Here is a 72089-nt window from a genome sequence, read left to right as displayed (position 1 = left end):
TTGTTCGATCGAACAAACTTCATGCTGTTAAAGTTTTCCATTTTTAGTTCCGGCTAATGCTTGCCGTTTTCGAGTCATTTAGCGAACACTGGAGAAATGTCCTTCATGCTTTCTTTTAATGAAATCTTGAAGCTGTATGGTAACTGTTCTTAAAGGTTTGGTAAGACCACAAGACCTGAATCTTCAGGCAGGGTCAGGGTTGATTGAGTTTCCAAAAATATGATCATACATCAACAATCTATGTGAAATTCTTTTAAGAAACATCAACTTGAAATGTTACAATTGCTTGTTTAAAACCGATGCTAGATTATCCAATTATTTAAATCTTTTTCAACACGAAAAACACCGCCATGAAATTGCCAAGTTAAGATTAAGCTCAAATTAATAATTAAACGCAATTACAATTTAAGAATTGAGTCAAGAACACATACCCATAATATCCTGCTTCTCAGAAAAGCAAAGAAAATACGTATTTCCTGTTCAGAATGTAACTTCAATATGCACACTACAGCACAGGACCGTCAACCTTCCACAAGTTCAAATATTGAAAAATGACAGGGAGGGGATAATAGATGACGTAATAATGCACGAAACATGGGGTGCTTACCATTTGACAGAAAATTTCGGAAATTCCGGATGGAAGGTAAATGGTAAGTTCACTTTTCGGAAATTCCAACCGAAAATTGAGGAGTACGTTTTGAGGTAGTCCTTTCACTCCGGTTGATACGAACCAAACGGAATATCGCTTACCATTAACCAATTTCTCGGTTCTTTCTCGGTTTCAGACTCACGATAAAACTTCGCCCTTTTTTGGATTCAAACCGAAACGGATGTGGAATTTCAACGGTAAACTGGTAAATCGCTTACCATTATGCTTTCGACACCGCAAACGGATTTTTCTGTCAAATGGTAGGCACCCATGATTTCATTTGTGCAAAAAACTGCGAAAAGATGTTTTTAAAATTGCAACGTTTGTACCTGATTGGTTTACTTCCCACCAATCACATTATTGCTTACATTACGATGGCATACCGGAGTTTGTAAGGAAATCTTCGATGTTAAAAGTTAAATACGTCGAACAGCGCAAAATATTTGAAATTTCATTGACAGAAAGTCGAATCTACCAGAAATTGCAAACTTTGGCAATTATGCGGGAGATTTCAGACTCTTATACTACAACAAGGAAAATTTCTGCAATTTGATTGGCTCAGAGCACTTGGTATTTCAGCTTAATTTGAAATACCTACATGTGAAAATTACAAACCTTTTGTGATATTTCAAAATTGTCTCAAATTTCACTCGCCTACGGGCTCGTGAAATTACGTTCAACAATTTTGAAATATCACTCGTGGTATTTATGCCAAATATCACTACAAATCATGCTATTACCTATACTAATCTGGAGACCGGGAGAAACGGTTCAAAATCGGGAGCCTCCCGATTCATCCGTGAGAGTTGACTGACAGAGGACAATTATTTCATAATTAATCATCCTAACTATGAATTGATAAACTGTAGCTTTTCATGCCTACGGCACCCGTTCGTCGAGTTTTCTGTTTCGGAGAGAACAGGGTGTACGGTGGACGTTGTTTATTTCATCGATGATATTTTGAGAGCTAGGTTCCCCCAAACTGTATTTGACTTCACCTGAGTGCGAAGAAAGAGCTACAGTAGAATCTAAGGTTCTCGAACCGTCGATTTATTCGCCCCATGTAAGGGCATACGAATTCCGGAATACGTGAAATTTTTGGTTGTAGAATCCGGAATCCTGAGCTTTCGAATCCGAGATATAACTCAAAAACTCAGAAACCGGTTCCACTTAAAAGGGCTGGAATCAAGTGCCTGGAATCCGGAAAACCACGGCGTGGAATCCAGAATCTAAGTAAGACTGTCTTCGATTCTCTTAATTACAAGGAGCGAATTTATCGGATCTCCCGAAAACTCAAACCAAAACTGGCTTCGCTCTTTCAGTCATGTAATGTTTTGAATTGGCTCCAGATATTATGCAAGCCAATTTTCTTTGTGATTTAACTGTATTTTGTCTTAATGTTATATAAAAAAATATAAAAAAAATAATAAAACAATGTGGATAGCGTTAGGATCTGCTAGCTAATTTGAGTAAAGGCTTTATTTGGTAAAAGTACATTCAAGTAAATAGTGCTGCGCTAACAATAACTCCGGGTTGTTCTTGATGCGTTACTCAAGGACTTTTTCGATAAATTGGAACGCCAGAAAACAAAACAAGTCAATTGTCTGGCTATGAAAGCCTGATTAACTAGACTTCACTCAAATTCGTTTTCCCACATAACATTTCAAACTATTCACTATTTTTGAATAGACCACAGTGCATTCTTGTTTACTACCCAACATTTTGCTTAATCATTGTTAAGAGGGGTAAACAAGGTGCATTATGGTCTATGCGAAAATGGTGAAATCGTCAAAGAGATGAATACATATTCATTTGTCACACTGAATTTAAAATTCAGATATTAATAGAGGTAGACTCCTAAACAGAGGGCCTCTACAGAGGTTTGACTTTGACTTCGAAGCCTCATGGAAAAAGGTCTAAATATCCTTTTTGACTAAAATAATCATTTTAAATCCGTTTTTTAAAACAAAGATTCTGAAAGTCTCCTTGCACTAATGAATGTTGAACTCAAAGCGATGATTAAGTGAAAACTACGTCTAAAAAAATTGTTGTCAAATCTTAAACACTGTTTTAATTAATGAACATCCATTTTTGTTCCAGGCCTCAAAGTGTTTCTGCTTAATAATGGCAAAGAATGTCTAAACCGCGTCGAGAATGAGACGTTTCTACCTTTCACGTTGGACACTTCTTTTGCACCAGAGCAAGAAAGACAGGTTTTACTAGACATATATGAATCCACAAACGGCCAAAAATGGTTCGACAGACGGGGATGGGCCAGCCTTGCAAATGAAAAATCTCACTGTTCCTGGTATGGTATTAGCTGCCACGGAAACACTTCATACGTAAAAACAATTGTGTTGGCTTACAACAACTTGGACGGCTCCCTTCCTTCCACCATTTGGAAGATCAGAAACTTGTTTTCTCTATGCGTTGTGGGAAATCCAAATCTACATGGACGTCTTGACCACTTTCTCTTTGGAAATATGACTAGCCTGCTTTCCGTCGGGTTGACTGCCTCTTCTGTTGGTGGATATATCCCAGAGGACTTCAGCAAACTTAGAAAACTGCAGAATTTCATGGCTTGCCCCATGAATGGCAACGGTATCTCAGGTCGTTTACCCCACGACATAGGAAATATGACGGAGCTACGATTATTGGGTCTTGGCGGAAATAACATAAGTGGAGAAATACCAAGAAGTATTTCTCGATTAAACAAGCTTTGGTATCTCGATCTAAGGAACAACCCTGGTACGATGTATGGGAGGCTGAGTGACTTATTTTCGCTTTCTTCGTTGAGACAGTTGTTCGTATCTGGGATTCAACTAACCGGACGTATGCCTCGTGTGTTGCCAAGAAGGTTTTGGTACCTTGTTCTGTCCGGGAACAAAATTTCAGGTACGCTTCCGAAAACGTTCAAAAATAACACCAACCTCCGGGTATTAAATGTCGCCAACAACCGACTTACAGGGGATATACCAGGCGATTTGCTTTCCCTGCCACAGTTATATATGCTTGACGTGTCACAGAATCGTTTTTCTTCATTTAACCAAGGAAGGGCCTGGCCAGGTGATGCCACAGTAAATGAAAGTTTATCCATCTCTTTAGCGGACAATAGGAATCTGTCAATAAATTTTACAAGCTTCATTGGCCTTTTCCGCCAATCTATGGATCAAGGGACTGACAGCCCTGCGACTTTGAATGTGAGCTTCTGTGGTATCAGTAGTCCAATACCAGACAATGTGCTTTACATGGAGAGATTGTCTGTTTGTGACTTACGTGGTAATAACTTTTTTGGACCTATACCAACTTTCATCGGAGACTTTTCCTTTCTAACCACTTTTGATATTTCATCAAATAACCTGACTGGAGGTTTTCCTGCTGGAATTCAAAACTTGGTATCCCTCCAAAATTTGGATATTTCTGGAAACCCTTTTATGCGAGAAGGAAATGGGGCAACGTCTAATACCTTTCAACCTGATTTTTCAAGAATGATTAAACCACACAAAGCAAACAATTTCACCTGCCCAGAAGGAAGACTCACCTTCAACAATGGTCTCATTCGCGTAGATCCGACCTTTTATGAGTACAAATACTGCGTCTGCGATGAAGGTTTCTACGGAGAAAAAGGTTTGTGCAAACAGTGCATGAAGGATGGGACATGTCACAGACTTGCACCCGGTTCGGTAGAAGATCTTCGTCCCAGCATCATGAACATAAGCAGCGGTTACTGGCCATCCCCTGTTCCTGCTAACGCTACCCATCTTGTCAAATGTCCTGTTAAATCTGCCTGCAATCCAACAGGTTCATGTAGCTGTAGACTAGTCACATCGCCAAAAGATACTCGTGCGCCCTTCCAGAGACTTGCAATGTCATCTCTGACCACAACATGCGACATTTCTTGTATCTGTCATCTAGGAAACACGGACAGATTTTGCTCTCGGTGTAAATATGGGTTCTATAAACTAAGCGGACTATGCTTTCAATGTAGAAACGGCGATTCATTTTACTATTATTTGTTTATCCCTATGTTTGCCGCATCCTTCCTTGTTTTAATCTGGTCGTATTTTTATTATAATGTGCGTCCAGCGAAATGGTTTGCTGTGGCTGCTGTTGATTTCCTTTTGATGTTAATTATGACGCTTTTAGAATTCCTACCAGCATGGTTTTTCAAATTAAACCTGGTTGTTTTCGTGCTGTGTATGACTAGTAGAGGGAAGACTGCTCGTTCTCTTATCAGCATCGCGGTGTTTTACATCCAGACGATGGACTTCATGGTATCAAGCGTCAATGTTTGGCCTAAGAAAGTGATTGCAGCTCAAAGCTACTTGAGCAGCTACTGGAACTTATATTTTCCCGCTCTTTCTTGTGATTTGCCTTCTCTTTTTACCCCTGTTGGTAAGTTTGTGTTTCTTCTTCTTCTACTGGTGGTGTGCCTGTCTACCGTGGGTGCGTACTTTATCATCATGCTGACTATGCAGAGGTTTCGCCCAAACACAAGGCGTATGGAACAGGTTCACTTCAAATGCCGCCAAACCGCCTTCTTCTGCCTAAGCTTCAGCTACTTTCCCATTGTAAAACAAACGCTCTCCATTCTACGTCCATGTCACAAGGACCTAAATGTGCTCTACATGCCATCTTCTCCTTGGATAGAGTGCACATCTGACACATACCTCAAGTTAACAACACTAGGAATTGTCTCCATTGTGGTCTACGTAATTGGATTTCCCTTGATGGTCATCTCCTTGATGTTGCTCTTTTTCCCCAAGAGAAGCTCTATGAGTTCTGAAGATCGAAAGAAACTTGATGTATGGCTTGGACCGATCTACTTACCCTACAAACCTAAGTACCAGGCGTTCTTCGAAGTTGTCATGCTCTTACGTCGCCTGATTCTGGCCATCGCTCTGTCCATGATTCCATCGTCATCTACACTGCAAACCTTTGTAGTGTGGCTTGTACTTATGGTTTCGTCGATTATTCATCTTATTGTAAGGCCATACGACACGCAACCGGGTAGGAGAGAAGGAGAAACCGACTGTCAACACGAAAGACTAAAGCTCAAAGGCATTTTCAGTGAGAATGTCTTTGAGCCTCTTGTGTTGTTCGTCTTATCGATGTCATTCATGGTATTACGATTTTCAACTTTGGATGTCAACGACACTAACTTTTTTGTTTGGTTTGTGATGGTCGTGAACACCTGTGTCCTGATCGGTTTGTTAGCTGGCATCTTATATCGTCTCGCTGGTAAAATTACGGTCCCTGGTAATACCAATGAAAATGGTGAACAAGATGACAGATTTGAAGAAGAAGCAAACAGTTGCAATGAGGAGAGGAGCCATTTATTGCGATTTAGTTCGCGCTGCAGATACCTGTCTATAAATAACGACCCTTAACTGTGCATAATTCAACTATACTTAATCGCTCCGCAGTAAACATGGGTCTGCAGAGAATGGTTTGAACTGCAAGCTACGCTATGACTGTCACAAAAACATGTTAATACTTTACGCTGTTATGCTGTGTTTCTAGTGATTACAAGGAACAGTTAAAGGACGTTCTATGTTTTTACTAGTGACACTTTATAGGGTGCCATCCACTCCTAGCCCTTTCCTGCAAACTGAAACCTATAGAAACAACGTATTGGATAGCTTGAGATTTTAAAGAAAGGAAATGCAGTTGAAACGCTGTATTCACTCTTTGTCGAGTTCACTCTTTGTGATGGCTTTGAACAGCTGTGTCCCGATTTTTTTTTAGGCGCTATGTTCATTCGTCTCGCTTCCAAAAATGAAAATTCAAGAAATTAAAATTTTGAACGGAAAGATGGATTTAAAGAAGGCGCCAACAGTGTAAGGCATTTTGGTGGAATAGGTGCCAAGCTTTAATATTTTGCTGTAACGTAGAGGTTAAAAATTGTGTGTATAATGCAGCCAGCAGATGCTGCCGTCGTGGTAAACAACATAAAAACACCAAAATGATATACGGATTTTTTTACTCTTTTATTGGGTCAATTAATGTTTCTGGGATAAAAACTACAAGGAGTTCTACAACCACGGGTTCTTTGTGAATTGGGTCTTTTTGGCCAGTTTATTGTTAAATGAAAAAAAAAAACTTGAAGCTGTTTGCGTGGGCCACAATGTGCGAAAGTAGCAACTAGCAGAATAAAAGTGACGCAAAAAGAGCATTACGATTTAAATTCGAATAACTTTGAACAGTTTGTCATATATTTGCAAGTTTTTTTCGAAGTGAATTCTAACGGACTGTACATAACTCCAGAAGACAAAGAAGATACTTCTTTTTTGTTTTGTAAGTCACTGAGCGTAAAATTAGGAAGTTTTACGTCGTAGTCGTGCAGTGACAGCAAGTAGATGTACAACAACAAATGATGAAGTTACAGTATTGCAAAAGCTTGAAGATAAAGTTACAATAAATACTAATGATTAATTGGGATAATAAGCCAATTGAAAAAACAACAATGATTTCAATGGTCAATCAAGTGTCATCAGTATGATTAAATTAAAATGATCAAATTATTACGTAAATCATAATCTAAAAATGGTCGACACCCAAAGCGTTTACGACAACTAACTCGCTTGAGATACGACAACCAAACGGGGCTATATTTTACGGGCAATCACTTAAATTGAGTTTATTCGACGAATAATCTAAGATGATATCGTAAACTGAAACAAATACAAGCAAAAGCAAAGCGAAATGGCGTGTATACATTGTTGACATTCTGATCATTCCATTACAAAATTACGGAATCTACTACGGAACTAACTGATAAATCAACTTATTTTTACATAAGCTCGGATTCCTTTGTTCTTTTCGGGGGGAATATATTACATAACCCCCCGAATCAACTGTCTGAAAAGCTGGGTGCGGATTTGATTGTTTGAAGGGAAGAGCGGGACTAATGAACAGCTAATTAAAATGCGAGGGGATTATGTATTAATATGCAAGGGGGATAAGTGACTTATTCCCTTGCATATTAATACATAATCCCCTTGCATTTCAATTAGCTTTTCATAAAGAAAAAATTCACAAATGTTTATTGGAAATATTAAACACGACGCTATAATTATTAAAAATAAACTGAGCTGCGTTTCTTTTGCGCCACATTCACGGATTTTTTAGTTGCTGGTTCATCGATTTCCACAGCCAAACGACAGTTCGAAATTTAACAGCGTCTTCAAAATTCTACGGTTCCACGAAAGTGTCGCTGCCATGGTAAGGAGTTCCATTCCTTAACCAGTCATCCCAAACTCGTGTACTCAATGAAGACATGCAGTTGACCTCTTTGGGTTTTGTGGTATTCTTGCTTGATTCCTCGACTGAATTTCCTTGTCAGGTGCAGTTATGTGGTGATCCCTGGCCCGGAATCTTCTTTGTCTGTAAACATGCAGGTTGGTCGAAAGATCCTCGGTGCGAAAATTGAAATTGTCAACTGCTTGCTCGTTTTCTGCACCCCGGCAAATGAAGATTCAAATTGTTTTCCGAAAGTTCTTGAAGTAGCGCCAACAAAGCTGCTTTAGTTTGAGTAATAAACGGCTCTACTTCTGGCTCTGAATCGCTCGACACTGCTAGGCTCTTTAGGCTGTTTCTCAGTAGCATTCACTGCGAACAACTAATTTGAAATGCGACTTTGAAAAACTAACATAATTAAAAAGCCGAGAAACCTGTGAATGCCACCAGTGCCAGCATGGAGTGTTAAAAAACAAAAGAAAGATGAAAAATAGAGGCATTTTTCGTCAATGTATTTTTACATCCCTTGAGGAATCCTCGCTTATCTAAAAATAAGCCGTTTATCGGCCTTCAGCTCGTGGTTATGTGTATTATTCCCCTCGTGCGTTGTCCTCGGGCAACGCACGGGGGGAATAAATCACATAACCCCTCGCTTCAGGCCGATAACCCTTACAAAATCAAAGACATCTTATTTAACAGGACTAGTAAGACATAAAGGTGAACTAATCATGAATTATCGCCACAAATATTTTCTAGTGACAAGGCAAAACAACTAGATATAATGTGAAATTATCCCGTGTCCACAAGAGTCGACCAAACGTAAATCGAATCGCAAAAACTAAGTCAAGAAAAGGCTAATGTGCGCTAAGGTAAAATGGAAAACTAAACATAACTTTCAACATTTCCAAATAGCGTGGTCGATCATGACTTATCACATGGTCAAAACGTTAGTAGAAATTAAAGTAACGACCTTTAGCCAAGACTACGAAGATCACTAAATAGAGTAAGTGCAGTGAAGAAAGATAACTTACATAACAGTTCCGCTTGTAGCGCTAGACCAAAACGACTCCAAAGATATAAGGCACCCTCTACTAAGACTTGTCTCGTGCCTAAGCAAAGCCAACTAAATCAGTACGGTAAGGGCAAGACTATAAATCGAACTCGTTTCTTATGAAGTCAATAACGTCATTGTGCCTTAAACAGTTGCGGCTAACCAAACGAATTAAAGGTCAAATGAACCCAAAATTCGACATTTTTTATTTTAGTTCAATTCTAGTGAAATGTGTTTAATATGAACCAAATAAACATACTATGAAGTTTCAGCTCAATTGAAGCAAGTATCTCCGAGATATTCGCAATTAAAAATTGCTGTTTTTTGGCCCTTATCGATCGTAGAGCGGTCGGAAAAATTGTCGGAAGAAACAGCTTGTGACGTCAATGTTGGTCAGGTGAAAAAAAGCGGGAAATTCAAACAGAGTTTTTCGAGTCGACTTGGCGCAGAAGTGGTTTGTGTGGCCATAAACCTGGAAAGAACAGGCAATTTGTCTTCAAAAGTTGCAAGCTGTGGTTATAACCTTCTTATTATTTAATTTTCTCGAAGAATACATCATAGTAAAACTGACTTTAACGACATTTACTAATTTCCTTGAGTTGTACTGGAAATGTGCGTGCGTAAGTCCTTTTTTTTTCAAGATGCATTCACAAAATGTGTTCATATAAGGAAGTTCCTGGATATATAAGGTCCTGAGCTCCACCGTGGACACAAAAACAGAATATATCTTTGTATAATAATCTGTCCAAAGAAATTCAATGTGTTTGAAGTCACTGAACTTTGTCGCACTCGAGCTGATATTTTAAAACCCAAGCTCGATCGGACACTTCTAGCTTCGCAGATCACTAAAATGTAAACAAAATCCTCAATGTAGAAGTTTTGGCGTTGATATGTGGGCTGTAAAAGAGTTAATCTTTATCTAGTAAATCTTCCCCAAGATCGGTGGTTTCAAAGCAACCATAGTTTTCTAAACTTGATCGTTTCGCGCAGATTAATTTTGCTTTGCATGTGTTGTCAAGTTGAACATGCATAACACCTGTTAAAAACCTACGCGTTAGTAAGATTTCCTTCAAACAAAGTTAAAGTTACATTATTGCAAAAACTTCTTTCCAATTATGTATAAGATTTAATTACCGATTGAGGTCACTTTAAGGACCATAGACGCCACTTTAAGCTGGCAAAGAGATGCGACAGGCAAAGAACAATTCCATCATGCATAAAATTCAGCTTAAGGACGGTGCCCATTAATGGGAAGTATTTTTTTCTTAGATAATGACTATGTGAGACAAGTAGATCATGTCAGGGGCTATTGAAATCCAAAAAGAAAACTGGGGGTAACCACGCATTTTTCAGAGACAACTGCGCTTCAATATGGAGAAAAACGCTGAATAGGCATTTTTTAGAAAAATGATAAAAAGTTATTTTTTCCCAAAATTTCGGAGTGTACACGTGAACTGGCACAAATGCAATGATAATTGCAACAAGGTTTCAAAATAAGCAACAAATGATAACATAACAACTGCTCTTTATACGTCTTTTTTTGAAATATCAGCACAACTGGGAAGTTGTCAGCAGTTACCCCTTCTTTACGCGTTTGCCTTAAAAATAGTGTAAACGACATTTTCCCCGAACCAAAAATTGATCGTTTGCTGAGTAGGCTTATAACTTTCATTTGGTAAGATAAAAAATAGGGGTTACCACGCGTTTTTAGAAGTTAAATTTGTTGGTTTTGGCCTTAACTTAATCGCTTTGGGGGCTATTTACAATTTTTCCTATCCCCTCCCTGGTCAGTTTCACTATTGCTTCACTCAACGCGGAGTACTCTGGGATATCCACAATGGCCGACAGTCAGAGAACAACAATCCACGAAAGAGAGCAAAAACAGAAAGTGAAGCAGGACATTTCATGGACCATAAGGAAAACAAATATGCTATTTCATTCAACTGGAGCTTCTCCGTCTCAAAAATTTAACTAAAATTTTTGGAGAAGAGCAATCTCGAAGGAATTAAAGATTACTTCCAGCGCACATAGAGTGGTATGTCGACCTCAAGATGCAAGGCTGGCGCTGTAAACAAACTACTGTACTGTAGTGGAAAATAGTCGACAGGGACTCTTAGACAGGTACTCCTTCAATCGTTTGCTTACCTGTACATGTCCTCAAGGTTTTTTTTTTTAACTGTAGATGTACTATGGATTGTAAACTTCTATCGTTTTTTATCATTTTACCGGGTACCTCAATCGAATATGTTATTAAACTTGCATGCATTCAATGGGCTTATACCTGTGCTTTGCGCTATCTCTTTTGGGCTTTGCCACAAGTTTCATATCACATAAATTATTTGAATATATAGACTCAAGTTCCATACATGATCATGAGCTCTCTTTTAAAAAAGCTGAATACTGCGAAAGTAGTTGTATCGAATGCGTTTATGTACCGTCATATATGCACTGGGCTATAATGATCATTTTATATATTTCGTTTTAATTTTTTTTTACTGTAACATTCTGTGTCATGTTCATTCACTATTTTTGGTTCCTAAATGTTAATTTTAGGCTTAACAGTGTCTGTTAAACCTAAGAAAGTCTTAGAAAGGAAATACTTTATTTACCTTCCATCTTTAGTTCGTAAACAGCCAAATGGCAGCTATGTCTAAATGTCCAGATTATGTCTGGCGTGAAATTGAACCTTAAGAAATACTATCTACACGACAAGCTGGCCATGCGTCAATAATTTAATGCTTAGTACTGCCAAAATGCTTAAATAACAATGATAATAGTAAAAAACATAACAATTTTTTACGATTTTCTCCACGATGAAAGCGTTTCCTTTGCGGTCCGCAACTATTTGTGAAGCTGCGATCTCAACAATCCAAGTAATCTTGTGATAGTTTTTTCTTGTTTGTTCGACAAATAAAAGCCTCGGACTCTCAATAAAAGGGACATCTGTATGTACTCGAACGCTTTAAGTCTATCTTCTGCTGAATAATTACATAAAATCTTACAAAATTAAAGAAATATGCGGGAAAGTGTTTATAGCCGATTAGCCGATAAAACGCGAAGGACCCGAGTGAAAGGTAAGCTTGCAGTTTCTCGATTAAGCGGAGGACTTAGAGCTTTTTTCCCTCTGATTTACTGATCCTTACCTATTAAGGGATTGTTTAATAACCAAGCTCCAAGCGTAACATCTCGAAGCAATAACTTTTGATGTTTTAGAATTGACTTTTGTTTGACTATAAAATGTTTGGTAAGATCGACCATAAAGGGGAAATAGCAACATGCGCATACTTCATGGGTTTTCAAAGAACTGACAAGGTAAATAAAAATTATTTTTCACCTGTTGAAAAACGACACATCTTTTCCTCAAGAAATAACTAGAACATCCCAGACTTGGCGGAGACAAAACCAGTCCGCGTATCCTGCGTGTTGCGCATTTCTTTCGCGTCGCGGGCGACTACCTTGGCATGCGCAGAAAATGTGCGCAGTAACAATAGTGGGCACCGTCCTTAAGTGAACTAAAAAAAGCTTCAATAATGTTGCAAAACAACAAATTTTCATTAAAAAAACATAAGGCTTAAGGCTCTTATACCTGATGACAAAGAAGAAGTGAATTTTCTGTACGGAAACAACCTACCTAAAGATCTTAAAAGAAAAAGATCAGTTGCAAGCGTCGCAGCCAAGCCATGATTCCGACTACTTAACTAAATTAGCTACTTCTTTTTAGTAATAACTGGTCCATGCGAGGGTCTTCATTCAAGCAAATTAAACTCAGCAAACTGAATCATTAGAAAATACAGAAAACTGCACATAAGGATTTGTTTTGCTCGCTTCAGTCAAATCCAGCTCCAGCAATTGTTTACGGGAAAGAGTCGATTGTTTTGGAGTCACTGCCGGCAGTTGTCGTTCTCCGCTACTTCACAGCGAGAGAAAGGAAAATTTGCGGACAGAAAGATAACAAAACTATGTAATTAAAACTGAAAAAAACTAAAGGAAAAAAAACTCTGACTACTATTACTTGAGCAACAGAAAAATGATCGAAGTAGTCTTTTCTTCTCGAGTAAGCTTGCTGGCCTTCTAAAGTTCCGAGGAAATTTTAAGCGCTCAAGTTTGTTCACTCGCAAGCGTTAGCATTACGGTTCTTTGACTTAAGACAAGGATAAAGCTGGTTCTGCAAAGGTAAATAAAACTGGGCATTTAAAAAAACTAACCGTAACTACTAATAACAGAATACAAGCGGGTTTTAATTCAGTCCGGCGAGAGAAGGCGAAGCTCTGGACAAAAAATCAATTCACAAATCGAATGCACAATTATCAGAATAATCTTTACCCAAATCTCACTTAGGATGGTTCTCTTTAGCGTTTGGTGAAGGTAAAGCGACAAAAGAAAATATGTCAATTTTTTGGTTCATTTGACCTTTAAATAAATATTTAAACAATATATAGGTGTGTCAGCTGTAACACACAACATCAGGGGGTATATTTTAACAAATGTGAATTAGGAGAAAAATTCTGTGTATTCATCAGTTTAATTATTGATTCTGTGCAAGATAGCTGATTAAAATTGACAAAATTATGTTGGATTTGATTGAAGAATTTTTCCCTTGGGATTGAATACTTTGGATAGTGCAAGAGAAAATGAAATTCGTCTTCAGTTATACCAGAGTTACAAGCAGGACAGAATCTATCGTTGTGGGGAGTTGAATCATATTTTCCAGTTTCAATCATAAGTTTGTGGTTGCTTATACGAAGTTTCACTAAGTCTTTCCTATTGATGGTTGAGGGTCTCAATGGGGCGGTGGCTTTTACGGTTATCGGCTAAAATTTTGGCTCTTTTACGGCTATCGGTTAATTCATTTCAGTTGCGGTTAACAAAAAAGTTAAAAATTACTTTGTTTTGTTTTAAAGAGTTAAATATTAATAAACCGGTATTTTTTGTATCTTTAAGAAAAATAGAACCTCGTTCCCAGGGTTCTCTCCTACCCGCCCTACGGAGCGAGAGAGAGAGAGACCCTGGAAAACGCTGGTCACGTGGCTTCAGAACAAAATTATTTCTGAGGGAGGAGTCCTTTGTCTCACATTTTTTTTGTCACGTTTATTCGCCACGTAGTGATCGCAACAGCAAGATAGATTTGCTAACCCTTCTACAACTATAACTGAAACTAAAGGAAATTTCTGCCTAAACAAAACTATCAGATAAACAAGTGAATTACCAGAGAAGGCATCAAAAACTAGCGTTGTCGCCGGTTTAACCGATGACACCAATCGCTAAAAATCTACGGTCTTGAGTTATACATAAGCGAGTTAAATTTTGAAGGTAAAAAATCCCTGTATGTTGAACTTCTATATTAAAAGTTTCAATGTTTGTCTGAAAGCGGCTGGTAATCGGGCCAAATAAACCTACACAATTTGCGGTCTTAGCGGTTCAGCGTGACAAAACCATGGCAGTAACGTTGCTCAGAAGGGCGGGTAGGAGAGAACCCTGGGAACGAGGTTGAGAAAAATAAAGGTCTTTGGATCATCTCGCGTTGAAATAAGTTATTCTTTTGAAACATTTTAAATTTTGATAGATCATACTTTTAAGTATTTCACTTCTAATATTATTTTACCCATAGAAATGTCAACGGTTACTTTTAAAAATCTAGGGAACAGCTTCTTTTACGGTTAACTTTTTTTACCCTATTTACGATTAACGGTTAAGATTTTTCAAATTTTTACGGCTATCGACTAAATTTTTGGACGTTTTACGGCTATGGGTTAACCCCATTAAGACCCTCATGGTTGAATTTCTGGTTAAGTTGAGATAACTTGAAATTTTATAATCCGATCTTTAAATAAGCAGTAAAATTGTAGTTTCTTAGAATGATGGATTGCATGTTGCCAATATGTAATATATTTTTGTTTTAATATATCTATATAGTGTTTGATCTTAGCTTCACTTAAAGTATTAGTCTAGGATGAAATCAGGCAGGTCATAATATTCAGATTTTTTGATAAGATTATGGTAAAGGCTATTTTTACCATTATAGTGAAGCAAGGTATGAAAGGCTTGTTTGCCCACAGGTAGCCCAAGCGCGAAATATGAGCATCGGCATTGTTGCGTAACATTCAAAATATAAGGATTTGTCTCTCTATATAAAGGTTTATATAGAGAGAAAACCGTTTACATAAAAACCCATGAAACGGCCATAAATCGGCCCGTGGACCACACAGGAGAGACGTAACACACATTTTATGTAAGGTAAGCTGTTTTTTTATTGAAATCCTTTCATTTTCGTGGGTTACAGAAACGGTAGGCTTTTTTCCCATACAAATCCTTTTATTTTGAATGGTACGCAACAATGCCGATGCTCCGCCGATGCTCATATTTCGAGCTTGGGAGACCTGTGGTTTGCCAATAGTATCCTCGTTTCTACGCAGAAGATACAATATTTAATGAAGGATGTTTTTGTAAATATTAACTAGTTGTGGCTTTCGCTAAGTGCCAACGAAAGAAAAAGAATTTTATGGAGGGAAATACTGGCCAAAGATGTTATTGGATCATACCATAAGGAGCATTACATCGAATTTGCCTGTATACTGTCTTATCGTACCCGGTATGCTGTTATGTCGTACTCGGTGATGTTGTATTGTAACCGGAACAATGTATTATCGTACTTGGTAACCTTATATCGTAACCAGAATAGTATTGTATCGTACTCCAGTGCTGATATATCGTACCCGGTAGCCATACATCGTAACTTGTATGCTGTTGTTTCGAACTCAGTAAACTGATATCGTAACCTGAATGATGTTGTATCGTACCCGGTAAACTTATGGCGTAACGTGAATGATGTTTTATCATTCATAAAGACGGACACAGCTCTTTATATGAAGGCTTAATCGGAATATTATTATTACTATAAACATTATTATTATTATTATTATTATTATTATTATTATTATTATTATCATTATTATAATTATTTGACTTGTAACATCCGCCTTAGTTCAGACCTCGATTGCGTTGCAAGTTTCGCTTACTGTTCTAAAAGTAGAAGCATGGAGTAAACAATGCCACAAACCTGCGCCAATTGGACAAGACGATAAACAAAAAAACAAAACTCTCTTTGCCATTGAGAAGTTGTCTATTCTTAGTTATTCAATCAGTTATTTAAAACAGGAAATTTGATTATTCAAACTTAATTAATTAACGATAGTTTGACGTCCGTCTTTATGAAAATTGACGCTTCGTTTCCCTTCGAAAGCGCCAGGAGCGAAATTCAATTTGTCCCTTTAAGACCTGAGAGATCCTTAAAAGTAAGAAAATAGGAAACTTAGATTGGACTTTGGGCTGATCGTAAAGGTATTTTGGGAGACTAAACGTTAACTTTTTACTGCATGAGCACTAATCATAAGGACAGCTACGTCGTCTAGCCGCGCATTAGGTCAGATAGGTAATAGGGAGTTTAAGATACGGAGACTACGGACTACGAACTACGGCTGGACGAGCGTTGTCGTTTGTTTGTAGCACTGGGTTGAGTCGTGCAAATATAGAACGTTAAGATTGCACTACAGACGGTAGACTACGAGAGAAGAGGCGGAGAGGGAAACAACACGCAAAGATTTTCTTGTTTTCATCACAGTTCACAAAAATGCAAGTCAGTTTTGAATGTGATCTTATCTTTAGAACAATAAACAAGTTCTTCCATACGTGAAGGAAGCAATTACGTACAAGTCGATTCGCGTACAAGTTGTTTCGAGCTCGGGTGTAATTGATAAACAAAGTTTTGGTTGCACAGGTTTTATTTTTTTCGCCCATGAATACTTATGTAAAATATTAAAGAAATAGACAGAAATAGTAAGAGCTCATTTATTAGATTTAGAAGATGGACTTCTCCGACTACTGATCTGATGTAGTTTGAAGTATTGAAATGCCGAGTTTCGATTGTCTCGAAGATGTTTACATCATTTTCATTCAGCAAATGCGATACAAAAACTCGCATAAACAAAGGTCACACAAGTAGAAAGACACGCTAATCAGCTCGGACAAACATTGAAACTTTTCAACTGCGAAGAGAAAGTAAATTACCTGCATGATTTCTCTTCTCCTCGGCCAACAATCTGAATTCTGTGTATAAACAGCTAAGCTCCTTTAAATATGAGCTTAGCTAGATAAAAATGTAGTCACAACGGTGGATTAAAAGCGTAAATCTGAGCAGAAATTAGGAACAACTTACATAATTCGCTTCCCCCTCACTTAAAGCAGGTGAATTGAAAACTTTCTTACGAAAAGACGAGATTCTTGAATCACCGAGACGGCAAAATACGAGCAAAATGTTCTCCGTAGTCCCGACTACGCGAAACAGCTCAACAACTCACCGTAGCCGCAGGACTACGCGGAAAAAGTAAACAGTCACGTGGTTTTGATCACGCACAGTAGCATGTTTAACCGTAGTCGTAGTCCGTAGTCGCCGTATCTTAAACTCCCTAAAGTCCCGTTGAGACGAATTATCACCAAATACAGCCACAACTATATTTATTTTAAAATAGAAACAGTGAAAAGATGGCGAATAGACGTTCCAGACAAGTAGTCTTACAAAGGTTAAATTAGTTATAATCGTAGGATCTTTTTATCTTGTTTTTAGATCATGGATGACATTCCATGGAATTTAGAAGACAGTCAACTCACTCATTCCGTCCTTTATTATTTACATAACTTGGATTAAACATCTTCTCTGCTAAGTATTGTTTCTGCTGCTTGACGGTTTTTTAATCGGGCTATCATGAGTCAAGCTTTATTTCCTATAAATCCGGGTCACAAAACAAATGTGCAAACGAAAGAACCTAGCAAACAGCGCACTGAGAGACAGCCATTGAGAAAAAGATGTTTTAGAAGGTCGTGTTCTCTCCCGTTTTCATTTTTTCTTCAAAATATTTCTCAACGACAGCATAGCTTTGCCGACCTACCCTCTTTGACTCTTAAAACATTTGATGTCACAGCTCTTTACATGAAGGCTTAATCGGAATATTATTATTATTATTATTATTATTATTATTATTATTGTTCTTATTATTATTATTATTTTACTTGTAACATCCGGCTTAGTTCAGACCTCGATTGCTCTGCAAGTTTCGCTTACTATTCTAAAAGTAGAAGCACGGAGTAAACAATGCCACAAATCTGCGCCAATTGGACAAGACGATAAACATTAACATGATTAAGGGAGTTTTGGTTAGACATAACTGTGAAGGTGTAAAGGACTCTCATTCCACCCGAGAATCTATAGCGATGTGGAACGCAGTTTTTCTAGGTGTAACTTTTTGGTTGCTGCACATGACTCGTGATGCTGGAAATGCTTTCGCTTTACCACCAAGAGATACTTACGGTAAGTATTAGGCTCATAAAGAAATAATTTTGAAACCTGTGTGTTAGGCGGACAACCTAACAACCATTAAGAGTACGAAAATGCAAACAATTCACTTAATAACCAGCTCCCTTATAACTAATCTTTTGGCCCTGCTGTTTGAAAAGATAAATATTACATTCAGCACTAAGTGTCCAAAAAAAAAGGAACCAAAAAACGCCAAATGTATGTTAATTAGGACTTGCTATGATTTATTTGTAGCAAATCACACATTGTTAAAAATAGGACTCTTTTATCTCAAGGGGTTACAATATCGTTTGGAAGGGAGGTGGGATGATGGGACGGGAAATACAAATGCTGCGTTTGTTCTTGTGATAGAGAAAAAAATGATAGTGAATGCACCCAGCCGGTATGTGAGTCGGTTTGATTTGATCATTGAATAATTACCCTTCTTTTTCTGTAATTTTTACAGAAGGCTCCATGCCCAGTTGATGATCCTTTTTTGACTTTAAATAGTTCGGCCAACTTTTGAATGGTTGTGCCATATTTTTTCCCTGCGTTAAACTCTCCTTTCGAAATATTGCATCAATATACCTTAGGAGACTGACCCACCTCGAAAAGCACAACTACCTGCGAGTCTCTACAAATTGTAAATGTATTGTTACATAGAAATAATATTTTGTCAGCTTGAACATGACAGACTTTTAGAGGGAATTAGGATATTTATGGAGTGTGATGAAAAACTATTCAGTGGAAGCTGCTGAAGAGTATTTAAGCATTTAGATCATCAGCTAATACTAAGAATGTGAAAGTTAACTCCCTCGTGCAAGGACAGTACGTGTGCACAGCAAGAAATTGAAGATTTCAGCGTTTTGATTCTTATTTTAAAATATCATCATTATCAAAGTATCACAAAGTTGCTTCTAAATGTCAATGTGAATAAACCTAATGTGTAAGAAAAGAACGCAATATGATCATGCTTCAGTCGGTTCAGAGTGTATGATACTTGAATATTCAACTCAAATTCTGACTCAACATTCGACCTGACGATTACTAAACAAGCAAAATGCAGCGAAACTCATCTAAGTATCCAAAAAGAAAACTCTCTTTGCCATTGACAAGATGTCTAGTATCCTTAGTTATTAAATGAGTGATTTCATAAAACAGGAAATTTGATTATTCAAACTTTATTCAACATGCTTAGTTTGACGCCCATCTTTATGGAAACTCAGTGATTTTAATTGGAAATCGTTTCGTTTCCATTAGAAAGCGCCAGGAGCGAAATTCAATTTGTCCCATTAAGACTTGAGAGCTCCTTAAAAGTAAGAAAACAGGAAAGTTAGATTGGACTTTGGGCTGATTGTAAAGGTATTTTGGGAGAGTAAACGTTAACTTTTTACTGAATCAGCACCAATCATAAGGACAGCCACGTCGTCTAACCGCGCATTAGGTCAGATAGATAAAGTCCCGTTGAGAAGAACTATTGCCCAATACAGCTACAAATGTATTTATTTTAAAATAGAAACAGTGAAAAGATGGCGAATAGACGTTCCAGACAAGTAGTCTTACAAAGGTTAAATTAGTTATAATCGTAGGATCTTTCTATCTCGTTTTTAGATTATGGATGACGTAGTCATTCCATGGAATTTAGAAGGCCGTCAATTCACTCACTCCATCATTTATTTATTAACATAACTTGGATTAAACGTCTTCTCTGCTAAGTACTGTTTCTGCTGCTTGACGGTTTTTTAATCGGGCTATCATGAGTCAAGCTTTATTTCCTATAAATCCGGGTCACAAAATAATGTGCAAAACAAAGAACCTAGCAAACAATGCCAGAAGCTATGTGAGCACGCCGTTGCCACTAACAGTTGCTCTACGAAGTCTACAGCACACTGAGAGACAGCCATTGAGAAAAAAAATGTTTTAGAAGATCGTGTTCTCTCCCGTTTTCTCTTTTATTCTTCAAAATATTTCTCAACGACAGCATAGATTTGCCTACCTACCCACTTTGACTCTTAAAACATTTGATGTCACAGCTTTTTATATGAAGGCTTAATCGAAATATTATCATTATTATTATTATTATTGTTCTTATTATTATTATCATTTCACTTGTAACATCCGCCTTAGTTCAGACCTCGATTGCTCTGCAAATTTCGCTTACTGTTCTAAAAGTAGAAGCATGGAGTAAACAATGCTACAAACCTGCGCCAATTAGACAAGACGATAAACATTAAGGTAATGATTGCAAGCGTTTTTGTTAGACATAACTGTGAGGGTGTAAAAGACTCTCATTCCACCTGAGAATCTATAGCAATGTGGAACACAGTTTTTCTAGGTGTAACTTTTTGGTGGCTGCACATGACTCGTGATGCTGAAAATGCTTTCGCCTTACCGCCAAGAGATACTTACGGTAAGTACATGTATAAGGCTCATAAAGAAATAATTTTGAAACCTGTGTGTTAGGCGGACAACCTAGCAACCATTAAGAGAACGGAAGTACAAACAATTCACTTAATAACCAGCTCCCTTATAACTAATCTTTTGTCCCTGTGGTTTGAAAAGGTAAATATTACATTCAGCACTGTCTAAGTGTCCAATACCCCGCTAGCAGAGTCCCTTCGATCTTTCCTAGATAAGTCGGGAAAGAGGAAGCGACTCTGCCGACATCTTCTAATTCGTTTGACCTGCCGATCATCCATCTTCTTGGATGAGTCAGACAAGTGTTATAATGGATAAACCAGTTTTATCTGTGTATGCACGCATACTCTGGAGTTTGCTGACTCTTTCTCTGAGCCCACGCTCCATAACAAACCAAATAGCTGCCGCTTCAATTTCATGCAGACTTTTTTGAGAAAATTATTTGGAAAATGCACCCAGATTCGAGATGGATTTTGTTTTGGATTAGTAACCATGTACTTAATCGATTTTACTTGCGTGAACGGATCCACAATCCAGTAAGTGTTACGCGAAGTTCTTGGAAGGATAAACAAATGGGTTTTGAATAAAATATGTTTTTCTGTTTCGGAGAGAACACGGCGCACAGTGGACGTTGTTCATTTCATCGATGATCAGATTTTGAGAGCTAGGTTCCCTTAAACTGTATTATTTTTTACTTCACCTGAATGCGAAGTTAGAGCTACATTCAGGGGCGTAGCTAGGGGGGTCCTGGGGTGCCCGTGACCCCCCCCCCCCCTTGGTAGGCCTTCTTTTAAGCAAACAACCTACAATATTCAGGTGGCGAAAACGCCATGACAATATCTTGGCCGTAAAAGCCATTGTTGAAAAGCCCACTTTTTTAAATTTTGTTTTTTGGTTAAGTATTTTCGTCAACGGCCCTTGTCTTTAGTTAATATGGGCCTTCATGGGCCTGGTGAGTAGCCTCTGTGACCCCCCCCCCCCCCCCCCCCCCTTTAAAAAATCCTGGCTACGCCCCTGACATTAGAATCTATTACGTTCTCGAACCATCGATTTATACGCCCCATGTAAGGGAATACGAATTCTGGAATCTGTGAAATTTTGCTTGTGGAATCCGGAATACCGAGCATTGGAATCCGAGATACAGCTCAAAAAATCGGGAACCCAAGTTCCACTAAAAAAGACTGGAAGCAAGTGCCTGGAATCCAGAATCTAAGTAAGACTGCCTTGGATTCCCTTAATTAGAAGGAGCGAATTTATCGCGATCTCCCTAAAACTCAAACCAAAACTGGCTTCCCTCTTTCAGTCATGTAATGTTTTGAACTGGCTCCAGATATTATGAAAGCCAATTCTCTTTGGGATTAAACTGTAATGTGGATGGCGTTAGGATCTGCTAGCTAATTTGAGTAAAGGCTTTATTTGGCAAAAGTACATTGAAGTACATAGTGCTGCGCTAGCAATAACTCCGGGTTGTTACTCAAGGATTTTATCGATAAATTGGAACGTCACAAAGCAAAACAAGTAATTTGTTTGCCTATGGAGGCGTGATTAACTAGACATCACTCAAATTCGTTTTCCCTCACAACATTTCAAAGTATTCACCATTTTCAAATAGACCACAGTACACCTTGTTCACAGTCCAACATTTTGCATAACCATTGTTTCCAGTTTCTCATGGGTATTTCAGCCGTCCCAAGAGAAATCGAAGAGATTTGGGAGGGGGGGCGGGGGGAGGCAAACAAGGTGCATTATGGTCTATGCGGAAATGGTAAAATGGTAAATGAGATGAATCCATTTCCATTTGTCACACGGAATTTACAATTCAGATATCATAACAGCACCAAGTCGTTGAGAACCTTTCTGTTAAATCGCTTTCAACTTTCGGAGGCGTGAGCCTTCTTCTCCATTTGAGGTTTCCGAAACGTAAAAGAAAATTTCTCAAATGTCTTTTATATCAGTTCTTTGGGAATCTCCAGGAGTACAGAACGCAGTTCTTTTTTTACTTCAATTAGACTGAATTCACAATCATGAATACCTGCCACCTATTGGCTTACACGTAAGACTTGATAGGATATTTCAAAGCGCAAACAGCTGGTTAAATGTGATTTCAATATTGAGTCTGGTTATTGCCTTTGTACTGGATTACAAATCCAGTAATCAGGAATCCGGAGACCATGGCGTGGAATCCAGAATCTAAGTAAGACTGTCTTGGATTCCCTTAATTAGAAGGAGCGAATTTATCGCGATCTCCCGAAAACTCAAACCAAAACTGGCTTCTCTCTTTCAGTCATGTACTGTTTGGACTGGCTCCAGATATTATGCAAGTCAGTTTTCTTTGGGATTTAACTGTATTTTGTCTTAATGTTATATAAAAAAATATAAACAAAGAATAAAACAATGTGGATGGTGTTAGGATCTAATAGCTAATTTGAGTAAAGGCTTTATTTGGTAACAGTATACATTCAAGTAAATAGTGCTGCGCTAACAATAACTCCGGGATGTTCCGGATACGTTACTCAAGGACTTTTTCGATAAATTGGAACGCCAGAAAGTAAAACAAACCAATTGTCTAGCTATGAAAGCCTGATTCACTAGACATCATTCAAATTCGTTTTCCCACATAACATTTCAAACTATTCACTATTGTTAAATAGACCACAGTGCATTCTTGTTTACTACCCAACATTTTGCTTAACCATTGTTTACAATTTCTCTCGGGTATTACTGCCGTCCCAAGAAAAATCGAAGAGATTTGGGAGTGGGGGTAAACAAGGTGCATTATGGTCTATGCGAAAATGGTGAAATCGTCAAAGAGATGAATACGTATTCATTTGTCACGCTGAATTTAAAATTCAGATATTAATAGAGGTTGACTACTTAACAGAGGGCCTCTTCAGAGGTTTGACTTTGACTTCGAAGCCTGATGGGAAAAAAGTCTAAATATGCTTTTTGACTAAAATAATCATTTGAAATCCGTTTTCTAAAACAAAGGTTCTGAACGTCTCCTTGCACTAATGAATGTTGAACTCAAAGCGATAATTAAGTGAAAACTACGTCTAAAAAAAATTGTTGTCAAATCGTAAACACCGTTTTAATAAATGAACATCTATCTTTGTTCCAGGCCTCAATATGTTTCTGATTAATGATGGCAAAGAATGTCTAAACCGCGTCGCGATGTTTCCACTTTTCACGTTGGACACTTCTTTTGCACCAGAGCAAGAAAGAAAGGTTTTACTAGACATATATGAATCCACAAATGGCCAAAAATGGTTCGACAGACGGGGATGGACCAGCCTTGCAAATGAAAAATCTCACTGTTCCTGGTATGGTATTACCTGCCACGGAAACACTTCATACGTAAAAACAATTGTGTTGGCTTACAACAACTTGGACGGCTCCCTTCCTTCCACCATTTGGAAGATCAGAAACTTGTTTTCTCTATGCGTCGTGGGAAATCCAAATCTACATGGACGTCTTGACGACTTTCTCTTTGGAAATATGGCTAACCTGCTTTCCGTCGGGTTGACTGCCTCTTCTGTTGGTGGATATATCCCAGAGGACTTCACCAAACTTAGAAAACTGCAGAATTTCATGGCTTGCCCTATGAATGGTAATGGTATCTCAGGTCGTTTACCCCACGACATAGGAAATATGACGGAGCTACGATTATTGGGTCTTGGCGGAAATAACATAAGTGGAGAAATACCAAGAAGTATTTCTCGATTAAACAAGCTTTGGTATCTCGATCTAAGGAATAACCCTGGTAAGATGTATGGGAGGCTGAGTGACTTATTTTCGCTTTCTTCGTTGAGACAGTTGTTCGTATCTGGGATTCAACTAACCGGACGTATGCCTCGTGTGTTGCCAAGAACGTTTTGGTACCTTGTTCTGCCCGGGAACAAAATTTCAGGTACGCTTCCGAAAACGTTCAAAAATAACACCAACCTCCGGGTATTAAATGTCGCCAACAACCGACTTACAGGGAATATACCAGGCGATTTGCTTTCCCTGCCACAGTTATATATGCTTGACGTGTCACAGAATCGTTTTTCTTCATTTAACCAAGGAAAGGCCTGGCCAGGTAATGCCACAGTAAATGTAAGTTTATCCATCTCTTTAGCGGACAATAGGAATCTGTCAATAAATTTTACAAGCTTCATTGACCTTTTCCGCAAATTTATGGGACAAGGGAATGATAGCCCTGCGACTTTGAATGTGAGCTTCTGTGGTATCAGTAGTCCAATACCAGACAATGTGCTTTACATGGAGAGATTGTCTGTTTGTGACTTACGTGGTAATAACTTTTTTGGACCTATACCAACTTTCATCGGAGACTTTTCTTTTCTAACCACTTTTGATATTTCATCAAATAACCTGACTGGAGGTTTCCCTGCTGGAATTCAAAACTTGGTATCCCTCAAAAAATTGGATATTTCTGGAAACCCTTTAATGCGAGAAGGAAATGGGGCAACGTCTAATACCTTTCAACCTGATTTTTCAAGAATGATTAAACCACACAAAGCAAACAATTTCACCTGCCCAGAAGGAAGACTCACCTTCAACAATGGTCTCATTCGCGTAGATCCGACCTTTTATGAGTACAAATACTGCGTCTGTGATGAAGGTTTCTACGGAGACAAAGGATTGTGCAAACAGTGTATGATGGATGGGACATGTCACAGACTTGCACCAGGTTCGGCAGAAGATCTTCGTCCCAGCATCATGAACATAAGCAGTGGTTACTGGCCATCCCCTGATCCTGCTAACGCCACCCATCTTGTCAAATGTCCTGTTAAATCTGCCTGCAATCCAACAGGTTTATGTGGCTGTAGACTGGTCACATCGCCAAAAGATACTCGTGCGCCCTTCAAGAGACCTGCAGTTTGATCTCTGACCACAAAATGCGACATTTCCTGCATATGTCATCAAGGAAACGAGGACAGATTTTGTTCTCGGTGTAAATATGGGTTCTATAAACTAAGTGGACTATGCTTTCAATGTAGAAATGGCGATTCATTTTACTATTATTTGTTTATCCCTATGTTTGTCGCATCCTTCCTTGTTTTAATCTGGTCGTATTTTTATTATAACGTGCGTCCAGCGAAATGGTTTGCTGTGACTGCTCTTCATTTCCTTTTGATGTTAGTCATGATGCTTTTAGAATTCCTACCAGCATGGTTTTTCAAATTAAACCTCGTTGTTTTCGTGCTGTGTATGACTAGCAGAGGGAAAGCTGCTCGTTCTCTTATCAGCATGGCGGTGTTTTACATCCAGACTATGGACTTCATGGTATCAAGCGTCAACGTTTGGCCTAAGGAAGTGATTGCAGCTCAAAGCTACTTGAGCAGCTACTGGAACCTATATTTTCCCTGTCTTTCTTGTGATTTGCCTTCTCTTTTTACCCCTGTTGGTAAGTTTGCGTTTCTTCTTCTTCTACCGGTGGTGTGCCTGTCTACCGTGGGTGCGTACTTTATCATCATGCTGACTATGCAGAGGTTTCGCCCAAACACAAGGCGCATGGAACAGGTCCACTTTAAATGCCGCCAAACCGCCTTCTTCTGCCTAAGCTTCAGCTACTTTCCCATCGTAAAACAAACGCTTTCCATTGTACGTCCATGTCACAAGGACCTGAATGTGTTCTACATGCCATCTTCTCCTTGGATAGAGTGCTCGTCTGATACATACCTCAAACTGACAACACTAGGAATTGTCTCCATTGTGGTCTACGTAATTGGATTTCCCTTGATGGTCATCTCCTTGATGTTGCTCTTTTTCCCCAAGAGAAGCTCTATGAGTCCTGCAGATCGAAAGAAACTTGACGTATGGCTTGGACCGATCTACTTACCCTACAAACCTAAGTACCAGGCGTTCTTCGAAGTTGTCATGATCTTACGCCGCCTGATTCTCGCCATCGCTCTGTCCATGATCCCATCGTCATATTCTTTGCAAACGTTTGTAATGTGGCTTGTACTTATGGTTTCAGCGATTATTCATCTTATTTTAAGGCCGTACGAAACACCACCAGGTAGGAGAGAAGGAGAAACCGACTGTCAACGCGAAAGACTAAAGCTCAGAGGCATTTTCAATGAGAATGTCTTCGAGCCTCTTGTGTTGTTCGTCTTATCGATGTCATTCATGGTGTTACGATTTTCAACTTTAGATGTCCATGATACTAACTTTTTTGTTTGGTTTGTGATGGTCGTCAACACCTGTGTCCTGATCGGTTTGTTAGGTGGCATCTTGTATCGTCTCGCTGGTAAAATTAAGGTCCCTGGTAATGCCAGTGAAAATTCAAGTACTGAAAATTGTGAACAGGATGATAGATTTGAAGAAGAAGCAAACCATCGCGATGAGGAGAGGAGCCTTTTATTGCGATTTGGTGCACGCTGCAGATACCTGTCTATAAATAACGACCCTTAACTTGGCAAAATTCAGTTACACTTAACCGCCTGCGTAGTACAAATGGGCATGCAGAGAATGGTTTTAGTTGCAATCTATGCTATCAGTCTCACAAAACCATGTTGATATTTTACGCTATATATTATGCTGTTCTAGTGATTATAAGGAACAGTAAAATGTTGTTTTATATTTTCACTGACACTTTATATGGTGCCATCCACTCCTAGCCTTCCTGCAAACTGAAACCTATAGAAACAACGTATGAGATCAGTTTAAGACAGGAAGTGCAGTGGAAACACGTCCGATGGTAGGCTTTTAATTATAAAATCATAACAAATTTCACTCTTTCCTCAGCCTACATTTATAGCTAAGTCATTGTTATTCGGAGGAATAGGCTCTCTCATTTGGCATAATTAAAAAAATGAGAATGAGATGAAATTTGCAAGAAACAGTTCTCCGAGGGTCTCAATGGGGTGGTGGCTTTTACGGTTATCGGCTAAAAGTTTGGCTCTTTTACGGCTATCGGTTAATTTTTTCAGTTACGGTTAACAAAAATGCTAAAAATGAATTTCTTTTGTTTCAAGTAGTTAAATATTAATAAAGCTCTACTTTTGTATCTTTAAAGCAGAATAAAAATCTTAGGATCATCTCGGGATGAATTTGGAGAAAATGTACTGGACTTTCATTCCCACGCGACAAAGCATTCAGTATTGAGTATTAAGCGGGTGCTCAAAGCGGGGTTTGGCAGCTCTTCACTATCTGAACGCCTGGAAGGCTAATGTGCGTAAGGAGTCAAAGTATTCGTGAAATAAGAAACGCAACAGGTCATATCAACGAATCTAGGGAAGAATTTCTTTTACGGTTAACTCTTTTTACCCTATTTACGGCTAACAGTTTCCTTTTTCCCTCTTCCCAACTTTCCACAAAAGGGACTTCAAGGTGATGTTACACGGGACGATCGGGACTAGTCTTGATAGTAATCCGTTGGATAGTGATTTTTGTGCTAATGTTGTTAAATTTGCTAAACGAAAGAAGTCTTAGCCTGTTAAGAAGAAGAAGCCGATTACTTCAGAAATCATTAAAAATATCCTGGATGTTCATAGCAAGGAGAATGCCGAAATTAGGCATATTGAGTTTTGTGGCAGTTATTTAAAGATTTTCATCCCTCGAAGTAATTCGCATATAGACAAGGAAATTACGTATACATTTCATTACGCTTCTGGATCTAAGTATTGCCCTCTTGACGTTCTACGTAGATATTTAAATTTGTCTGGTACTGATTTGCAGAGTACCCTTGCATTGTTCAGACCTCTTGTTTTTCAGCGTAATTCTTTTAGTTATTCATTAAAAGGTGGCAAGCTTTCCTATACTACGTGTAGGGATATCTTGAGGAAAAACTTTAGTGGGTTAGACTATAACCCTCACGATTATGGCCTTCATAGTCTAAGAGCCGGTGACATTACATCTGCGGTGCATCAAAGCAGAAACTGGATTTCCGAAAGACTACTTAAAAAACACGGAAGAAGGAAATCTGACTCCACCAAGGATGTGTACTTTGAGGAAAGCCTTGAGAATAGGTTGCAAGTAACTAAATACTTAGGGTTGTAATACTATCCATCACATGTATCAGCAAGTATTTTTTCCTTAGTTTATTTAGTTTATTGAGAATTGTAAAAAAAGCTTTGTTATGTATGCAATATTGTAATAGTTTTCTCTCCTACATGATGTAATAAACTGCTGGATCTGCTTGCGCATCCTCCCATATTCCTTGTGTGTCTTGCTTATATAACGAGTAAAATGCCTACTTGTAAAGGAGCGGTGACACTTTTACGGTGGTAAACCATCTTTTCCAAAAAAAAATAAATCAATGTTCTTCTTGTCGGTGTGACTGTAACTGAAGCCGAATTACTGCTAATTTACTTTGTGACCAATTTCACGAGAAAAGGAATTTCAACAAGGCAAACTAAAACCCAAGTAAGATTTACCATGGCATTATTTACCCGGGGAAAGTATGTGTATTTCCCCAACTGTTTACTGTTTTGTTTTTTTTTACCGATAAAAAATATCGGAAGTCCATTGCCTCTTCCCAGCGAATCATAGTACAGTGTATTTCCATGGCTCGAAATTGCCTTTAAATTACCAACATGACCAAATTGCTATATTTAAGGTATTCAGTAAATGCGAAACTGTGAAGTTGTTATCTTAAATAGGGAAAGTGTTCTTTCCTGTTTTAGGCTAGGTTTGAACCTTGATATGTGAGCAGAAAGCGTTAAACGATCTTCAGAATGTTTTTCTCCCTCAAGTTAGAAACTGAGTATCCCCTTTTTGTACACGTTTTGTTAATACCAGTACATTAAACAAACGTCTAACTCTTCGTGCTGCAAAGATATAGTGAATTAGTAAAATCCAACTAGTGGTCTATTATCAATGCTGCGTTCTGATTGGTTGAGCTACTACAAGGCTATATGTTATAGCTCACTAGTAGCGAAAAGCGCGGGCTTTTTGGCGGCAAAAAAGGATTAAAGTCTAGCTTTGACTAGCTAAAGTTTTTTATTCTCGATATTCTTGACCAACTAGTTGGATTTTACCAAAACAATTATTCGTCTCGCCCTCATGGCCTTTGAGTCAATAGCCCATTCGGCCTTCGGCCTCATGGGCTATTGACTTAAAGCTCATTCGGGTTCGAGGAATAATTGTTAAATATACGAATAATTATGCGAGCCTTTTTCTTTACATGAGACCGTATAAACCCCCCGGGGGGGGGGGGGTACTCGATATATCCCTGGGTGGGGAGGTGCGGCGCGGCTCCTCATACACTGACCCTGTTTAAGACAAATATCGCTGATTTTCCTACCCTGTTTAAGACAGAATTCCGATTTTTGATACCCTGTTTAAGACATTTATCCTGTTTAAGACAAAAATTGATAAATCGATATCCTGATTAAGACATAAAAAAGATAAATTCGATACCACGTTTAAGACAAAAATCCCGAAAAACATACCCTGGCTGGCCGCACGTCCCCATTACGCCCTTGTAAGGGAGTAGCCCCCCCCCCCAGAGATAAACCCACCGTCGCAAACTTAAGTAATTAACGCATATGAGATTGTGTAAGTCCCACAAGTGCGGCCAGAAAATGTCAACGAATTTCAACCTCAAAACGAGCCGTTCTATTTTAGCTACAGTCGAATTTTTGGGGTTAAAAGCAATCTTTAATTTAATTTATAGATAAAAAGTGAGACGAAGGAAATTTAATATTCATGCATCCAGCTGTCAATATTAAGGTCGGAAAGGGCCTGCGTTAATGAAAGAAGATTTGGAATCTTAAAGACAATTACGAATTTTGGTCATTCATAGAATTCATCGGAGGGGTGGATAGAAAAAAGTGGAAATTTCAGGTGTTTTTATCTTCTCGGTTTTCCGACTTCAGAGTTTTAGAGAAGCCTCAAATCAGTCTTAAATGCGCGAGGAAATTACTTTGACTTTGAGGCACTGGTTAAACTAAGCGACGTTCTAATAGGGGCTGTACGAAATTACTGGCTTATCTGATTCGATTTTTGGAACTTTTATCTTTCTGGGGAAAAATATCGCTTCAGGAACCAGTTTCATTTCCTATTAGGTGCATGCTTGACTTTAACGAGATGGAAAACACTGCTTGAACTTCCGATGTGCAAATCATAGTCTGCAAGTTGTCAGTTACAGTATAAATAAAACCTTATTAGAGACACTAATTGCAATGTACGCAATCGACTTCTTAACAATCCGTACGCGTTCGTGGATGGTCCAGAACATTTTCTTCACCATCAAGCTAATATCTAATATGAGTCAGACACGTCTGCGAAGTGTAATGAAGATTATCCAAATTCTGATACTAATAACAGATGCAGTAGGGAATGTTTATGCACGCTGGTCAAGAGATACCTATGGCATGTATTGCTGTATTCTTACATCAACATAGGAGGAAATTTGTATAACTTGATAAATAACAATTATTGACCGAGGTGGAGGTGGCTAGTGATGGATAATATCCATCACTAGCCACCGACACTGAGGTGAATAATTGTTTTAGTATATACTAAAACAGTGAGATAATTGAGCCCAAATAATATCCATCACTAGCCACCGACACTGAGGTGAATAATTGTTTTAGTATATACTAAAACAGTGAGATAATTGAGCCCAAAAATGATGATTTTTAACTCATTTGCTGTTGCCTGCAACAATTACAATTTTGGCGCGCAATGACCGAACGGCTGCTGTCGTCGCTTTTTTCTTGCCGGCAAATAAAACTTTTGAAGGCATTTGTTTAGCTCTTGCGGGGAAATTTCCTTAAAAGGAGTTGTGAATTCTTTTTGTATTTAAAATCACTCTGTAAAAAGGATTATTAGATTTAGTTTTAAGCTTATTTATGAACAAGTCAACGACAAATAGTAACGCAAGACTTAAACTTAATTTGCATTTGTAAACAACAAAATTTTTTCGCCGGTTTTATCGATAAATTCAAGTCAAAAAGACAAAGCTTTACCTGTGAAAACTTCCACCCCGAGCTTCGTCACTTTCTTCGTGTATTTCGGAAACAGCTTGCTTGATTAGTTGTGAAATTTCTTTGTTTGTTACGGCAGCAAACCGGGAAGGCATTTTGCAACTTACGCGAGTTTGGCGTCTCTCGCTCGGAGGAACTGGAGGCGAATCAGTGAATAGTGCAGGATAGTCACTGATTGAGTAGCCAATCAGAGCGCGCAAAAAACACTATCCACTGTTTAAGTATATACTAAATCACCTTTATTGCAACTCAACGTTCTGTAAAATTAGGAGAAAACAAAATTCGTTCTTTCTTATGTTCAGGAGGTGTTCGACTACCTGATCCATTTGTTTTTTCCTAATGGAACAAAAAAATTATTATATGCAGATGATTTGATTATTTTATCAAGATCCAAAAAAGGATTACAACACTGTTTAAACACACTTCATTCATATTGCGAAACATGGATGTTAAAAATAAATCCGAAAAAGACAAAAATAATGATATTCCAAAAACGCCCAAGGAAATTCGTTGACAACAACATTAAAACTGGCAACGAGCACGTTGAAATTGTTCAACAATACACCCATTTAGGTACACGTTTAACCCAAACAAGAAACTTAACTCTTGCACTTAAACACTTAAAAGAAAAAGCCTTCTTCAGTATACGGAAACATACCCTCCTTAATAAACTTAATCCCAAAACCGCATCCCAGATTTTTTACACAATTTTTCCGATTTTAAGCTACAACAGTAGTGATGTATGGGCGATGTACACTAAGCAAAATTTTAAAACATAGGATAGGTCCCCCATAGAAAAAATTAATCTCAAGTTAGTTGGTAAACACTACTTGGAGGTGAACAGTAAGGCCTCTAATTTAGCTTGCAGTGCTGAGCTTCGAAGATTACCACTAATTATACCAATTAATAAGAAAATTATGAAATATTTTATTTATCTAAACAACAAAGATAATGACTCTATAGTTAAACAATCTTTCCTTTTGTCAAAGAATCTTCACTCTGTTAATAACTCCGGATTTTTCTTGACTCCAACTTCATGAACATGTTAGAACAAAACAATCCATCCACTCTGGATCATGACTTTCTAGGAATATATATAATCAGGCGATACGCAAACAATATTAAAGAGAAATATATATCTTTCTAGCGACACAGCCTTGAACATCTTTGCACATTCATTTTCAAGTGTTTGAAGGCACTTGTACCTACAGAACGTTTAGGAAAAAAAGTAAATTATGTACTGGTGAGCAAGGACCTATAGTGAGCTCCCAGACTCAGCAAAACAGTGCAAATCTTTGCCAGAATTTAAAAATGTGCTGAGGACTGTTATTCTCTAATTTTGCTGTATTAAAAAATAGTACATTTTTCAAGTACGTGCCATTTCACGTTTGGTTATATTGTCATGTATGTATTCATGTATTTAATTTTCAATTTATCAGGACCCCCATTGATATCAGCCCTGCTGAGCGGGCAAATCCTGTATAAATATAGGTAAATAAATAAATAAATACTAAGCTTTCTGCAACAAAAAAGGTCGTCTTAACTCATCAGTTTAATTTTGAAGAGGATAAATCCGCTATAGTAAAAATATTCAAAGCAACGGTCTATGTTTTAGCATCACCAAACGAAAATGCTCAATGACGAGTATGGTCAGTATTTTTTGGATCTTTTTTTATCGTCTGTTTTGTTTTGTTTTTTTTTTCTTTTTTTCTCGTTTTTCACGGCCCAAGTTCTCCACTTAACCCCTTATGGCGCTGTTAGGGACATCTAACAGCATTCAAAATGGCCTCAGTCTCTCAGCCACCATCTTGGGTCTTACTGAAAATGAAGAGTTACCAAGTGCTACCTCAAGTCAAAACTATTGACCAAACCAAAAGATAAATGAAATATTTGTCTAGCACTCCTTGAAAATTATAGAAAGGCCAAAAAGAGCTACATTGCGCTAATTCTTAAATACAAACAAATAAATATTAAATATTACATAACAACAACCTTTCTCGTTCAGCTTACCGATTGTTTATGGAACAGGAAGGGCCAGATTGTTTAAAACGAATACCACAATTCCCCCTCTACACGTTAGACACGTCTTTTACACCAGAAAAGGAAAAAGAAGTTCTACAAGATATATACAAATCTACAAACGGACAACAATGGTACGAGGCTAGTGGATGGAACAGTTCAACTAATGAGATCTCTCATTGTTTCTGGTATGGAATCACCTGTCATGACAACACGTCATACATAAAAAGTATCGTGTTGCCTTACAACAATTTGGATGGCTTTCTTCCTTCTAACATTTGGAAAATACGAAACTTATTTTCCCTTTGCACGCTAGGAAATCCGAGACTACGAGGGCGAATAGGCGACTTTCTCTTTGGCAACATGAGCAAACTGCTCATCATTTCATTTAAAACCACCTCCATCAGTGGAGATATACCAAAAGACATCGTAAAGCTGACTAGTCTGCAGTTCATCTTGGGATGTCCTATGAATGGCGAGGGCTTCTCTGGTCGCTTACCAGAAAACATAGGAAATATGACAGAGCTTCGAGGTCTCTGTCTTGGGGGAAGCAACTTGACGGGAGAAATACCAAGAAGCATATCGCGATTGAAAAAACTTTACGATCTTGACATTCGAAACACCCCAGGCGTGATGTATGGAGACCTCAACGTAATATTCGGTATTCCTTCTTTATCCTATTTGTACTTGTCTGGCCTTCACCTTAGCGGGGAGATGCCTCGGGTGTTGCCCAAAAGGTTCTTGCAAGTTGGTTTGACTGGAAACAGCATTTCAGGAAGGCTACCAGAAACATTTGAAAGTAACATCAACCTTCATGTATTTAATGTCGCAAACAATCAGCTAGTAGGACACATTCCAGGGGATCTGCTTCTGTTGCCAAATCTTCAAATGGTAGATGTGTCACAGAATCAGTTTTCCTCTATAAACCATGGCAAACCATGGCCAGTTAATTCAAGCGCAGCTGAGACGAAATACGTCTCTTTAGCCGGAAACAGGAACTTGTTAATTCATTTCCAGAGCTTCATAGAACTTTTCACAAACACGGTTGATTTCGTAGAAAGGCCAATTTTAAATGTTAGCTTTTGCGACATCAAAAGTCCGGTACTTGCAAATTTGTATTACTTTGAAACAATGTTCACTTGCGATATGCGTGGCAACAATTTTTATGGACCTTTACCCGACTTTTTCGAGGACTTTTCTTTGCTTACATACTTCGATGTCTCATCAAATAACTTAACGGGCAGCTTTCCACCTGGAATTCAGAACCTCAACTCCCTTCAATATTTAGATATTTCAAGAAATCCTTTCAGGCGAGAAGGAAACAGCGCATCTACTAGTGTCTATCAACCAGACTTTTCAAGAATGATACGGCCACCCGAAGCAGAGAACTACACGTGCCCTGAAGGACGACTCGTCTTCAATAACGGTCGCATTCGCTTAGATCCTACGTTTTACGACTACAGATATTGCATCTGTGATGCCGACTTTTATGGAGACAAAGGGTTGTGCAAAAAATGCATGGAAGGCGGGACTTGCCATGGAAAAGATTTCCATGAGACAGCAGATCTTCATCATGAAAATCGGCAGTGGTTACTGGCCATCACCTGAACCGAACAATGTCACCCACCTTGTAAAGTGTCCAATACCATCTGCTTGCAATCCATCAGCTTCTTGCACCTGTCAGCTGAATACATCGCGGAAAGACACAAACGCGCCCTCTAACAGACCCCAAGTGCTATCTCTCTTCACAACATGCAACCATTCGTGTATCTGTCATCAAGGAAACACGGACAGATTTTGTTCTCGCTGTCTCGATGGATTCTACAGATTAGGCGGACTTTGCTTTCAATGCAAAAATGGTGATCAATTGTACTATCACATGTTCATTCCTGTTTTTGCAGTTTCATTCCTTGCTTTAATCTGGTCCTACTTTTATTTCAACGTACGTCCCTTGAAATGGTTTGTTGTTACGGCCATTCATTTTCTTTTCATGTTAATTATGATGCTCTTGGAATTCTTGCCGGCATGGTTTTTCAAATTAAACATGGTTGTCTTTGTGCTCTGTATGACTAGTAGAGGGAAAGCGGCCCGTACGCTCATAAGCATCGCAGTGTTTTACATTCAGACTATAGATTTCATGGTGTCAAGCTTCAGCGTTTGGCCTAAGAAAGTTATTGCAGCTCAAGGCTACTTAAGCAGCTACTGGAACCTCTATTTCCCCTCGCTTTCTTGTGATTTGCCTTTGCTGTTTACTCCTGTTGGCAAGTTTGCTTTCCTGCTTCTTTTGCCACTGGCGTGCTTGATCATGGTTGGAGCATATTTTATCGCCATACTGGCATTCCAGAAATTCCGTCCAAACACAGAACGCATGGAAATGGCTCACTTCAAATGTCGCCAAACCGCTTTTTTCTGTCTAAGCTTCAGCTATTTTCCAATTGTGAAACAAACGCTTTCAGTCCTACGTCCATGCCAAAAGGACCTTGATGTGTTCTACATGCCATCTTTTCCTTGGATAGAATGTACCTCTTACGCATACCACAGTCTGATTACACTAGGAATTGTCTCCATTGTGGTCTACGTGATTGGATTTCCCTTGATGGTCATCTCCTTGATGTTGCTCTTCTTCCCCAAGAGAAGTTCTATGAGCCCTGAAGATCGAAAGAAACTTGATGTATGGCTTGGGCCGATCTACTTACCCTACAAACCTAAGTACCAAGCGTTCTTCGAAGTTGTCATCCTCTTACGCCGCCTGATTCTCGCCATCGCCCTGTCCATGATCCCATCGTCATCTACTTTGCAAACGTTTGTAGTCTGGGTTGTACTTATAGCTTCAGCGCTTATTCATCTTATTTTACGCCCGTACGATACGAGCAGGAGAGTGGGCGAAGCCGACCGCGAACATGGCTGGCCAAAGGTCAAAGAAATATTCACTGAGAATGTCTTTGAGCCTCTAGTATTGGTCATCTTATCAATGTCATTCATGGTGTTACGATTTTCATCTTTAGATGGCAAAAATGCTGTTCTCTTTGTTTGGTTTGTTATGGTCATCAATAGCTGTGTCCTGATTGGTTTGTTAGTCGCTATCTTCTATCTTCTCGCTTGGAAAGTCAAGATCTTTGGTAATGGTAATGAGACTTTAAGTAGAACAAATTGTGGAGGGGAAGATACATCTGAGGAGCACGCAAACATTGGTAATGAAGAAGGAGGGTATTTGCTGCGAGGTGGTGCCAGCAGCAGATACTTACTGACCAATAATGACGCTTAACCTTTCGTAGGAGCATACCCAACTTTTTAGACCAAACAGCTGTCAGCAGATTGACGCAGGTGATGGAGTAAACAGTGGTGTTGGTGGACAAAGATTATACTGTTATAATATTTGTTACCATGCCATTAGAGTGTAGAGGCCTGTCGAGCTATAAGCTTGATAAATAGAACATCCTTTTTTTAAGGTGATATCTTTCATATTTCGTAACTGTTTGGCACTCCCAAACATACAGTCGGTAATGTAAATTAAACGTTAGACAAATTAATTCCTTTAGCCGACTGTCATCTTTAATTAATGTTGGTACTAGCGTAATTTTTTTGGAAAGAGACAACTCCCTGAAGTGGCCTGAATGATCTGAAATGACACGATGGCCGAATAAAGAATATTGTTCAACAGCTTTCAAGCTTTTTCGCTCAAAGTAGTTTAGTTACAGCTGACTACAGTAGTGTACTATGTTGCAAAATATACCTTGTTAGACCCTTGTTAGTTTCGAGTTAAGTCGAGGTTAATCATTAATATGAATAAGGGTCGAGTTCATGACGTCAACCATTTTAATAACCTGGGGAAAAAGTGGGTTCCTACATACGTAATAAGTGTCTTCCTCCATACTAATGAGCGTACTTCTTTTCCAAAATGCTCGCAATAAAACCAGACAGTTTTCTTAAGAAACGAGAAATCAACTTTACGACCCTTTAACCTCGTTTTAGACTAGGATGCAAGCAAAAGCAATAACGCTCGTCGGAATGTTCCTGCCCCCTTGATTGGATAGCAATTTAGCACTGCCGTTTTGCCCCCCCTCCCCTTCCCCCACACCACCCCCCGGGCGTTTTGCAAGTAAGCTTCAGTGTCGTTTACATCATAAGGAAAGAAGAGAAAAGAAACAACCAGTACATAATTTAAGGTGATTCCCTGGTTTTGCACTGCGCATCTCTTACTGCGCATAACAAGATGGCCTTCGTAAAAAAGCATGTGAAGTAACATTATTAAAATGAAGTTGACCGAAGAGAAAGGCTATTGCAATTTTTGCTTGCGGTTGTTTCTTGCCGAGGTGGGACTCAATGTGGTGGGAAGGTGCATAACGTAAGCAGTACGCGTGTTGCTGAGTTCGACTTCCTCACGGAGAACCTCGATAGTGGATGTTTAATTTGTGCTTATTCACTTTGATTTTCATTGAAACGCTTTCGTTATCACATTGTGTCCTAAATGTGATATCTCGATGTAAATTCTGTAAAAACGGATTTTTTAATACGTCCTCCCCCCTTTCGCATACATTCTATTTTGAAACTCGCTCCAGTCCTCTCTCAAAAATGAAGGAAAAATGCATTTGGTGCGCACTTTTTGCAGCACTACCGCAAACACGAGTACGGTGACCCCCATTTTTTATTTCATGATTTTAACAAGGCTATTGCTTCCTTTCGGTGAGAAAAAAATTGGCACAAATCTATGTTCAGTTTTTTCGCAATTTTACTAAATTGTGCGGATTGAGCTATCACGTGTCGAATAGCGCGTGTCCAATTTAATTCCACTTTGGAGCGTAAAGTAAAAACAAGGGCATTAAAAGGCATTTTTCTGGTACGTAAGTGGATGAACAATACATTAAAGTCAAATTCTGTGCGATACCACATGCATCATTGAAAAAATCTTTCCTTTTTGTCTAGTTTTGGGCTGCGCACGGTTTTTGTCAAAGGGTCCAAAATAGTCGTATTTGTCGGCATGTGACGTCAAAACGAGCACGGTGACCCCCACTTTTTATTACCTTTTTATCATCTTCTTGACTTGTTACATCAGTGTACCAAGTTTCATCTACAATCTATGTTAGGTTCTTTTACTAGGGAATCACCTTAAACGGCGTTTGTATTATGTGAGACGGAGTTAACCCATCGTCACAAACTAAACCAAGCATTTTTTTTACAGACGCGTAATCGGGAAAGACCGGCCAAAGAATTTCCGCGGACAGAACTGTTCTAAACTACCTTCAGCCACGTGTTTGGAATTCAAACGGAAAAAAAATATTGATTTATAGATAGATATAAATTGTGACACAGGAAAATACCCAGACATCGCCTATAAGGTCGTAACTTTGTTATCGGACAACTACGAAGGAAAGTTTCAAATTAAACAATAGGAGACAGGCGATTTTAGCGATAGCGGCGAACTTTGGTTTATCACGACATTCCTAGAAGAAAGATCTTTAAACAGGGAGCCCGTCATTTACACAGGCTACTTGTAAAGGAGCGGTGACACTTTTATGGTGGTAAACCATCTTTTCAAGAAAAATAAATCAATGTTCTTCTTGTCGGTGTGACTGTAAGTGAAGCCGAATTACTGCTAATTTACTTTGGGACCAATTTCACGTGAAAAGGAATTTCAACCAGGCAAACTAAAACCCAAGTAGGATTTACCATGGCATTATTTACCCAGGGAAATTATGTGTATTTCCTCAACTGTTTACTATTTTATTTAATTACCGATTAAAAATATCGGAAGTCCATTGCCTCTTCCCGGCGAATTATAGTACAGTGTGTTTCCATGGCTCGAAACCAAATTGCTATATTTAAGGTGACTCGACCCAGTTTTTTTGGGGGGGTACCATCCTACTTTGAAGCTCTCTGGTATCCCCACCTTTACTTTTATCGTAAGTCTAACACATAGAATGGATAACATATAGATCAATCTACAATATAACATAAAATTTTTGGCGATCGGAGTAAATGTCACGTGGTTATAATGCTACGCCCCTTTAAGGTCTGAGTCGAAAATCTGCTGTTCCCAGCATTTTTTCGTGAAAATCTCTCGGCTACACATAGTGCGCATTAGTGCCTTGCGCTGAACAGAGTTTCACCAAAATCGCAAAGACCCAATTCGAGAAATTCAGCGGTTTCCAAATTTAGGTCATAATTTATGCGAAAATGATAAGCAAACTTTACACGGATTATATCTAATCAACTATGAGATTCATCTCTGTATTTTGGGCATCCTTATAACAGATGGGTCCTTGCAAGTCAGCAAAACAATTTAGGGCCTTGTAAATGCGCGCGATTTCGAGCAAAGCAAACATTTAGACGCACAAACTCAGCCAAAACGCTAAAAATCTTCAATGTTTACTCAAGTTTGGGCTTATAGAAGATAATGTCACAGTTTTTCAATGACCATGAAATTCAGAGTCCGGGTAGTTAGTTAATCAATTGTGGCCCTGAAAAAATTTGAAGGAAAAAAAACTACGTATTTTTAAAAAAATGCTTTTTTTGTGAGATTGACTCTTAAACGCTGACAAACGTCAACAAATAGCGAAAACTATAATTTCTAAATGTTTGCTTTGCTCGAAATCGCGCGCATTTACAAGGCCCTAAATTGTTTTGCTGACTTGCCAGGACCCATCTGTTATAAGGATGCCCAAAATACAGAGATGAATCTCATAGTTGATTAGATATAATCCGTGTAAAGTTTGCTTATCATTTTCGCATAAATTATGACCTAAATTTGGAAACCGCTGAATTTCTCGAATTGGGTCTTTGCGATTTTGGTGAAACTCTGTTCAGCGCAAGGCACTAATGCGCACTATGTGTAGCCGAGAGATTTTCACGAAAAAATTCCGGCAACAGCAGATTTTCGAATCAGACCTCAAAGGGGCGTGGCATTATAACCACGTGACATTTACTCCGATCGCCAAAAATTTTATGTTATATTGTAGATTGATCTATATGTTATCCATTCTATGTGTTAGACTTACGATAAAAGTAAAGGTGGGGATACCAGAGAGCTTCAAAGTAGGATGGTACCCCCCCCCCCCCCCCCCCAAAAAAAAAAAACTGGGTCGAGTCACCTTAAGGTATTCAGTAAATGGAAAACTGTGAAATTGTTATATTTCAGAATGGGGAAAGTGTTTTTGCCTGTTTTAGGCTAGGTTTGAACCTTGATATGTGAGGAGAAAGCGATAAACGCTCTTCAGAATGTTTTTCTCACTCAAGTTAGCAACTTTCGTTAATGTCAGTGCATTGAAAAAATGTCTCACTCTGCGTGCTGCAAAGAGAGTTGAAATAAACGAATAATTATGCGAGCCTTTTTCTTTACATGAGACCGTATAAACCCACCGTCGCAAACTGAAGTAATTAACGTAGATGTAATCGTGAAAGACTCACACTTTTTGGGATTAAAAGCAATCTTTAATTTAATTCATAGATAGAAACTGAGACGAAGGAAATTATTCACGCATCCAGCTGTCAATTTTAAGGTCGGAAAGGGCCTGCGTTAATGAAAGAAGATTTGGAACCTTAAAGACATGCAATTACGAATTTTGGTCATTCATAGAATTCATCGGAGGGGTAGATAGGAGAAAGTGGAAATTTCAGGTGTCTTTATCTTTTCGGTTTTCCGACTTCAGCGTTTTAGAGAAGCCCCAAATCAGTCTTAAATGTGCGAGGAAATTACTTTGACTTTGAGTCGCGGGTTAAACTAAGCGACGTCCTAATAGGGGCTGTACCAAATTGTTGGCTTATCTGATTCAATTTTTGCAACTTTTATTTTTCTGGAGAAAATTATCGCTTGAGGAAGCAGTTTCGTTTAAAATTAGGTCCTTGACTTTAACGAGAGGGAAAACACTGTTTCGACTTCCGATGTCTAAATCATAGTCTGCAAGCTGTCAGTTACAGTATAAATAAAACCTTATTACTAGACACTAATTGCAATGAAACTAGTTTTACGTAATCGACTTCTTGACAACCCGTAAGCGTTCGTGGATGGTCCAGAACATTTCCTTCACCATCAAACTAATATCTAATATGAGTCAGACACCGCTTCGAAGTGTAGTGAAGATTGTCCAAATTCTGATGCTAATGACACATGCAGTAGGGAATGTTCATGCACGCTGGTCAAGAGATACCTATGGTATGTATTGCTGTATTCTTATATCAACAAAATAGGAAATTTCTATGACTTGACAAAACGCCTTTATTGCAACAAATTACTCAACATGTTCTGTAAAAATCAAAGAAAACAAAACTCGTTCTTTCTTATACTCAAAGAGGTGTTCGTCAAGCTAGGTTGTATTTTAAGTCCTCTTTTATTTAACCTCTATTTAAACAATCTGCCCTGTATTTATTCGAAAACACACTATCTGATCCATTTGTTTTCCCAATGGAACAAAACTTAATAATATACACGAAAAAATTACTCAATTCTGATTGGCTGAGAAAGGAGTGCAGCTCTTCTGTAACACGAGTGCAAAACGTGTAACACGAGAGTAGTTATATAGGGATGAAGATAAGCCTCGTTGGTGTCTTCCCCTGTCTTCCCTCGCAAAAAGTGGATTCCCTTTATTAATAGGTATAAGTGTCTTCCTGCATACTAATATGGATTAGGTTTACTAATGAGCGTCACTCTACTACAATAAGAACAATAGGCTTGCCTAGACTTGCCCGGGCTCTTTTAACCCTGATTGGATAGTAAACAATCTATTATGTGTTCAACATAAAAGCGCGCTTTCCCGTCAGCATTTTAATCTTGCAATTGCTTTGCTAAGGAAAAAGTCTTACTATCACCAATATTCTTTAAAACATTGCTGCAAACATGCAAGTGAACGGTCCGAAAACAGTACTCGACTTAAAACTATTCACTGTGACCAAAGATAAATAATTTTATTCTACAAAACCATTGATTCTGTTTTGTCAATATAATTCAACCTCCAAACGTTTCTAGACTGTGGTATCGAGCGTTAACCATTAACAGGTTGGCGTTTTTCCTTTTAGACCTGTATTATACGAAGCAAAACGAACGCAAGCGAACTGTATTTTATTATTCATCGCAAACTAATTTAATATACACTGAGCCAACATGAACGCTTGTCGCATAAATTATCCACGGGAATCAACTCAATTATATGTAAACAATGGTGGGATTAATACGCGCGTGCTACAACCAGACTACACCTTTGTTTCGGTTAAAAAATACATTTATTGATAACAAAACCATCAAAGTGTTACAACAATAGATGAATAGACAGAGTTCCGGCTTAGCCTTCGGGAACAGTTTGTTTGACAAACAATCGATTGAGTAAGAATTTCCGCTTATCGATGGCAAGTTCTGTCGATTCCAGCCAGTCATATCCTTCTGTGTCTTTGAGATCTTGGCGGGTTTCCATCACTTTTCGGAGTGTCGGATCTTTCTTCATTGCATGCATCCACTGTAAAAACTCTAAGAACACTTTTCTCAATTCCTTTCTATATACTGGAAGCAAAGCATTTTCAGCTTGAATGCGGGCCACTTCAGGCGAGTCTCCGTTTTGTTCATACTCGTTGATCAGAGCTTCGAGCTGGGCTTCGTGGCGATTACAAACTTCATTTTGAATGCGTGACCAAGGATCTACATGCTCCGCCTCCTCTCCGGAAGGGTCCATTTCTTCGCTAGATTGAGAACTTTGAGATGATTGTTCGCTTTCTTGTGAGCTTTCAATATCGTCGTCATCATCTTCAAAATTTCCATATCCTTTTTGAACGAAATGATTATAATTGCTGAACATTGTGATCCGAACTGCACGAGGTTTAAGAACTGACTGAATCAGAAACAGCGGCTTACTTCTTTTATAGCTATCGATGGAGGCACGGCTGCAAAGCACAACGGAACTCTATGAACTTTCATTGTACCCCTCCTGTACCCCTACTGTACCCCTCCTGTACCCTTCCTGTACCCCTCCTGTACCCCTCCTGTACCCTTCCTGTACCCCTCCTGTACCCCTCCTGTACCCTTCCTGTACCCCTCCTGTACCCCTCCTGTACCCCTACTGTACCCCTACTGTACCCCTCCTGTACCCCTACTGTACCCTTCCTGTACCCCTCCTGTACCCCTCCTGTACCCTTCCTGTACCCCTACTGTACCCTTCCTGTACCGCTCCTGTACCCCTACTGTACCCTTCCTGTACCCCTACTGTACCCTTCCTGTACCCTTCCTGTACCCCTCCTGTACCCCTGAATTCTCTTAAGTACTCCCCACCATTGTAAAATAACTATATATTAAATGATTCTGTTAACTGTGAGTCATTTTTCATAAGCAGTCATGCCTCGAACGTTTCCTCGAATTTGTCCGCTATGTGGCAAACCTGGTGTGTCCAACTTGAGTTCTCATCTTGAAATTGTCCATGACTTAACCGGGCTAAGACGAACACGACTCTTAAAAGAGGCTAAGGTTTCTTGGGAATCAAAAAGAGAATATAATTCTACAAGCGTCGACTTACCTCGTTGTTCATCTAGTTCCACGAGAAAAATATGTGAACCAAGAAAAAGAAGAAGGCCAGTAAACGAAACGCCGAAAACTTCTTCTACCGCGAAGAAGGTAAAGCTTTCCCATGATGTTTCCTTGGCAACCGAGCCTTATCCAGATTTTATGTTTCGCCATAAGTTCTCACTCCTTGTGGTTGGACCAAGTCAATCAGGGAAAACAGTTTTCGTAGAACAGATTCTAACGAGAGATCGTATTGTCTACAAAACCAGCAAGCCCCGTCGCATTTTATTGTATTACAGTCAGTGGCAAGATAGATACAAAGCTTTGAAATCAGCGATCGGAAAGGACATTAAATTTTTTCGTGGCCTTCCCACATTTCAAGAAGATCTGCGAGAAATTGACCCAAAATACAACAACGTTATCATCTTTGATGATCTAATGGCAGAAGCGATCGAAAGCCCCATCGTTTCTCGGTTGTTTACCCAAGGTCGCCATAGAAATGCCAGCGTCATACTGCTCCTTCAGAATATGTTCCCCAAGGAAAAATTTAACACCGATATCAGTCGGAATGCACAGTACATGGCTCTTTTCCGAAGTCCTAGCGATCGGAAACAAATCGGAATTGTTGCTGAGCGTATGTTTGATAAGAATCGCCAACGATTCATGACAGCTTATTATCAGGAAACAGAGAGGCCTTACGGTTACATCTTTGTAGATAATAAACCGGACACGGCGGCAAATAAGCAGGTGTTGAGCGACATCTTTGGCTCTTGTCGAGTTTACCCAAGTATCAACAAAACCTTAAAACCAGAGGGAGAGGTGGAATCGATCCCCCCAAAGGATCTTATTGTGCCCCCGAAATATGCTGAAGCTAAATCATCTACGCGTAAACCGAAACCGTTTGATCTGGATTGGTGTGGGATGACCTGGCCCGCCTTGCAGAATTATTATTATTTACATGTACCCCCCCCCCCCCCTATCTCAAAGCTATTCCAGAAGGGTTTTCCAGATGTACACGAGCACTCGAAATGCTGTTAACCCTTATACCCCCACAGTCATGTTTGCATCTGAAAATTACTGGCCCGTCAAAATAAAACATTATTCCAACGGCAAAAGAAAGTGGATTTATATACACGAAGACGAACCAAGTGTCCAAGCATTTGTTCAAGAAACGAAAACAATCGAAAGAGCTAGAGGGAGAAGCACTTTCTAGGCTTTGAACATTTGCTCACCATATTGTAATCCTTTTCCTAAAGTTGTTGAGTTACTACAATAAATGTATTTTTGCTTTGTAAGATTTGAAGAAATAAAAGCTTTTAAGATGTTCACCCAAGCGCATTCACGCTATTGTTTTATTTTCGTTTGTTGTGAATAATTCGTTTCAGTGGTTCTCCTCAACCTTGCTTTTGTAGAAGTTGAAGTAAGAAAGAACTTTATGAGGAAATAGGTTTCTGTACAGCCGTTGAAGCGGAAGACACCCAAAAGAGCGACAACGACACTGAAAACGACAGTCAGGAAATAGAAAGTAGTAGACCTGAAACGTCCACCACCTTTCACTCTAAAAGTCCCTGTGAACATTGCGAAAACTCTAATGTGTACTCCACATTGATCATGAAATGTCCTAAATGCTTTTGGCACGATAACTACAAGATTTGTCCTATATGCGATCACCAGATCCCCGAGGAGAGAAAATACATCAAAGAGGGCTTTCTTCGGTGTCACGATTGTGGATTAATTACACACAAAAACGCCAAGACGTTGGAAACCAATTTTTATTCACCTTCTAAAGAGAAGAACGAAGAGGAGGTCTAATTTCCATTCCTTCCAAATCGCTGTGTATTTGACTCTTTTTGTCATTGTTTTTTCATAAAGTTTTTTTGAAACGGTATCTCTCTTGTGTTTTTATTGCTAGCAATTATTAGTCGCGTGTTTTAATTAATCCTTGTTAAGTTATTTGTTTTATAATAATACGTCAAGGTTCTCTACCTTGGGTCTTTCCTGTAGAGCTAATTTGTATTCAACTTTGGGCTTGCGAACTCGCATAATTAACTGATTAACCGTGCGTGAAAATGACAAGACTTTCATTTCCTCGAGATAGAAAGGAGAAAACGTCAGACAAACTTAGAGAGTTTTCAGCTCCAATTTGTGTATGTTTTGTTTATATATATCTGAGTTTTAGCGCCAAATAAGAAGACGTAAACTAAATTGAAATAAAGACTTTTCAACTCCACTTTCTGTATGTGTTTTGTTTATGTATATCTGAGGTTTAGCGCTAAATAAGATATAGGAAGCCGTTTCTCGCGTTTCTAGGTGATCGCTTCTCTTATTCCTATTTTTCTTTTAATAAACGGTCCGAAAACCGGGCTCAAGTTACTTACCGGGCAAGTCTCGGCAAGCCTATTGTTCCTATTGAAGTAGAGTGACGCTCATTAGTAAACCTATCCCGAATTAGTATGCAGGAAGGCACTTAATTACTATGCGGGAAATCCAAATTAGTATGCGGGAAATCCAAATTAGTATGCAGGAAATCCAAATTAGTATGCAGGAAATCCAAATTAGTATGCAGGAAATCCAAATTAGTATGCAAGAAATCCAAATTAGTATGCAGGAAATCCAAATTAGTATGCGGGAAATCCAAAATGGGTGACGTCATAGACTAGACCCCTATGCCTATCAATTAAGGGAATCCACTTTTTGCGAGGGAATCCACCAACGAGGCTTATCTTTGCTGAAGGCCTACTACTGACTTTGATCATCATAACGTAGCATAACACTGAAATTATTGCGGAGCACTAATAACTCCAGATAAAGTTCTAGGAAGACAAAAAATTAGGTTCGTTTTGCTGATTAATAAATAATAACTTCTCACTCCTCAGATTACAGATTGTTCTTGGAAGATGAAGGACCAGATTGTTTAAAAAAAATAGAAGAGTTCGCACTCTTTACGCTAGACACAACGTTTACCCCAGTACAAGAAAAAGACATTTTGCTAGACATAAACAAATCTACAAACGGACAACAATGGTACGAGGCTAGTGGATGGAACAGCTCAAGTAACGAGATCTCTCATTGTTCCTGGTATGGAATCACCTGTCATGATAACACGTCATACATTAAAAGTATCGTGTTACCTTATAACAACTTGGATGGCTTTCTCCCTTCTAATATTTGGAAAATACGAAACTTGTTTTCTTTGTGCACTCCAGGAAATCCGAGACTGCGAGGGCGTATTGGCGACTTTCTGTTTGGCAACATGAGTAAACTGCTGATCACATCATTCAATACTGCCTCTATAAGTGGAGATATACCAAAAGATATAGCAAACCTAACTAGTCTACAGTACTTCTTGGGGTGCCCTATGAATGGCGCAGGCTTTTCTGGTCGCTTGCCAGAAAACATAGGAAACAGGACAGAGCTTCGAGTTCTCTGTCTTGGAGGACACGTGACTGGAGAAATACCAAGAAGCATTTCTCGACTGGAAAAACTTTATGATCTTGACATTCGAAACACTCCAGGAATGATGCATGGGAACCTTAGCGAAATACTTGCCATTCCTTCCTTATCCTATCTGTATTTGTCTGGCCTTCACCTTAGCGGGGAGATGCCCAGAGTGTTGCCTAAAAGGCTCCTTCAACTTGGCTTGAATGGAAACAGCATTTCGGGAAAGCTACCAGAAACATTTGAAAGTAACATCAACCTTAATGTATTTAATGTCGCAAACAATCAGCTAGTAGGAGATATTCCAGGGGATCTGCTTCTGTTGCCAAATCTCCAAATGGTAGATGTGTCACAGAATCAGTTTTCCTCTATAAACCATGGCAAACCATGGCCAGTTAATTCCAGTGCAGCTAAGACGAAATACGTCTCTTTAGCGGGGAACAGGAACTTGTTAATTCATTTCCAGAGCTTCATAGAACTTTTCACAACGACGGTTAATTTCGTAGATAGTCCATCCATTTTAAATGTTAGCTTTTGCGACATCAAAAATCCCGAACTTCCAAATTTGTATTACTTTAAAACAATGTCCTCTTGCGATATGCGAGGCAATAATTTTTATGGACCTTTACCCGACTTTTACGAGGACTTTTCTTTGCTAACATACTTCGATGTTTCAGCAAATAACTTAACGGGCAGCTTTCCAGCTGGAATTCAGAACCTCATCTCCCTTCAGTATTTAGATTTTTCAGGAAATCCTCTCATGCGAGAAGGAAACAGCGCATCTACCAGTGTCTATCAACCAGACTTTTCAAGAATGATACGGCCACCTGAAGCAGAGAACTTCACGTGCCCTGAGGGAAGAATCATGTTCAATAACGGTCGCATTCGCTTAGATCCCACGTTTTACGACTACAGATATTGCATCTGTGATGCCGACTTTTATGGAGACAAAGGGTTGTGCAAAAAATGCATGGAAGGTGGGATTTGCCACCGAAAAGATTTCCATGAGACAGCAGATCTTCGTCCTAGCATCATGAAGATTGGCAGTGGTTACTGGCCATCACCTGAACCGAACAATGTCACCCACCTGGTGAAGTGTCCAATACCATCTGCTTGCAATCCATCAGATTCTTGCACCTGTGAGCTAAATACATCGCGAAAAGACAAAAACGCGCCCTCTAACAGACCCAAAGTGCTATCTCTCTTCACAACGTGCAACCATTCGTGCATCTGTCATCAAGGAAACACGGACAGATTTTGTTCTCGCTGTCTCGATGGATTCTACAAATTAAGCGGACTTTGCTTTCGATGTAAAAACGGTGATTTATTGTACTATTATATGTTTGTTCCTGTTTTTGCAGTTTCATTCCTTGCCTTAATCTGGTCATATTTCTATTTCAACGTACGTCCCTTGAAATGGTTTGTTGTTACAGCCATTCATTTTCTTTTCATGTTAATTATGATGCTCTTGGAATTCTTGCCGGCATGGTTTTTCAAATTAAACATGGTTGTGTTTGTGCTCTGTATGACTAGTAGAGGAAAAGCGGCCCGTACGCTAATAAGCATCGCAGTGTTTTACATTCAGACTATAGATTTCATGGTATCAAGTTTCAACGTTTGGCCTAAAAAGGTCATTGCAGCTCAAGGCTACTTAAGAGGCTGTCTCAGTAAAAACCGCCCACTCAATTTCACGTGAAAAATAATTTTGCCTGAAACTCTGGCGAGTGAAAGGCTTTATCGAGACTATAACTAAAATAGGTTTGCTTTGATTCACAATAATTTTCTGGCCGCGCTGGGGGGCGCCGAGTATTTTGTCCCGCCGCGGCCATTTTGCACGTCTTGAAAACTGAAAATTTGGCATTTTTTGCGGCGCTGTAAAATGTTTGATTTGCACCATCTACCAATGAATTTTATACCTATTTATAGGTAAACATCTCTAGTTTTTCCTGAGAGAAATAGTTATCCGCTAAATTTAGCTGGAAAGACGAAATCAAGCAAAATATGACCCCAACTAATTGCCTTGGAGCGAAAGGCCAAAAATGACCCTGTTTTAAAAGCTTATTTCTGACTTTTGGGACATAGTTGAAAGCTCTAGACTAAATAGACGCAAAGATAGACCACCTGTTATTAATAATATACAAAACCTCATGTACGTTTTCAGTATTTTAAAAGTTATTACCGTTTGTATCAACGCGTATGCGAGCTAATACGATATTTTCAGATTTAGCATAACGGATCTATCTCAAGCAGATTTTGTCAAAAGTACGGCTTACCTGATTCATTACTGGCACTGACTCACAAATTGAGACATATTCCAATCCCTGAGATGCCGGACTCCATAAAATTCCAGTAAGCTGTGCTTTAGAAACTGCTGGTATGCGGCCATTTTTGAATCCCAAGCTATCAATCCGAAGATCAAAACAGGTGAAACTGTGTCACGTTTCGAGCTAAATAGCTCGGTAAAACAACCGTTCACAGGTGAACGTTTGCTCGAGAATCAGAAAATCAACTGGGAAGGTCTCATTTTGGATCAGAAAATTGAGATTTCAGAGCTACAACCTCGAATAAACCTTCTATTCAATCGGCTCCGCAAGGTCAAATGCAGGTTGACACGTAAACCGGAAATGTTGAAACGCGGAAATACGGAAAACCGGAAATACGGAAATCCGGATCATCCGGAAATCGGCAAATCTGAAATCAATCAGGAGCCGAAGGCAATCCCAAAAATTAGAGACAGCTGCATTCGTTTAGGGCTCCTTTTCGACGTTGAGACACGTAAAAGATAAAACCTCCCAAACGGGCGTAGCTGTTTGATTTTCACTGAACTGAAACGCAGTTCCACGATCGATTGCGTTTTGGCAAATAGGCTCCATATGAAACAGTAAATATCATTAACGGGTTACATTCTATGTGCGCTAACATATCACACTTGTGACTAATACTTTACAGAAGTTGGCTATATATCGAAACTGAATGTGTCGAGATCTAGAAAACCGAGCCAGCTCGGTTGTCTGGGCTTATTAGTATACAGGCCCTTGAAAATCGCTTGTAAGAGCGGATAAATAGTCCCGGCTGGTGAGTAAGTTTTTAAGAAACCGATCATTACCTAGAGGGGGTTAGGGAAGGCTTGAGTGAATGGGAGAAAGCCTTCTTCACAGTGTACTGATCCTCTTCCTGAATCTTCTCCCGTCCCTTTGACTATTTTTACAACAGGAACTGGATTTTCCTCCTCCGTCTCCTCCCAAACTTTACCTAATTCATTACTGGCACTTACTAAAAAATTGACCGATATTTGATTCAAAATTCTAGTAAATGCGCTTTTGAAACTGCTGGTATGCGGCCATATTTGAATTCCATGCTGAAACTACCGTAAAATTCCGAAAATAAGCCCCTCCATGTATAAGACCCCTAAACTCGTAACACAAAAAACCCTCCGTGAAATCGCCCCTCAGAAAATAAGCCCCCCGGGGACTTGTACTTGGAAAATTGCCCTCAAATACAAAGTAAAGCAAAGCAAAAACGGTTAATTTCCTTCCAACTATATGCTAGCCCAATCGATTTTGAAACTCAAATTTCCCTCCGTACATAAGCCCCTCCGAATATAAGCCCGTCCAAAAATAAGCCCCTCAAAAAGGGCCTTTGAAAAATATAAGACCCGGGGCTTATTTTCGGAATTTTACGGAATGTCACGTTTAGAGATAAATAGCTGGGTAAGAAAGAAAATAAGAGAAATGTCCGGAGGTGAGACTTGTCCGAGAATCAAAACATCAGCTACGCAGATTTCGTTTTGGGTCAGAAAACCCAAATTTATCGACAAATGTAGGATTATTTTTTCGACCATTTAATGGTATTTTGTAGCTAATCTTAAAACAAAGTTGCATCGACTTGCCACTAGTGTCACCATTCGGTGTAAATATTGGTCTTAAGGTCTAAACACGGTACAGAATTAATTCCTTTCTTAAAGCTACTCTAGATTAAATCATGGGAGTTTCTTGCAACCATACCCTATAATCCAAATGACTTTCCTCTGCTCTCCTCGCGTTATCCGCTGTCCAAGTTATCCGTGAATCAAAAAATGACTCAATTAAGATGGAGTCCTTGGTTCAATATTTTTTTGAGAATTTCTGGATGATTCTTCGAATCTTTTTAATGTATAAAAATTAGGGAGGATGTTAAAAATGTTGGAAAAGTTGGAAAATATTGGATTTGGATCATTCTCTCTTGATTTGGGGGTTGTTAGAAATTAAAATATGAAGTGAATAATCAGAAGAAAAATTAATACCGGAGACTCCAACAAGGAGTGCCTCTAATCCAATTAATTGAATAACTGCTTTATGTGCATGCCATTTCTACTCTTATTTATTTCTTTCCCAACTCACCATCATTTTCCCCGAAAAAACAACCAGAATGCCCCCTTAACAAGCGATTTTCAAGGACCCTCTATACTAATGAGCCCAGACAACCAAGCTGGCTTGGTTTCCTAGACCTCGACACACTCAGTTTCGATATATAGCCAACTTCTGTAAAGTATTAGTCACAAGTGTGATATGTTAGCGCACATATAATGTTTGCAGCCTATTTGCCAAACGCAATCGATCGTGGAACTGCGTTTCAGTTCAGTGAAAATCAAATAGCTACGCCCGTTTGGGAGGTTTTATCTTTTAAGTGTCTCAACGTCAAAAAGAAGCCCTAAACGAATGCAGCTGTCTCTAATTTTTGGGATTGCCTTCGGCTCCTGATTGATTTCAGATTTGCCGATTTCCGGATGATCCGGATTTCCGTATTTCCGGTTTTCCGTATTTCCGCGTTTCAACATTTCCGGTTTACGTGTCAACCTGCATTTGACCTTGCGGAGCCGATTGAATAGAAGGTTTATTCGAGGTTGTAGCTCTGAAATCTCAATTTTCTGATCCAAAATGAGACCTTCCCAGTTGATTTTCTGATTCTTCAGCGAACGTTCACCTCTGAACGGTTGTTTTACCGAGCTGTTTAGCTCGAAACGTGACACAGTTTCACCTGTTTTGACCTTCGGATTGTTAGCTTGGGATTCAAAAATGGCCGCATATCAGCAGTTTCTAAAGCACAGCTTACTGGAATTTTATGGAGTCCGGCATCTCAGGGATTGGAATATGTCTCAATTTGTGAGTCAGTGCCAGTAATGAATCAGGTAAGCCGTACTTTTGACAAAATCTGCTTGAGATAGATCCGTTATGCTAAATCTGAAAATATCGTATTAGCTCGCATACGCGTTGATACAAACGGTAATAACTTTTAAAATACTGAAAACGTACATGAGGTTTTGTATATTATTAATAACAGGTGGTCTATCTTTGCGTCTATTTAGTCTAGAGCTTTCAACTATGTCCCAAAAGTCAGAAATAAGCTTTTAAAACAGGGTCATTTTTGGCCTTTCGCTCCAAGGCAATTAGTTGGGGTCATATTTTGCTTGATTTCGTCTTTCCAGCTAAATTTAGCGGATAACTATTTCTCTCAGGAAAAACTAGAGATGTTTACCTATAAATAGGTATAAAATTCATTGGTAGATGGTGCAAATCAAACATTTTACAGCGCCGCAAAAAATGCCAAATTTTCAGTTTTCAAGACGTGCAAAATGGCCGCGGCGGGACAAAATACTCGGCGCCCCCCAGCGCGGCCAGAAAATTATTGTGAATCAAAGCAAACCTATTTTAGTTATAGTCTCGATAAAGCCTTTCACTCGCCAGAGTTTCAGGCAAAATTATTTTTCACGCGAAATTGAGTGGGCGGTTTTTACTGAGACAGCCTCTTAAGCAGCTACTGGAACCTCTATTTCCCCTCGCTTTCCTGTGATTTGCCGTTGCTGTTTACTCCTGTTGGCAAGTTTGCTTTCCTGCTTCTTTTGCCACTGGCGTGCTTGATCATGGTTGGAGCATATTTTATCGTCATGTTAGCATTCCAGAAATTCCGTCCAAACACAGAACGCATGGAAATGGCTCACTTCAAATGTCGCCAAACCACTTTTTTCTGTCTAAGCTTCAGCTATTTTCCAATTGTGAAACAAACGCTTTCAGTCCTACGTCCATGCCAAAAGGACCTTGATGTGTTCTACATGCCATCTTTTCCTTGGATAGAATGTACCTCTTACGCATACCACAGTCTGATTATACTAGGAATTGTCTCCATTGTGGTCTACGTGATTGGATTTCCCTTGATGGTCATCTCCTTGATGTTGCTCTTCTTCCCCAAGAGAAGCTCTATGAGTCCTGAAGATCGAAAGAAACTTGATGTATGGCTTGGACCGATCTACTTACCCTACAAACCTAAGTACCAAGCGTTCTTCGAAGTTGTCATGCTCTTACGCCGCCTGATTCTCGCCATCGCCCTGTCCATGATCCCATCATCATCTACTTTGCAAACGTTTGTAGTCTGGGTTGTACTTATAGCTTCAGCGCTTATTCATCTTATTTTACGCCCGTACGATACGAGCAGGAGAGTGGGCGAAGCCGACCGCGAACATGGCTGGCCAAAGGTCAAAGAAATATTCACTGAGAATGTCTTTGAGCCTCTAGTATTGGTCGTCTTATCAATGTCATTCATGGTGTTACGATTTTCATCTTTAGATGGCAAAAATGCTGTTCTCTTTGTTTGGTTTGTTATGGTCATCAATAGCTGTGTCCTGATTGGTTTGTTAGTCGCTATCTTCTATCTTCTCGCCTGCAAAGTTAACATCCGTGGTAATGGTAATGAGACTTTAAGTAGAACAAATTGTGGAGGGGAAGATACATCTGAAGAGCACGCAAACATTGGCGATGAAGAAGGACGGTATTTGCTGCGAGATGGTGCCAGCCGCAGATACTTACTAAGAAATAATAACGCTTAACCTTTCATAGGATTATAACCAACTTGTTAGCACAACTAGCTGTCAACAGCTTGATGCAGGTAATGGAGTAAACTGTGTTGTGAGTGGACAAAGATTATACTGTTATAATATTTGTTATCATGCGGTTAGAGTTTAGAGGCCTGTCGAGCTATAAGCTTGATAAATAGAACATGCGTTTTTAAGGTGATATCTTTCATTCGTAAACGTTAGACAAATTTTTTCCTTAAGCCGACTGTACGTCTTCATTTATCCAATTATTAATGTTGGTTTTTTTGTTTTTTTGTTGTTTGTATAGAAAGGAGAGGTCTGAAACCCAGTTTCGATCAGATGAGGAAATATGCTTCACTTGCATCAGAAAAATTTCTAATAACAAGGCAAACAATCTTTTCTGGGGAATTGATCCTTTGCCTCGTAGGAATAAAGACAGTATGCTAGCGTAATTTTTTTTTTTTTGAAAGAGACAACTCTCTGAAGTGCCCTGAATGATCTGAAATGACACGATGGCCGAATAAAGAATATTGTTCAACCGCTTTCAAGCTTTTTCGCTCAAAGTAGTTTAGTCATTGCTGAGTACAGTAGTGTACTATGTTGCAAAATACACCTTGTTAGTTTCGAGTCAAGTCGAGGTTAATCATTAATATGAATAAGGGTCGAGTTGATGACGTCACCCATTTTTTTTAACCTGGGGAAAAAGTGGGTTCCTGCATACGTAATAAGTGCCTTCCAACATACTAATGACAAAACTGTTCTAGTCTAGCTTCAGCCACGTTTTTGGGATTCAAACGGAAAAAAATATTGATTTACGGATAGATATAAATTGTGACACAGAAAAATACCCAAATATCGCCTATAAGGTCGTAACTCTGTTATCTCACGACTATGAAGGAAAGTTTCAAGTTAAACAATAGGAGACAGGCAATTTTAGTGATAGCTGCGAACTTTGGTTTATCACGACATTCTTAGAAGAAAGATATTAAACAGGGAGCCCACGTCACACATGGGGTTTTCAGTTGGGCCCTCCATTAACCTACTCATAGTTAGACTAGAAAGGAGGAAGTTGAAAATTTACTTAGGGCGCTTTCCATTTGTCACAACTGACCGGCCAGACCATTCCCGTCGCAATAATAATTTCCCTTTAATCAAAACTCTCCAGCCAGATCAGTCAAATTCTAAATAGTATGCACGAAGGAGAAAGTTTTCCAGCAAAAACTCTTGGAAAAAGCCTTTTTCATTTTCAAACTAGCCTACTGACTGGTTGGGCTATGGTCCTGCCGGCCAGTTCTGACAAATGGAAAGCGCCCTAGTGTTCATACCGTTGACATTTTCTGTCATTTAAAATGCAAAGGAATTTACTTTTTGGAGTCAAAGGGTGCATGTGCTAGGCTAATGTAAAGGGGTTAAATTGTTTTCTTATGATACAGTTTTATTGGGGAAACTAATTACAGGTACAAGAATAAGTTTTGTTTACCTTTAGTTCCCCTCTACAGCTTAACTTCAACGAGAACTATAACGAATACATTTCATTGAACTTTCCATACAAACACATACAGTATTAAAATGCAAAAGCCATGTTTAGGAATCAAAATTACAACACAGGGCAATTACGTTACTTTGATAATAATTTGTCACGAACATCAAAACAAGCTGAAATATATTTTATGAATTATATATTGATAAAGTAATTAGAAGAGTTCATCAGTTTATTGATCAAACTGTTTATAGGTAACTGGGTAATATTTGGAATCAGTCTTGACTTTATAGTATAATTTATTCCTAATCATAGAGTATGTAGGACATTGAAAAAGAAAGTGAACTTCGTCTTCTATTAAATTGCATCCACAAAAAGCTTCCAAATTCTAATGTTATTGACACATGGAAAAGAGAATGTTCTGGCACGCTGGTCAAGAGATAACTACGGTATGTATTTCTGCATCCGCAAACCTTTTAAATGCAAATTATGAGAAGATGATATGACAGAAAAGAAAAACCAGTGAATATAATAACATTTGAAAAATATCTAAAAAGGACAAAGAAAATTTGAATTACATTATAAGCTGACGTGCTGAAGCAGTGTGGGGTCAACTTTGGCGGAGAAACTTGAAAGGCTTCAAAAGAGAGCGGCGAGGGTTATCCTAAGAGAAGAATCAGGCAAGGACCCGGTTTCCCAACTTGCCTGGACTAACCTACATAGTAGGCTACAATAACATCTGTGCATATTCATTTTCAAGTGCTTGAAGGCACTTATATTCTCATGTATTCATGTATTTCATTTTAATTTATTAGGAGCCCCATTGATATCAGCCCTGCTAAAGGCTGTAAAGGGGCAAATCCTGTATAATATAGGTAAATAAATAAATAAACACTAAGCTTTCTTCAACCAAAAAGGTCGTCTTAACTCATCAGTTTAATTTTAAAGAAGATAAATCCGCCGTAGATTAAAATATTCAAAGCAACGGTCTATGTTTTTAGCATCAGCAAACGAAAATGCTCGATGACAAGTATGGTCAGTGTTTTTGGGATCTTTTCGATTGTCTGTTTTGTTTTTTTTTCTCGTTTTTCACGGCCCAAGTTCTCCACTTAACCCCGACAAGAAACTCGTACCGAGCCCACTGCTATAGACATTTTAGAAAGATAAAGCGTTTAACAGAGAGCTTTCCATAAGATTTGCATCTTGATATGGCACAATAGATTATGGTGCTGTTAGGGACCTCTAACAGCATTCAAAATGGCCTCAGTCTTAGCCACCCTCTTCGGTCTTACTGAAAATGAAGAGTTACCAAGTGCTATCTCAAGTCAAAACTACTGACCAAACCAAAAGGTAAATGAAACATTTGTCTAGCACTCAGTGAAAATTATAGAAAGGCAAAAAAGAGCTACATTGCGCTCATTCTTAAATACTGAATAACAACATCCTTTCTCGTTCAGCTTACAGATTGTTTATGGAACAGGAAGGGCAAAATTGTTTAAAACGAATATCACACTTCCCCCTCTACACGTTAGACACGTCTTTTAGGCCAGAAAAAGAAAAAGAAGTTCTACAAGATATATACAAATCTACAAACGGACAACAATGGTACGAGGCTAGTGGATGGAACAGTTCAACTAATGAGATCTCTCATTGTTTCTGGTATGGAATCAACTGTCATAATAACACGTCATACATAAAAAGTATCGTGTTGCCTTATAACAACTTGGATGGCTTTCTTTTTCTTTCTTTCTCGACTGGAAAAACTTTACGATCTCGATATTCGAAACACCCCAGGCGTGATGCATGGAGACCTCAACGTAATATTTGGTATTCCTTCCTTATCCTATTTGTACTTGTCTGGCCTTCACCTTAGCGGGGAGATGCCTCGGGTGTTGCCCTAAAGGTTCTTGCAAGTTGGTTTGACTGGAAACCTCATTTCAGGAAGGCTACCAGAAACATTTGAAAGTGACACCAACCTTAATGTATTTAATGTCGCAAACAATCAGCTAGTGGGGGATGTTCCGGGGGATCTGCTTCTGTTGCCAAATCTTCAAATGGTAGATGTGTCACAGAATCGGTTTTCCTCTACAAACCATGGTAAACCATGGCCAGTTAATTCCAGTGCAGCTAAGACGAAATACGTCCTTTTAGCGGGGCACATGAACTTGTCAATTCAATTCCAGAGTTTCAGAGAACTTTTCAGCACAACGGTTCACTTCGTAGATAGTCCATCAATTTTAAATGTTAGTTTTTGCGATATCAAAAGTTCCGTACTTGCAAATTTGTATTATTTCGAAACAATGTCCACTTGAGATATGCGAGGCAATAACTTTTATGGACCTTTACCTGACTTTAACGAACTCTATTCTTTTCTAACTTACCTTGATGTCTCAGCAAATAAGTTATCGGGCAGCTTTCAACCTGGAATTCAGGACCTCGTTTCCTTCAAAATTTAGATTTTTCCAAAAATCCTTTCATGCGAGAAGGAAACAGCACATCTACCATTGTTTATCAACCAGACTTTTCAAGAAAGATACGGCCACCTGAAGCAGAGAACTACACGTGCCCTGAAGGACGACTCGTCTTCAATAACGGTCGCATTCGTTTAGATCCCAAGTTTTACGACTACAGATATTGCATCTGTGATGCCGACTTTTATGGAGACAAAGGGTTGTGCAAAAAATGCATGGAAGGTGGGATTTGCCACCGAAAAGATTTCCATGAGACAGCAGATCTTCGTCCTAGCATCATGAAGATTGGCAGTGGTTACTGGCCATCACCTGAACCGAACAATGTCACCCACCTGGTGAAGTGTCCAATACCATCTGCTTGCAATCCATCAGATTCTTGCACCTGTGAGCTAAATACATCGCGAAAAGACAAAAACGCGCCCTCTAACAGACCCAAAGTGCTATCTCTCTCCACAACATGCAACCATTCGTGCATCTGTCATCAAGGAAACACGGACAGATTTTGTTCTCGCTGTCTCGATGGATTCTACAAATTAAGCGGACTTTGTTTTCGATGTAAAAACGGTGATTTATTGTACTATTATATGTTTGTTCCTGTTTTTGCAGTTTCATTCCTTGCTTTAATCTGGTCATATTTCTATTTCAACGTACGTCCCTTGAAATGGTTTGTTGGTAAGGCCATTCATTTTCTTTTCATGTTAATTATGATGCTCTTGGAATTCTTGCCGGCGTGGTTTTTCGAATTAAACATGGTTGTGTTTGTGCTCTGTATGACTAGTAGAGGAAAAGCGGCCGGTACGCTAGTAAGCATCGCAGTGTTTTACATTCAGACTATGGATTTCATGGTATCAAACTTCAACACTTGGCCTAAAAAGGTCATTGCAGCTCAAGGCTACTTAAGCAGCTACTGGAACCTCTATTTCCCCTCGCTTTCCTGTGATTTGCCGTTGCTGTTTACTCCTGTTGGCAAGTTTGCTTTCCTGCTTCTTTTGCCACTGGCGTGCTTGATCATGGTTGGAGCATATTTTATCGTCATGTTAGCATTCCAGAAATTCCGTCCAAACACAGAACGCATGGAAATGGCTCATTTCAAATGTCGCCAAACCGCCTTTTTCTGTTTAAGCTTCAGCTATTTTCCAATTGTGAAACAAACGCTTTCAGTCCAACGTCCATGCCACAAGGACCTTGATATGCTCTACATGTCAGCCTCCCCTTGGATAGAATGTACCTCTTACGCCTACCACAGTCTGATTAGTATAGGTAATAGCATGATTTGTAGTGATATTTGGCATAAATACCACGAGTGATATTTCGAAATTGTTATACGTAATTTCACGAGCCGTTAAGCGAGTGAAATGTGAGACACTTTTGAAATATCACGAGTGGTATTTATGCAAAATATCACGTACAAATCATGCTATTATTTGTTTATACTACTACCCGCAAAAGGTTTGTAATCTTCACATGTAGGTATTTCAAATTAAGCTGAAATACCACTGATCTAAGCCAATCAAATTGCAGAAATTCCTCATGTAGTAGTATAACACTAGGAATTATTTCTATCGTGGTCCATGTAATTGGATTTCCCTCAATGGTCATCTCTCTGATGTTACATTTCTGTCCGAGGAGAAGCTCTATGAGCCCTAAAGATCGCAAGAAACTTGACGTATGGCCTGGGCCGATCTACTTACCCTACAAACCTAAGTACCAGGCCTTTTTCGAAGTTGTCATGCTCTTACGTCGCCTGATTCTAGCTATCGCCCTTTCCATGATCCCATCGTCATCTACTTTTCAAACGCTTGTAGTCTGGGTTGTACTTATGGCTTCGGCGATTATTCATCATATTTTAAGGCCGTACGATACGAGCAGGAGAGTGGGCGAAGCCAACAAACATTTGCAAAGTATATGTCTTGTCAGTCACTATACTGTATATGTAACAAGTAATATATCTGAAGATTCACTTCAATTCACCACAACAAAACGGTTTCAATTTCAAGGTAAGGGTGGGTTTCCACTTTCGCGTATTTTTACCTGCGTACACACGCACGAAAATTTCAGTTGCGTAAATAAAATCGAGGCAAGATATAAAGTGATGAGCTTATACGTGAAGTTGCGCGAGGTTCAACTTTTACGTTTACGTGCGATCTTTCATGCATTAATCGCTTCTATTTTACTCGCGAACGTGAATTTTACGCAAGTGAAAATTACTCGTCAGTGGAAGTCCACTCCTAAGGAAAAAAACGTGGGGTAAAGTAAGCCGAGAAAAATTTTAGTCGGCTCCAAAGCCCGTAACAACTCCATTTTGTTCCAGTTGTCTGACCAAGTTTCAACTAAACAATTAACCACCAACAACCTTACAAATTACTGAGTTACACAATAGGATTGGTAGTTAGTGAAGAGTGCTAGAGTGCCTCCTGTGAACCAACAGGTTCATGTCTGTGATATGACGGAATTTCTGTTACTTCCCACACAACAGAAGATATTTCCATCATTAAGACTTTTAGAGACTGAATCCTGAAAAGCCCAGTCAGTAATGAATAACTAAGCTAGGTAAGAAATAACTGAATTTTTAGTTTTTGTTAAAATTGAAACGGGTTCACAATGCAGAAAAAAGGTTATCAACTAACACTGAGGAGAACAGAAAACGTTGATTGCCACAAACGTTAAAAATTCCTTAAAACAGACGAAAGGTAAAGACAAAAAAGGAAAAGTAAGAAAAATAGGTTGTTGTGGAGTGACCAGTGGTGGGGAGGGGGGGTGAGAGATATAGGTCAATTCTTTAAATGCCCCGCATGACGCGTTGCACTGTAAATCGTTAGTAAGACAATTTAATTACAGCTTGGGAGAAGCGATGGCGCACTAAAACGTACGATATTCGCCAATAAAAGAAATGTCCATTTATTGTGTATGAAAGAGCGGATGAACTTTCTAAAGTTCTTATTTTTAAAAATTTGATTTTCTTTCCATATAAATTATTCCTTTAGCGATCAGCTGACCCAACAATATAATAGACCAGTGAAAACTTCCTTTCGCGCTTAACTAACACTTAAGTCAGTACACACCAGGCGACAAGTTGCAGCAACATGTCGCGACGACACGTCGCAGCAACAAATCGCTTCGTGTGTACTGGTGCTTATACGTGAAGTTGCGCGAGGTTCAGCTTTTACGTTTACCTGCGATCTTTCATGCATTGCCTCTATTTTACTCGCGAACGTGAATTTTACGCACGCACGTAAAAATTAAGGTGACTCGACCCAGTTTTTTTGGGGGGGTACCATCCTACTTTGAAGCTCTCTGGTATCCCCACCTTTACTTTTGTCGTAAGTCTAACACATAGAATGGATAACATATAGATCAATCTACAATATAACATAAAATATTTGGCGATCGGAGTAAATGTCACGTGGTTATAATGCCACGCCCCTTTGAGGTCTGAGTCGAAAATCTGCTGTTGCCGGAATTTTTTCGTGAAAATCTCTCGGCTACACATAGTGCGCATTAGTGCCTTGCGCTGAACAGAGTTTCACCAAAATCGCAAAGACCCAATTCGAGAAATTCAGCGGTTTCCAAATTTAGGTCATAATTTATGCGAAAATGATAAGCAAACTTTACACGGATTATATCTAATAAACTATCAGATTTATCTCTTTATTTTGAGCATCCTTATAACAGATGGGTCCTTGCAAGTCCGCAAAACGCTTTAGGGCCTTGTAAATGAGCGCGATTTCGAGCAAAGCAAACATATAGAAATTATAGTTTTCGCTATTTGTTGACGTTTGTCAGCGTTTAAGAGTCTTTCTCACGAAAAAAGCATTTTCTTAAAAATTCGTAGTTTTTTTCCCTTCAAATTTTTTCAGGGCCACAATTGATTAACTAACTACCCGGACTCTGAATTTCATGGTCATTGAAAAACTGTGACATTATCTTCTATAAGCCCAAACTTGAGTAAACATTGAAGATTTTTAGCGTTTTGGCTGAGTTTGTGCTTTGGGAGTTGTCTATTGTTTCTAGTCTGTCATTATACAGCATTCTTGTTCAGCACGCGTGCAATGACCGCGCTTGGATGACTTCCGAATGCTCACCGAGATATGATCAGTTTGGTACAGTGAGACAGGCCATCGCGTGATACATAGAGGTTTAACTCACAATTTTTAATCTATTCTTGGCTTCTTGTGCCTTTGCAAAAAAATCAAGAAGTGCTACACACTAAATCTACTTACTATTAAAAAAATATCATTTTTTCATATGTTTAATGCAAGCCAATAATTAAACTAACTCGTGACGGGAATATCTAGGTGAGCATTCGGAAGTCATCCAAGCGCGGTCATTACACGCGTGCTGAACAAGAATGCTGTATAATGACAGACTAGAAACAATAGACAACTCCCAAAGCACAAACTCAGCCAAAACGCTAAAAATCTTCAATGTTTACTCAAGTTTGGGCTTATAGAAGATAATGTCACAGTTTTTCAATGACCATGAAATTCAGAGTCCGGGTAGTTAGTTAATCAATTGTGGCCCTGAAAAAATTTGAAGGAAAAAAAACTACGAATTTTTAAGAAAATGCTTTTTTCGTGAGAAAGACTCTTAAACGCTGACAAACGTCAACAAATAGCGAAAACTATAATTTCTATATGTTTGCTTTGCTCGAAATCGCGCTCATTTACAAGGCCCTAAAGCGTTTTGCGGACTTGCAAGGACCCATCTGTTATAAGGATGCTCAAAATAAAGAGATAAATCTGATAGTTTATTAGATATAATCCGTGTAAAGTTTGCTTATCATTTTCGCATAAATTATGACCTAAATTTGGAAACCGCTGAATTTCTCGAATTGGGTCTTTGCGATTTTGGTGAAACTCTGTTCAGCGCAAGGCACTAATGCGCGCGATGTGTAGCCGAGAGATTTTCACGAAAAAATGCCTGCAACAGCAGATTTTCGACTCAGACCTCAAAGGGGCGTGGCATTATAACCACGTGACATTTACTCCGATCGCCAAATATTTTATGTTATATTGTAGATTGATCTATATGTTATCCATTCTATGTGTTAGACTTACGATAAAAGTGAAGGTGGGGATACCAGAGAGCTTCAAAGTAGGATGGTACCCCCCCAAAAAAACTGGGTCGAGTCACCTTAAGCGACAGTGGAAATCCACCCTCAGGGAAAAAAAGCGGGGTAAAGTAAGCCGAGAAAAATTTTAGTCGGCTCCAAAGCCCGTAGCCTATGGGGCGCAGTTTGTAAAAATATTATTTAGAGCAAATCCATGCCTTTTTTTCATCATTTGTAAATAATGGTCAGCCGTCAAAAATTTATTTATAAATAAGTAACAGCTACTTACTTAATGATATGTAAATCGTTATTTGTTATCAAACCTGATATCTATATAATAGAAATCTGTAAAGAAATTATATATAAATATTCATCAAACAAGTTTCTTTATTATAAATCAGGCAGACAACTACAATCCATTATTTATAAATAATGAACTAAACCTGCAGAGTAAACTCATTATTTGTAAATATTGAAGTCCACCTTTATGCTGGCAAATCCATTATTTATAAATAATGAAGTTAAACTGGATTGTGAATTCAGTATTTATAAATCACCAAGTTTCATCTCGCCGAGTGTAAATCCATTATTTGTAAATAAAGAAGTTAACCTCTGTGGTGGCAAATCTATTATTTACAAATAATGAGGTTAACCTTCATGCTGGCAAATCCCTTTTTTATATATATATAAATAATGAACTTCCCCTTTTTGTGTCATTTCATTATTTATAAATAATGAAGTTTGATCTCGCCGAGTGTAAATTTATTATTTGTAAAAAATGGATTTTGTCGCGTCGCTGGTCAATTAATTTATGACTTACCAGCGCGCCAAAACTGTAATTTATTCCATGGAAATGGCGGGAATTCTTAGCCTTCCGAGTCGAGTCCGGTGATGGCTGATCAAGACCTTACGCGCTCCCTCTCCGAGGCCGTTCCTCGAGCTGTCAGCGAGACAGTGAGTGCTGTTCTTGCCCGGGTAAGCATCTAGCTTGAACTTCAGTCTTTTGAGATTGCTTTGAATGCGCGGGTTCTGGCGTCTTATTAATTTTATGCCGTTTTCTCAGAATTCCCCAGCAAACCAACACGACCAACATGTCCCGGGGTTGTGCCTAAATCACACCGTCCAAAAGGACAGCCGAGGAGTACTAGGAACGAGTTTCCGATTCGGGTCGACTTCGGAAATTCTCGAAAACATCCAATATGGCGGCTCAAGCGCGGTGAAAACTGACAGCCAAAGGAGCCGTTTTGTCGCCAGAGAAGCGCGATTTACGGTATTGTTGACCAAGTTTACGTTTGTTGTGAGTTTTGAAGTGTTCTTGGTCCTGTATAGTAAGCAATCCTTTTATAAATGTGTTATCAATTTGTCTTGTCCTGCTGGCCGGTATTACCGAAAAAAATAGTACCGTCCAACGGGACATCCTAAATTATAGCAACATTTGTTGGCATGTACATAACCTCTAGCTTTTATTGTTAAACTGTGTTGTAGGACTGGATTTCTGCAGGTTTCTACAAGCTTAGGATAACTCTATGGGAACATTTTTATTCATAAAAGTGGCCTTGTCCTTTTGGCCGGTATTACAGAAGAAACTAGTACCGTCCAACGGGACATCCTGAGCGTTAGCAACATTTGTTAGGAGGTATATCATATCTGGGTTTTTTATTGTTAACCGGTGTTGTAGAACTTGATTTCTGTAGGTTTCTACAAGCTTAGGGTAACTGTATAGGAGTATTTTTGTTCATAAAAGCGGCCCTGTCCTTGTGGCCGGTATTACCGGAGAAAATGGTACCGTCCAGCGGGACATCCTGAGTTTTAGCATCATTTGTTAGGGGGTATACCATATCTGGGTTTTCTATTGCTAAACGGTCATTCTTTAGGTTTCCAAAAGGCCAGGGCAACTAAACAGTAGTGTTTTTTTTTTCGTAAAAAATGCCTTGTCGTTTTGGCCTGTATTATCTAAGGAAATAGTACCGCCTAGCACGACATACTAAACTATGTCAGCAGTTGCTTGCATTCATTACTACATGACATGCAGCTTGATATTGTTACATTATAATACATACCTTGCCCTATGCAGGCTTCTTCCTACCAGCTGGGGACAGCTGAACAAAGATAATTTAATTCATTTCTTGTTGTTGCAAGAAATGTTTTTACTCGTCCGAAAAATCGGGAAATCTTGCAACCAAAGCTCAGAAAAACTATAAAAAAAACTACCCTCGACAATTTACCCTCGACCCTGAACAAAAACCTACAGTCGAAAAGCACTTATTTTCTTAAATTAACCCACCAAGAGTCATGGAGGTCCAATGGTTTCTTAAAGGGACAGAGTCAGCTGATGAACATGCGCATTAGATACCTTTTCTTAGCTGATTTGCATGTCACAGGACACGCGCGTGAAACATAAAGCGAGGATACTCAAAACAAACCTTGTAAAGTTGAACCAGTTACAAGCCGAAATTATGATTATAGACTTTAAGCCATACCAGAGCATTCATTTTTTTATATACCATTGAGCATTCACCGATGGATTTGTCCAGGGAAAGCCAAACATCGACGAATACTTCTGAATTCGATCATTAGTAGAGGTGAGAAATGACACGGAGTCTGCATGAATCATTGTCGAAGGTTCAAGGTCGAGAAATAAAGCTTGATTTTCCAAACTTATGTAACCTTTTCCATCGACTTTCCAAATTTATATAATGATTATTTGCTCGCCAGGGTTATTGATTCATTTCTTTTGTTATTTTGGTAAACGAAGGCGATTTCTCCCGCCCGGCGCCTACGCGTTTCTCACCTCTTCTGTTCATGTTCCTTTGGATACTGTTTTTAACCAAACATGATAAAATAACGTGATAAAATGGTTAACGTTTGCTCAAAAAGAGGTTTTCTGTAAAAGATCGAGGATCGAATGAAACACAAGGCAAGGTTAAAACGGATTTCCAGATGTATCCGGCGGGTACATTTGATTAACGCTTTTCAGACTGGCAAAAGTAACCGAATAGGCTGCGCATTTTACTGCGATGATCATGTTCACTTTCATACCTTCATCTGCAGTTCAAAACAATTTATGAATCATTTCATATATTTCAATTCGTGCTTACAAGATCTCCATAATTTTATGTAAACGCAACCTTTTTATAGAACCTTCATTCAAGGCCAGAACTAACACTAACCGCCAAACGGAAACTGCCTCATGCGAAAACTTTTAAAATTTACGCGTTAGTTTTAAAGGCCTCACTGGACCTGGATGGGGTTAAATTCAAATGTAAGCGAAACACTTGCAATATTTGAATGAGCACTTGAGCAACACGATACAATACTGGGAACTAAATACTTAAACAATGTCTTAAAAATAAAGCTATTGTTTTCCCTCTGAGACACCTGGAAAATAAAATTATCACAGAGCCACAACCTAAAAAGGCTAAGCTGCTCTGTTGCATCAGGAAGGCCAAACTGTTTTACTTAATGCTGGACATGCACTATCATCAATGCTTACTTTAGGATTATTTTTGTTTGTAAAATTAAAGGCTGGTCATCACCATCTTCTCTCAACAACACTAAAATGCATTCAAGGAAGTTCTTAACAATTATACCATCTATTATTGATCACAAGTTATGAATAACTTCAAGTAACTTTAAATCATCGCATAAGAAAAAAAACTCGATCTCAATTAAAGCACAAATTCTCATCATTAAAGTTAAAAAACAAAACAAAGACAGGCATTTCAAACTGAGATTCGAGTCACCGCAAAAACACAAACAAGATAGTCTAAACATTCAACCTAAAACTCGCAACCACCTGAGCTTGACCAAAGCTCAAAAGTGCAATTGCTTTGTTTACTAAAAATCTCTGATTCATGCGGTTACACTCCTCATACCCTTAAAACAATTAACTTCACAGACTTAATCAGACAGTGTAAAAATATCCACTACGATCCACACTTAAAAACTGAACTGTGACTGAACTGAACTATTTCAGTGCGATCAGGCATAAGAAATAGTGATCTCCATCAACATTCTCCATGAACATTCACACAATTAGCAGTTATTGAGAATTTATAAAATGATCGAGTGATCGGTGTCGACCTTAACACGTTTTTGTGCTAAAATAATAATACGTATCCATTTGAAGATGATACAAAGGAACCCAAAATAGACTTACCCCGCTTCGGCTGATGTTTAGAAAATTGAGAAGGACTGAAGAGCATCACCGTACAGCTGAATCCAGTCAGCGAACCTCAATAAAAATCATTTAAGCTCACATAATCAACAACTACATGAATGCCCCAGTTTCTGACTCGACAGTCATCCGCCGCCGTCAGGAATTAAATCATACGATATTGCTTCTCGAACGAATCCCTCATTTTAATTTTCCCCAATTCAGTAAGTACCTTTTCCAGATCTTCTCCGCACGACGAAACGCTTTCTCTGACTTCTCTGGCCGCTTCCCTCTATATTTCCTAGTATTTGGAGGGAATGTAGTCCTTCTTTGATCGCATCAAACCCGCTTTCGTCTGCATTCCATCGGCGTATTAAAGGCTCGGGTTAAGGTTGTGGAAAACATGAGTCGTTTTTCGACAGATGGCAAAAATAAAGAGAAATTATTTCTATTTACTTTTGTCAGTTCTTTGTAAACTGAAGAAGTATGCGCATTTGGAACGAGATAGAATTATATAAGGGTGGTGAGAAAAGTAGAGTATTTCTAGCTAATAATTTGTACTGTTTGAAATAGGGATTAGCTGGTGTGTCTCACGTTGAGATTTATGCAACTGGTTCCCAAAGTCAAACTCAGGTCACTGCTACCGCAGAGATGCCAATCTACTCGGAATTATAAGTAGGAAAAACCCCTAGTTTAAAGCCAAAACTAGAATAAGTCAATGAAATGGCAAGTCGTTCAGTAAATATGTACTTGGGACTTTTCGGACCAGCGATATGATTGTTTCCACGAAGGAAGTTTATTCCTACAAAACACCTGCGTCATTCTGGTCCATTCCCAGTTCAGTGAACATGAATGACGTGTCTTTTTCTAAACTGAACATGGGAATGTGACGTGTGGTCTAAAATTCTAAATCTCGTCATTTATCGTCAGTTTGTTCACTTCAAAACTATTTAATGATAACAGTTTTTTGGAAAAATCATAAACGATGGCTTGTTTTAAAGTCATGCACAGATGGCTTTTAATAGGCACTAAAAATAAATACCCCCGACTCTAAAAATACTCAAAACCGCCCATCCTTTTCTTGCGGTCTCCATTAGGTAAGGGCCTTCACTGGGTGACCAATGCTAAACAACGCCGGGAATAGCTTTGAAAATTTAACCCGATGTTCTGAACTGGACTGTATCTTCAGTTTACCGCAGTTGATTTACTTTTGACTAATATCAAACAAAAACTATAATCCTCTGATACGATATCAGTGATTTGGCAAAGACTGCCTTCTTATCTTTAATCCATTTTACAAGTGCGCTAGGATCAAAGATCGCTTTTTCAAGCAAATGTCAACAGAAAGAATGATCTAGCAGGTGTACGGTTCAATACTTCGCGATTGGAAAAGTGTCAAAATGTCGAGATTTCACGGTTCTATAACTCGTACAGAAAATTGACCATTGATTAGAGCAAACAAGCAGCATAACTTTCATTTGACTGCTGGTTGTGTCACAGAGAACAGTACCTCGTAGTTTCCGTGGTAAGTACGCTGCTTCCTTTTCAGTTACATAAGCAACTACTTCTATTTTCTAAAGTGTATCTCAGTGTTCGTGGTTGAAGCAGCAGTCGGTTAATTGGTGATTAGGCTAGTGCTCTGAGCTCGTCTTCCACATAGCCATAGGGTAAGTTCGAGTTTTCGTCCCCAGAAGCTCATATGTAAGTTGTGTTTGCGTTTGCGTTTGCTGATGATTCTCGTCCCTGCAAGCGATTGTCTACAGCATAAGTTGGGGCTAACCGCTTGAACGGCAGAAATCTTAATGTAAGAACAGTTGAGGTTCAGCTTGATTCTGTAGCCGATACTAAATTACCTGGCATAAAGATAGACAACTGTTTTTAAACAACGGTATCGAATATAGGAAAGCGACTTCGCCTTTTGAAAAGAACAGATACATTTCTGTGACTGAAAGCTGAGAAGTTTGTTTTACAACTCACTTATCCAGCAAATACTTGACTACGGGGGTTATTGTCTTGGGGACATGGAGCAAACCGAAGCCGCACGTCCAAGACGTAATCAATTTACAGAAACGATGCGCCAGAGTAATCCAAGACAAAAAATGAGACACCCCCTCGGGGCCTTCATTTTGAGACCTTAACGTCATGCCATGATTTGATAAACGGCAAGAACGAGCTTACAGGGGCCTTCAGTCTCGCTTTCTTTGAGATTAGATCGAGAAAGCTTAGGATAACTGTATAGGAATATTTTTTTTTCATAAAAGCGGCCCTGTCCTTGTGGCCGGTATTACCGGAGAAAATGGTACCGTCCAGCGGAACATCCTGAGTTTTAGCAACATTTGTTAGGAGGCATATCATATCTGGGTTTTTTATTGCTAAACGGTCATTCTTTAGGTTTCCAAAAAGCCAGGGCAACTAAACAGGAGTGTTTTTTTTTTCGTAAAAAATGCCTTGTCCTTTTGGCCTGTATTATCTGAGGAAATAGTACCGCCTTGCAGGACATCCTAAACTATGTCAGCAGTTACTTGCATGTATTACTACATGACATGCAGCTTGTTATTGTTACATTGTAATACATACCTTGCCCTCTGAAGGCTTTTTCCTACCAGCTGGGGACAGCTGAACAACGATAGTTTAATTCATTCCTTGTTGTTGTTATCACCTAAGAATGTCCACCCAGAGGGACACTCCTTATAGGGAGTACTCAGGTATAACAGTGATGGGGAAGTGCAAAACCCTTTTTCTGGTTTGACATTTGAAATCCAAGGATAACCAAACAGGAGTGGTTTTTATTCTTGAAAATTGTCTAGCCCTTTTGAATGGTATACGCTAAGAAAATAGTACCACTAAGCAGGACGTCCTAAATTAGCTCAGCAAGCTTGTATTTAATTTTTCTTGGTTTATCTCATTTGAAAATGTTTTGAAAGTTAGTTTTTTATCTCTGGTAATTTTTGTTTTTCTTTTGTTTTGGAGAATGGTAATGAATGCTAATGACGTTGAAACAAATGGAAAACAAAAATTACCTGAGATAAAATAATTTCCTCGTTAGATTCCTTTTGTTACTTAATGATTAAGGAGCACGATGAGTTTGGAGTTACTTTCAAGCTTTATTTTCTCCACTCATCAACAATAATTGGTAGTACATGTGTCAGTGTTTGGATCCAGGAGGGGTGGATTGAGTGGCTAGCCACCCTTTTTTAGAACAGTCTACCAAAAAATATAATACGTGGGGAAACAAATAGAAATACATGGGAAGCAAAAGCCTTGTGAAGCCAACCAACCATCGTCCTTCCTAAATCGGCATGCTTTGGGACAAAAGTGCAACAACCGAAAATTAATAACGTATAGTTTGATGGCCGATTGGTATCATCAACCCACCATTCAAAAATCCTGGATCTGCCCCTGGTACTCTAAGTGTATTACAAAAACGTTTGCAACAGCTGTTGCTTGATCATGTTTTGGAAATCCTGAAAAGATAAAAGAGTAGAGACAGAAGAGAATTAGTTAATATCCAAGGTCTTAGAGTAAAAATAGACTTGTATCTCAAAGGGGGTAGAATATATACAGTGAAACTAACTTCTTTTCATCAACAGTGTCTGAACTTTTAACTGTTTTAATACCTGTTTTAATAGTTGGGCATTATCCCCCTGCTGAGGTACTCTGCAAACTAATCAGTAACAGTAGTGATGTACATGTATGAAGATTGTTTTGATGGATAATACTTAAAAGTTCATATTTATTTTGATGGAATTGCATAATGAATGACTTTCCATTCAATAATCTTCATTGCAAAGGTGATGAAATAGCAAAACCTACAGTGTACCATACAGACAAAGACACCACAATCAGTTGAGTTTAACTGCTGTGGTAAATCTGTAATGTAGAAATTGAACAGAACTTGTCACTGATGAGTTTCTGTAATTTCGTCCATGAACGAAGAACAAAGCATATCTTGTTATGAAATTGGTAGATAGTTACAATGTACTGTCTAGTTAGCCTACTGTAGCTTCTTCTTCAAAGTGTTTAATTTTTTTTTCAATTTTTTTTTCAATTTTTTCATTTTAATTTTCCCCAATTCAGTAAGTACCTTTTCCAGATCTTCTCCGCACGACGAAACGCTTTCTCTGACTTCTCTGGCCGCTTCCCTCTATATTTCCTAGTATTTGGAGGGAATGTAGTCCTTCTTTGATCGCATCAAACCCGCTTTCGTCTGCATTCCATCGGCGTATTAAAGGCTCGGGTTAAGGTTGTGGAAAACATGAGTCGTTTTTCGACAGATGGCAAAAATAAAGAGAAATTATTTCTATTTACTTTTGTCAGTTCTTTGTAAACTGAAGAAGTATGCGCATTTGGAACGAGATAGAATTATATAAGGGTGGTGAAAAAAGTAGAGCATTTCTAGCTAATAATTTGTACTGTTTGAAATAGGGATTAGCTGGTGTGTCTCACGTTGAGATTTATGCAACTGGTTCCCAAAGTCAAACTCAGGTCACTGCTACCGCAGAGATGCCAAT

The 72089-nt window shown here is 38.8% G+C and overlaps 2 protein-coding genes and 3 pseudogenes across 2 annotated transcripts in view; all 5 read left to right on the top strand.

Annotated features, from left to right (window-relative positions):
- Nucleotides 1-6620, top strand: part of LOC140938103 (uncharacterized) — a 7814-nt gene extending 1194 nt beyond the window's left edge. The window contains exon 2 of the mRNA XM_073387634.1: nucleotides 2750-6620. Within this exon, the coding sequence (XP_073243735.1) occupies nucleotides 2750-6039 (3290 nt within the window). The 3' untranslated portion in view covers nucleotides 6040-6620. The remainder of the gene's footprint in view (nucleotides 1-2749) is intronic.
- A 17209-nt stretch (nucleotides 6621-23829) lies between these two features.
- On the top strand, nucleotides 23830-27120 carry LOC140938102 (uncharacterized; annotated as a pseudogene).
- A 6150-nt stretch (nucleotides 27121-33270) lies between these two features.
- Nucleotides 33271-36924, top strand: LOC140938101 (uncharacterized; annotated as a pseudogene).
- A 7650-nt stretch (nucleotides 36925-44574) lies between these two features.
- On the top strand, nucleotides 44575-54873 carry LOC140938099 (uncharacterized). The gene is made up of 4 exons (XM_073387633.1): nucleotides 44575-45022; nucleotides 47013-49235; nucleotides 53352-54375; nucleotides 54729-54873. Exons 1-4 carry the CDS (start codon nucleotides 44575-44577, stop codon nucleotides 54871-54873), a joined length of 3840 nt encoding a protein of 1279 aa, XP_073243734.1.
- A 2185-nt stretch (nucleotides 54874-57058) lies between these two features.
- Nucleotides 57059-64939, top strand: LOC140938098 (putative leucine-rich repeat-containing protein DDB_G0281931; annotated as a pseudogene).
- The last annotated feature ends 7150 nt before the right edge of the window (nucleotides 64940-72089 follow it).

This window comes from Porites lutea, chromosome 5 (genome assembly GCF_958299795.1).
Source record: "Porites lutea chromosome 5, jaPorLute2.1, whole genome shotgun sequence".
NCBI classification, from domain to species: domain Eukaryota; kingdom Metazoa; phylum Cnidaria; class Anthozoa; order Scleractinia; family Poritidae; genus Porites; species Porites lutea.
The sequence above is the reverse complement of the archived record's forward strand: the minus strand, read 5'-3'. Positions and strand labels throughout refer to the sequence as shown.

Excerpts from the sequence above, each read along its gene's own strand:
- LOC140938099 (XM_073387633.1), top strand. The coding sequence starts at position 44,575 with ATGGCAGAAGCGATCGAAAGCCCCATCGTTTCTCGGTTGTTTACCCAA. Across the intron at positions 45,023-47,012 it reads TGAAGCTAAATCATCTACGC|ATTACAGATTGTTCTTGGAA; the intron begins GTAAACCGAAAC and ends CTCACTCCTCAG. Across the intron at positions 49,236-53,351 it reads TCAAGGCTACTTAAGAGGCT|ACAGCCTCTTAAGCAGCTAC; the intron begins GTCTCAGTAAAA and ends GTTTTTACTGAG.